General features: G+C 37.9%; 1 protein-coding gene across 1 annotated transcript; it reads right to left on the bottom strand.

Annotated features, from left to right (window-relative positions):
* Positions 1 to 48,112: 48,112 nt before the first annotated feature.
* NAF1 (nuclear assembly factor 1 ribonucleoprotein) lies at positions 48,113 to 71,327 on the bottom strand. Its single transcript, XM_072862502.1, has 8 exons — positions 71,027 to 71,327; positions 68,413 to 68,551; positions 65,181 to 65,274; positions 61,357 to 61,439; positions 60,139 to 60,299; positions 56,231 to 56,282; positions 51,437 to 51,542; positions 48,113 to 48,805 (listed from the first exon to the last, which is right to left on the bottom strand). Exons 1-8 carry the CDS (start codon positions 71,257 to 71,259, stop codon positions 48,390 to 48,392), a joined length of 1,284 nt encoding a protein of 427 aa, XP_072718603.1. The 5' UTR covers positions 71,260 to 71,327; the 3' UTR covers positions 48,113 to 48,389.
* Positions 71,328 to 72,089: the final 762 nt, after the last annotated feature.

The following is a 72,089-nucleotide window of genomic DNA, read 5'->3' as shown; positions in this document are numbered from 1 at the left end:
TAAAAGTTATGGAAACTGAACACTGATTCTTACTATGCTTTCACTGCTTTCAAATTCCAATCCAACAAAGCTTTTGTGAGTTGAGAGCTGGGGGCTTTTTCAGATTTTGTTTTTCATTTGAAAATCCACATGGTTTTTGAATCATCAGTCGTTCACAATATTATCCTTTTCAGGCATGAGGTCTTCATGACATTAACATCTTTTTGCCTTCTCCCCTCCTGCTTGTCATGTTGACACATGGAATCTCATCTTAAAATAGCTCTAATACTGCCGTGAACATTATTAAAGCAGACTTTTTGCAGGCATATTGAACTTTATTTTCTATGCAGTTGCCTGTATTAACACACATAAAAAACCACTGTAAAGTCAGTCTTAAAATGAAGACTTTGAAGTAGCAGGAACTAAGTCTTATTGTACATCTGTAGAATTTGTGTGTTGGATTTGTAACAACTAAGGTATGACACTGCTGTAAAGGAAAGGTCAAATACCTTTTAAATCATCGTAGTGATAATATTGAGCAGCATTTCTAGTTGAGGTAAACTGAGTGGAACCTTTCCTCAGTGCCATTGATACTTTGTTAAGCTTTCTGTTTTGAACTGGAAAATATGAATCCTACCATACAAATTAATACCATGCCTTCAACTGAAATAAATAAAAAATTCATTTCCAATATTTTTATCTCAGAGATGCAGCATATCTTACAAAAGGGTTCAGCAATAAGCAATAAAAAATTTTTGGGATAAGAAAAGCTAGAGCCTAAAGAAAATTAGAAAATAATATTTTATAATATTTTTAATATTATAAATAATATTAAATAATAATATTTTATTTATCAGGAGCTGATAAAAGGGGGAAATCAAGATACAAAATAATTAGTGGTATCTAAAGGTTGATTCTGGCACTTCTTCATTTTCACATACTAAATATTAAGAGAACATTGAACAAAAACAAATCCTTAGACCTTTCCAATGGTTCCTTTCACTTCTTGAATTTTACAGAAACAGTCTTTAGGAAGCTCAGTGAAAGCCATATTAACTTTTTGCTGATGTCAAGACTTTTTTTTTTAATCTGAAACTGAAATAGTCCACAGATATAGCATTTGACTCTCAAACATAGAAGCTGTTCATGTGCACAGTTCAGGTAAATAGGTTTTGACACTGTTCTGGGGTTTTGGGCATTTCTTGAATTAGATTATGTTCATACTGAAATACTTTACTAAGTCTTTAAGTCATGGAAGATAACCTAATACCCCACAGTACATTGTCATATGGTCATATTTACCATCAAATACCATATTGTATAGGTCAAATTGAGTCTAAGTGGGCAGACTCCTCAGTAGCCCAGCAAAGATGAATTTAAGAAATGCTGGGTCAAATACCACCTGCAGGCCATAATACAAGAACAGCCTAGATAGTCCATCTTCCAAGACCTTCATAGATTCCGAGGCATCATCAGGCTTGGTGCATCTTTGTTCCCAAGTCCTCCTCCTTAGGGAAGGCAGCGTTTCACTGACAAACACAACATTGCGAGTCTTGTGAGTGCTACCAGAATGTCTTTGGACTGTATGCATCTGAGGTTCCACCAGCCTGAGCTTAAATTTAAGTAGGAGTAAAGGGAAAGATAGACAAAAAAAACCATGTGTCCCTCTCAGCTGTTCCCAGTATTATATTACCAAAAAAAGCAATTTCCCCACCCTTTTTTTGGCATGGTTCTGGTAAGGATGCAGAATTAGGCATCCAAGTGGTGGGAGATTTACAAAGTTTATCAGCTTATAAGTCACATATGTATGTTGTACTAATAATATAAAAGTATAATTACAGCTTTCCAATGCTGAAAGGAAATTTTTGCCCAAGTAGTAAAAACCCATTTAGGAGTGCTGATTTTTATTCTGACATCACCTATAGTGGATAATTCAGAACATTTGGCTGGAGCACTTTTTCAGTCCTCTGAGAAAGCATTAATAATTTCCTCCTATTAATTAATCATCATTTAATTAAGCAGCAATTAATTAAACAGCATACATTTTCACAGAGAATGTGCAGCCTTAGAATTCTCCAAGGGTTGTCTAACCTTACAAACTTGTTGAACCCAATAGCCTGAGAAGTGGGGTAAATAAGCTTAGCATTTAAAATAGACAATTAAGTTATAAAGTAATTTAAATGTTTGTCATTTGGAAAGTTTTCCTGAACAGCACTGCTAAGTGAAAAATTAAGAATATTCTACCTTAATAATATAAGACGCAACTGACAAAACTGTACAGACCTTATACAGATGGTGGCAAGGACAAGCATCCTGAAATATTATCTGACTAAAATACAAAAACAATATCCATATGATATTTCATATGATCACACTTTGATATTTCACCATAGCGAGAATTCAGGTAATTGTCCATATTTCCATGGATCCACATATCTGTGTTTACAGTTGCATTAATAACTTGCAAAAGGTGCTTCTTCTAAGTCATTTACTTAAATACCAAAGTTTAATATGAACTCGTACTAAATACAGACCATCTAAAGGGGCCTGCACTAGTAAACACATCAGAATAGCAGGGAAAAAAATAAAAAAGACAAAATTTCCTATCACTTCCTTAAAATCCCTTTCTTTGAACGTACAGGATACCATTGTGTCATCCTGGCTGGAAGATAACGTTTCATTTTAAATCCAACCCAACCTTTTTTTGTAATAGTCCACCTTTTCTGAAATGTTTGAAAAGAATTCAAAACAACTGTGTTATATATGCTTCAAAACAATTGCCTGCCTCAGTTACAAAACAAGTATTTTCATGTCATTTTTTAGAGGATTCTTTTCCTTACCATAAAATAAATTTACATTTATTAACTACATTAGTAAGTAAATTGGTGACCGCTGTGTATTAAATGCCTTGCCAGAGCAAATTTCCCCACAGATCTGCCAGCAGTTATTTTTAAATCCAGGAAATCATGTTCTAAAGCTAGGAGATGCATGACACCTGAGTACACAAGGTATTTTTCAGTCCTGTGGCTCTTCAGGAACCAAGTTGTCAGGGTAAATATTATCACACAGTTTTCTCATCAGATTGCTTTGCCATCCAAAAAGACACAGTCTTTTATCACTACTTGGGGTCAGGAAGGTTTCTTCGGACCTGAGTTTGTCACAATACGAACAAGTACCCTTCCTTTGCCTCCTTACTTGGATATGTACAAAGGGGTAAATATTTTAACTAGCTGGTTTTTAGACCGGCAAAAATAAATTATTAGAATAAAAATTAACAGAAGAAAGGAAAAAAAAAGTGATCTATGATATTTCCTAAGTTGTGGTGCTTGGTACCAAATGTAATTTTTTTCAGAGGTGATAACACAAAAAAAGGGAAAGAAACATGCTGTGACCATATGAGATATGCTACTGTACTTGCTATAATACCATACGACACCTTAAACTTCCATCCTTCAACTTACTTGCTTTAGCTCTGTTTTATGACATAATTTTTACGACTGTTGCTGAAATTAGAACCCAGTCTTCAACAGATTCTCCCAACAAAAAAAATTATTGCTTGTGAATTAGGAGACCATTACAGTAGTCTGAAAATTATGATTAAAAATAATACTAAACCCACTAATTAAATAATACTAAACCCACTAATTAAATAATACTAAACCCACTAAAACTATCTATTAGCCAGCAAAATCACTAGATAGATCTGGACAAATAAAAAAATTTCAATGAAATACGAAGATATGAGTCACCCCGAATCATTTCTTAATGCATATATAATATATTACCTTCAGGAAACAAACAACAAAACATGGGAAGGTACAGGAAGCAGAATACCAAGATCAAAATCTTAAGGCTTTCCTTTTCCATGATTTTGGTTTTTTTAAATTTTCAGGGTAAAGAGGGGCTTTGACAAGATAGAGCAAGCAAATGCTTGATGCCATTTTTGTTGCAACCCATTTTGTTGTGATGCATGAGTTATACATTAGTGATAATATTCAGAGAGGGTTAGCAAAATAAACAGAAAAAATCAATTCATCTTTATTTTTACTATCTAAAATTAACTACCATATTTGAAGAAATATCACCTGTTAATGAGGGCTATGCACAAGAAAGCATCCTCGGAAGTTTAGCCTTGTTCTTTACTATTGTTTCGATTTTGTTCATGTGTATGCATACCACCTGCATTCCTCTTTGATTTCAGGATTCAGCTGAACTGCAGTCTGCTTGGTTTCATGCAGTTTTAAACAAAATAATGACTCCCTGCTGAGAAGCAGCATGACATGAGAGTCCCGTATCAACTCTGACCCATGCTGCAGAAACTTTGGCAAATCTGTAGAAGAAACTGGGATAAAACTGGCAGAGTAATTGAGAGGTTTATAAGCTCAATTGCTTTTGCTTGAGGACAGGGTGTATTCAACTAAAGATGAATTGATAACATGCACTTGAAAAGTACAGTGAGGGAGTCAGATTTTAAAAAGCATGGTGCTGAACACGTCTTTCATGATCTTACTTGCAAATCAACAGTCTGAAAATTTAATGTGCCCGTTTCTTTGCACCACATAGTAGTAATTCTACTCAGCAATTAAAGACCCTGAGAAATTCACTCAGTGGAACAGAAAGCAAAATCTCAAAGATGTAATTAAGTCAGATTAGGGCAAAAGGAAAACAGATTCCTAAAAACATGCTCTTTCCATTAAAAAAAGAAACTTCTGAGGAGTATCAACCTTTCATTCCAAAAACACTTATTTACTGCTATTTAAAAATACTCTATGTAATTTCTTCTTGTGGAGTAAATGTTACTCCACAACTTCATACTTACTTGATAAATAATGCAAGAAATTCTCCTCTCCCTAATCCTTCAAATTCCCAAACAGTTACAAAACCATCTCTATTTTACTTCTAACATTTCCTTTATGAGAAACACAGACACATGAAATGCATTTGCACTATATTTAATGCCTGCAGTAATTCAAGATGTAGTTTTAAATACCAAGTCCCGAGATATATTAGACTGTTTTAGAAAATTCAAACGGCCCCTTTTGTGCTACTTCCAACCATTTCATTACTCATTGCAAAGCATTAGAAGAAATAATGACAATTTCCAAATGACAGGGACTGTGCCTGAGGGCTTTTATGTGGGCTTGACTTTATCGACATTAGTTTCTCTGTCAGGCACAGAGAGAATAAACACAGTGCAACAAACATTCCTTTTTAAGAATTAACTGCCATAACTGCCTTGGTATGGTGAAGAAACTAGAGCCAGCATTTATTTTATCATTAAATGTGTACTATAACTCAACACTACATAGAAATGTATTCATAGAATTTAGGGTCAGACATTCATTTCTCATGCATAAACACAGTTAGGAGTCAGGCTAAATAAATCAATATATTCTAGCTAGAAGAAGCTTCAAGAAGTCTTCCTAAAGACAGCAATGGACAACTGGCAAAAGGTTCTTTAAAAATTCAGTCACATCAGACAGTGAATTCTGGGTATGAATAGTGAATATGGATGTGAGAGAAAGAGAGGGGAGTGGGGAGGAATTAACAGACTCAGGACATTGCTGAGAATTCAGAAGGTCCTCCTAAATGCCCTTCTCAATACCCCATAGCAGCTGCAATCAGCTTTGAGTTTGTTTCACTAATCTCCCCTTTTCTGCTCTTCTACTGGCCAGAAAATGCAAGGGAAGCTTTTGCATGTGCAGAGAAATTATCCGTTTGTGGAGGCAGTAGTGAATACAAGAAAGATCTTTTGATATCTTCCGATTTTTATCCTCTGCAATTTAATGTGATGAGCGATTAAACATTGCATCTGTTGATATCATTTATTTGCATGGATGGAAGTTCTATTGCCCCTCTGGAAGAAGGGGCAGGCAAGTCAGGAGGACTACAAAGGTGTAGCAAGGCTGTGCAGGGAGAAAATTAGAAGGGCCAAAGCTGAGCTAGAGCTCAATCTGGCTGCTGCTGTAAAAGACAACAAAAAGTACTTCTTCAAATACATTAGCAGCAAAAGGAGAGCTAAGGAGAATCTCCAGCCCCTAGTAGACGGGGGAGGGAACACAGTGACCAAGGATGAGGAAAAGGCTGAGGTACTTAATGCCTTCTTTGCCTCAGTCTTTAATAGCAGGGCCAATTGCTCTCCGGGCACCCAGCCCCCAGAGTTGGAAGATAGGGATGGGGACCAGAACGGAGCCCCCATAATCCGGGCGGAAATGGTTAGTGACCTGCTGCACCACTTAGACTCCCACAAGTCTATGGGGCCTGATGAGATCCACCCGAGAGTACTGAAGGAACTGGCAGATGTGCTCACCAAGCCCCTTTCCATCATTTACCAGCAGTCCTGGCTAACTGGGGAGGTCCCTGCTGACTGGAGATTAGCAAATGTGACGCCCATCTACAAGAAGGGCCGGAAGGAGGACCCGGGGAACTACAGGCCTGTCAGCCTGACCTCGGTACCGGGGGAAGCTGATGGAGCAGATCATCCTGAGTGCCATCACACGGCATGTAGAGGATAACCAAGGGATCAAGCCCAGCCAGCATGGGTTCAGGAAAGGCAGGTCCTGCTTGACCAACCTGATCTCCTTCTATGACAAGGCGACCCGCCTAGTGGATGAGGGAAAGGCTGTGGATGTTGTCTATCTAGACTTCAGTAAAGCCTTTGACACGGTTTCCCACAGCATTCTCCTGGAGAAACTGGCTGCTCATGGCTTGGACGGGTGTACTCTTCGCTGGGTAAAGAACTGGCTGGATGCCCGGGCCCAAAGAGTGGTGGTGAATGGAGTTAAATCCACTTGGCGGCTGGTCACAAGCGGTGTTCCCCAGGGCTCTGTGTTGGGGCCAGTCCTGTTTAATATCTTCATCAATGATCTGGATGAAGGGATCGAGTGCACCCTCAGTAAGTTTGCAGACAACACCAAGTTGTGCGGGAGTGTTGATCTGCTTGAGGGTAGGAAGGCTCTGCAGAGGGACCTGGACAGGCTGGATCGATGGGCCGAGGTCAATTGTATGAGGTTTAACAAGGCCAAGTGCAAGGTCCTGCACTTGGGCCACAGCAACCCCATGCAACGCTACAGGCTTGGGGAAGAGTGGCTGGAAAGCTGCCTGGCAGAAAAGGACCTGGGGGTATTGGTTGACAGCCGGCTGAATATGAGCCAGCAGTGTGCCCAGGTGGGCAAGAAAGCCAATGGCATCCTGGCTTGTATCAAAAATAGTGTGGCCAGCAGGACTACGGAAGTGATCATGCCCCTGCATTCAGCTCTGGTGAGGCCGCACCTGGAATACTGTGTTCAGTTTTGGGCCCCTCACTACAAGAGAGACATTGAGGTGCTGGAGCGTGTCCAGAGAAGGGCAACGAAGCTGGTGAAGGGTCTAGAGCAGAAGTCTGATGAGGAGCGGCTGAGGGAACTGGGGTTGTTTAGCCTGGAGAAAAGGAGGCTGAGGGGAGACCTTATTGCTCTCTACAACTACCTGAGAGGAGGTTGTAGAGAGGTGGGGGTCAGTCTCTTCTCCCAGGTAACAAGTGATAGGACAAGAGGAAATGGCCTCAAGTTACGCCAGGGGAGGTTTAGACTGGATATTAGGAAATTTTACTTCTCTGAAAGGGTTATCAAGCATTGGAACAGGCTGCCCAGGGAAGTGGTTGAGTAACCATCCCTGGAGGTATTTAAAAGACGTTTGGATGAGGTGCTTATGGACATGGTGTAGTGGTGGTCTTGGTAGTGTTAGGTTTACGGTTGGACTCAATGATCTTAAAGGTCTTTTCCAACCTATACGATTCTGTGATTCTGTGATTCTGTGATAATTTCAGTTTCACTTGTACCAAGAACTTTTACATTCATTGCTCATTCTGCTATGAAACTGAGCAGCCCACCCAAATACAGTTTACATTTTGTGATGTAAATTAAAAAAAGCCACCTTGCAGATTCTTTTATTCCTCTGTTCAACTCCAGCAAGTTGCTATTGGAAGGGGATAATCCAGAGCAACTTTTTACTGATCGGTAATTTCACTCTTTGCTGCAATCAAGTGTGAAATATACAGAAACAGAAGAATACAGTGGAAGTCAAGACAAGCACTATCAACAATTAGCCAAGTCTGCACTACACACTATCTCTTACTGTTCAAAAGAACAGTAAGGTGGAATTAGTGAAATTTGTTATAGTAATTTGTTTATTATAGGAAGTTCATTTAAGTACAAAAAATGATTTGCTGTTTCTTTCAGCTTTTAAAATTGTCAAAATTCTGTCTATGTGTTAGTGAAACATAGGTAATAGTAAAGACGTTCAGGCTGAACTTTCCTTGTTAAATAGACAAAACAATGCTCTAAGTCAACTCTAAATTTTGTTATTACAGATGGCTTTCTGACCTGTTGATTATAGGCTCTCACAATCTGTTACAGTATTATTTTTCTGTTCCCAGAATATTCCAAAAAGAATGGAGGTTCGAAACAAAACCATACCATAAACCTGCAGTGAATGGGTTTCAGAATCACTTATTTCCAGAAGTCCACGGTGAATTTGACTGGGTTTCTTTCATTCTGTTTTGAGAAAATGCATTATCACAATTCATTCTTTTCCTTCCTTACAAAAAAGTAAACAGTTGTTTAAATAAATCAGATAATGAAAGGAGTAGAAAACCAGAATAAAGGAAATAATTTACCTCATTTACATGTATTCACCTATACCAGCTGCTATCATCCTCCTATAAAAATAATGAATGTGTGTCAATATTGTTCTGTAGCTGCTGTTCTGTAACAAGTTACAGTTTTCTAGCTGAAACAAGAAGTTGGGGCACAGTTTTTTCATTTGTTTTTTGTTCAGAAGCATATTAAAGCATGAGAAAAGATTAGTCTTCTGGGTGCTACAGACTGAAGTATGCAATTAAAAAAGGTTACCTTCTAAAGAAGATTTTAGGAAGAAGGAACATAAAATAAGCTAACTGATTTGAAGAATATTCTCCATATTCTCTTGCGTATTTTATATTGGTGCCTAACACTCACAGAATTTTAGTGAGAACTAGCCTATATATAAATACCCCTGAGAAATGGGGCTTAAGTGCCTTCTTCCCTCCTTATTTCTTATGAATAATGTCTTTGTTTACCAAGCAATGGACTATCTTCTCCTACTTTTCATTTTTAAATAAGAACAGCAGAGACCTGACCTGCTTCTTTTAGTCATTTTTTAGACCAGTATCTCCAACTATTTTTAGTTCCCCACTATGGAAAGCAGCAAGTGCCATTTCACTGCATACTATTTATTAAGCTTAAATGGTGGGTGAATAACTTCCCTCCACTGTTAATTGCTTGGGGCACATCTCTGAAGAGATGATCTAGCTATTTTCTGACCCATACCTCAGGATCTACATGCTAGACCCTTACCCTTGCACATTGCTTAGGACTGAGTGCCATGATTGTTCATGAATAATTCCAGCTCCTGAAACAACACGGGAACCCCTGAGAGCACTTGCTGGCCTTTCTTTAGGCCAACTACTCCTCCTTCCCCCAGGACAGCATGGCTGCTTGTGCCTTCCTGTTGCCCAGGAAGCCTCCCAGCCACCTCCAAGACCTTGAGTAAGACACCATCTTCCTTCTGCTCTTACTTGCTCATGACTGGAAGCAAGTTGGCAGAACATAAAAGATGAGGACGCTGGGAATGGAGAAGTGGTATTGGAGAAATACAGAAAAATTATTCTGTCTGACCTGTCCTATTCTAAAGCAGGTTAAGTGGGCTCCTGCCTTAAGGTGAAACAAAGATCTTATTTTACGTTGAACACAAAGACATTGTGTCCACAGAGTCTGATAATTCCTGAAGTTTGTTATTTCTGAAGTTTGTTATAATTTTCTTCTTTCAAAGTCCTACACAATTGGACTTAAGGTAAAGCCTTAATTACACAGTAATATCTTTCATGTCCTTAAGACATATGTACACAGAGTAAAGCTTTATAAAAATCCTATAGTTTTCTTAATAGCAAAGTAATACCTTTCTTTCTTCATCACATCGTTAAATATGGGCAGTTATTTGGGATATCTTTCTTGGTGTGAAACATATGTGACATTGCTCATCTTGATCAAAATTTAAAACACACCATCGTTTAATTTGCAATATCTATAGACAGATGAAAATATTTTCTGAATTACTGCTTTTATTAGAAAAAAATAATCCTTTTATATTACAGTCAAGTAAACATATACTGCTGCATCACATTCCAGTTTTGGCACTGCACCACTAATATACTACCTGTGGAATATATTCTCAAAACCAAGTCTCTAAAACTAGGTGACAACTGGAAAAAAATCATCATTAATAAGAGTAGTTAACTAAGATAGGGCTGCTAAAGTGTGTGACAGCTTCTGTGCTTTAGGTTTGTTCTATGAGGTTTCCAGCATAACACTGAAGGCTTGGTTTATGCAAAGCACAACGGTTATTTAAAGTTCATGTCATTCAGAAAAGGACTGTGCTATATTTACTGGTCATATACTACATACATTTCTGACAGTTCTTTCAAACTTCCTTTTCAAGTATGAAAGGAGCATTACCTGTTAGACATTAATACACCTGAAAATTGAGAAAAATCAATGCACCTAGACCAAGAACTATGATCCTGTGCACCAGAAATTGAGACTTGCTGCCAGTAAGATGTTTGAAATATTCAAAAAGTACTATACTTTCACTTATTAATTTAGGTTTAAAGGTCTGCTTAACTGCATTGCTATATGAGCGTATCTTCTAATTGGAATTTAACTTTGCAGCCTGGGAGCTCTGGCAGAAAATCTCCATTCTAGGGTCAAAGCAAAGCGAAACTGAGCAGATCTGAGTATTTTACAGCTCTGTAAGCATACTCATTTTCTAAATTTCCTGAAGTGTAAGTACACACTGACGGTGCTGTTAAAATTGCCCCCTAGTGCATGAAGACTGCTACAGATACTTATCATCACAATTTTAACACTTTACTGATAGCAAGAAGACAAAAGAAGTAATTTGTTAAGCATCAAGTCAATTGTTCTAAAAAAATTTACTAGAATGTATAAAAAAAAAAAAACATCGACAAATGATATCCTACATAGATGTAATGAATTATATTCTGCAGATGAGGGATAGGACAATAAAGGCTTATTTCACTTTGCCTTACAAAATGCTATTCGCAAAGAAATATTGTAAAAAGCAAGAATATATAAAAGTCTTAAAATTCTGTCTTGTGAAGAAAACTATGCCAATAGAAGAAGAAAGCTTTTATTTCACACCCTCAATGAGGTTGCTGAAAGACTTTTAAAGATACTGGAATTTACTACATTGAAAATCATAGTATAAAGAAAAATATTTGAATAGCATATCTGAAACTGAGTCTATTAGACTCAAACCATAATAAATTTCAAGGAATTTTTCTTTTCTAGGAAGAATGTATATTTCTAAACTTAAGTGGTGATCAAATCTACAGTGAGAAGATTCTAGAGAGATTTACTTCGAGCAAAATCTCACAGGAATAGATTATGATGTATTAAGATTTGCATATATAAAATTCAGTGAAACTAAGTGGTTTTGTTAGTTTTTGAATAGGCTGGCACACAATAGATGTAAAACTTAAAAACACCACTTCCCACCCTCCAAAAAAGATAAATTTGCATTGTTCCATAAAAGACTTAGTTTTTAGAGAGTAGAGGAAGAAAAATCTGTTCTGATAGCTTTCCATTTCTGTGATGGCCACAGCAGAAGAAGACTGGCTATTGCAGCCTGAGATAATGAACTGGCTTTATTAGATATAGCCATTGTTGCATTTCTACTTTTCCTAAACTTTGCAACACCAAATAATACCAAACAAGGGATACTAATTTTGGAATGCATCTGTGGAGTACCAGTATCCATAGCTTTAGTTTTCATATTTTGAAGGTTGTATGTTATTTTAACATTCTTCTCAAGCTTAGATACGACCATTGTTTCATGGGAGCTTGAAATAAAACAAAGCTATAACTGTCATTCTCTCAAGTCTTTGAAGAAGTTTGGGGCTCAGTATCTCTTAAGTAGCAGTAATGAGCTACAATGCAACCCCAAATGCATATCCTCACAACTCTCAGTTCACAGCGTTGCAATGAAAACCACAAGTTGGTTTAAAGGTTGTTATCAAAGGTACTAGGAGATTCATCAATGATCCATAAACATGTAGGACATGAGTCTAGTGAGTAGACCCTAGATATATTAGGATCGGGGTTCTTAACAATACCCAAGGCGTTGAGTTCAGATAGCTGATTAGTGAAAACAAATCAACTATTAGCAAGCTAAATAATTTAGCACTAAACTGAAGAGAAACAAAAATATGGAACTTTGCAATTGATATAATACCACTGTAGTAATAATCCGACAAACTCACACAAAAATTGTAAATCTTTATCTCTTATGCAACCACATAAAGTCCACCAAAGCAAAGATTTTAGAATGAGTTAAAAATCTGAATGAATCTCAAGTAAACATCTCACAAAGCAATATTCATAATTTTAAAATTAATCAAAAGGGACAATAATAAAAAAACCTTGGTCACAGACTGCCACCTGAACAGAGCTTTGTATAAGAGCAGCTGAAATAAGAAATTTCATTGTTATGAATGATGATATGCCAAATTTCCCTAATATTGTATGCATAAACAGTAGGACGAGCAAGGCACGGCACACACTTTTCTGATTAGGAATATAGAAAAAAGCTAAGCAGATTTCCATTTATAAGCAGTATCTAAAGTAAGATTACTACGAAAGGGGACAGTAAAAAAATACTAATAATTCTCTTCATTGACAGGAAAGCCTCTTAAATACATAGCTGTTTCTCTCTAATAGATTGAAACTTGGAGTTCTTGGATTCAATATTATGTCTTTACTTTTAAGGGGCACTGGAGAGGTCAAATGTGGTTTTTAAGTACTTACTATAGAGCTTATAAAAAGTTTTTTTTTCTGGTGACAGCATTTTTCAACATAGCATGAGGGCAGAACTTAATTAGCTGACTACATTTTCTGATTATCATGAAAAAGCACATGCTCCAGTCTTCAAGTAATATGTAAATCCCCAAACCACTTCATCAAAGTATATAAAGTTTAAATTTAAATTATTTTTATTTATACTGTTTTTTTCCAATCCTTCTTGCCTCCTAGCCACACAGGACTCCTATTTGGTCTGTTAGTATCAGTTCTGTAATTTTGAAGACTTTTTTTTTTTCAACTAACCATTTATCAACTCAGAATATTTACATCTATTTAACTGGATTTTTCTTCCTGTAGCATTTGCATGCCATCTGTGCCATCATTAATTTATATTGGATTTAGAAATATGATACAGCTTATTACCTGCTGACATGAATTTTGTGTTTGAATGTTGCAGAAAAATTGGGGCTTAAATGACAACTGTTAGATGCATCATTGTTTGTTAAAATATTATAGCTATTTTCTGCTGCGGGTTGCACTGACAGTACCCGGTCCAAGAATTAAGATACATATAAAGTCCAAATACACTTTACGCAGCATGAGCCAGGACACGCTTTTCTGTAACAACAGCTATCGCTACCCCACTCAAACAGTTGTGCTCATATGCAGCATGATCCTACCCTTGATCTCTGCACGCTCATGAGACAAAAGTAGTACCTTAATTACAAGAAAGGAACAGCAATCATAAAATAGGATAAGAAGAATAACATCAGACTTGATTTTAGAGCTTACTACTAGTCTTGGAAAGCATTTTCAGGATTGAACCTAAGCACCAGCTTTGGCATGATATACTGCAAAACACAGTGGTATCAAGACAGGTTGAGAGCAGATTCTCTGTATTTTTTCAGAGAAATTCTTTACTGCACAAGCTGGGGAAGGAGAGATTTAAAATTCTCTTAGAAGTCACTGTTTCTAGAAAAAAGTTTTCTTTTATATTAAATAAACTAAAAAAAAAAAAAAATTCTTTACTTCTTGAGATAGATGCCAGACCTTGATGTGAAATTGCATGAATTTATATGTCCACTTACATTCAAGCCTTTTTTGAAATAATTGCTCTTTTCAGTGGTACAATTTTTGCCTCCACCACTTGCTGAGAAAGCTCTCAGCAAGGCCAGAATAAAAATTTTTCTTCAAAATTGCAGTGAAGAGGTTTAGCCTGTTCCAGGTACACATTTTTCACTACCATTTACCTTCATTCCCTATCTGGTTCTGCTGCTGGTGAAAGAACAGAGTCAAAAATTATTATCCTGAATACACAGTAGTAATGAAAATATCCCTCTTAATTAAAAGGATGACTGGTGGTTATCCCTGGAAACAGACACCAGAAAAAAAGTGTAATAAAATTTGCATTTCGGCTAGTAAAGACAAAATAAATGCTACAACTATTTAAGAGGCCATTTTGAATGAGACTAGCATGCTTGGTACAACCTTAATTCATAGCTCTCTTTTCAGAAAATGTAACTGAGTGACTGGATAGAGATTTGTGGATTTATGTCACTTTTCGGATAAGCTTCAGCACACACTGTTAGAGGGCAATGATAGTCTCTACTGCCTTAAGAAGGAGGTTGCATAGATCATCTGCCTCTTGTAATCACTCATTGCCCAAAAGATGAAATTTAGTCTCCCTTTTAATTTTTAATTAACAACTCTCATTAATTGCTTAACCTAACAATTGCATTTTTATAAATGTATTCTCTCCTTGACATACCCTTTCCCCTAGAGCTGTTCATTTCAGAATGTTCAGAAAAAATCTAGTATTACAAGTTGTTGCTGAAGAGTGATAACTTTAAGATTCAATGATTCACGTGTCATGCCCCTTATTACTCCTAGACCAGTGTAGCTGCTGTGTGGAAAGATGAAACAGTTCATTACTCAAATCTTTTGAAAATGTTCTTTGAAGAAGCCTATTTAAAGAAGCCATTGCTTTTTAAGGAAGCAATGGATTATTGATGCAAAAGGCAATTGTAAAGTTCTTGCTCCGAGTAAAGCCTTACCTCTCAAGTCTCATTGATTTCATGGCTGCCTACAATTTCGCAAGCACTTCAGTCGAAGAGTTATACAAAATCAACAAACAAAAGTATGCTTAGCTGAATACATTTATGTCAGGGAAACACACAGGACATCATCAACACGCAAACACATTACCTGCTTCCTCTAGTAACATGTGAGAAAAAATACGAGCACCAAGACGACAACTTTTCTTAGCAAAAACAGTGTGTGCTCTAAGCAACCAGGACACATAATCCAATTAAATGATCTTGGAGAACAGAGAATCACCACTGAAGGGGAAATAAAAAAAATTTACAAAAAAAACCCAAACCAAACCAAAACGAAAAAAAAACAACCAAAAAAACCACACTGACCATTTCTGCTTCCTGACTAGAATACAAAGCCCAAACTATCTGAACTCAGATACTGCTGCTTGCAATACACCGAGAAGAATCACTCCAAAATCACAGGAAGAGGGGTACAGTTTCTCCAGTGCTGCATTCTGCTCAGGCTTCAACAGGCCATATGAGTTAACAGAAGGGCCCACTGTGATTACCAGAAAAATGGAAGTTTGTCAAATTGTAGCTAAATCAAAATGTTTGAGTATCAGATTCCAGGTAAGGTTAATTTTAAAACTGCATTTACTGCTCTCATCCTAGTTTCTTTCTTGTTATATTCAGGATTTGAATCCTGGCTCAGATTTTGCTAGCTCTGGAAGTACATGGATTTTATATATAGCTGTTCTTCCCCTGATAATGAGTTTTCTATGTTTAATCATCTGTGCTATACCAGAATTTATGTATGAAAACTGACAATTTACATCTGGTCAATTTGCCCAAATCTTCCTTCAGCTGTTGCCATCCTGGTACACAATATTTCTGTAAATACATTGAAATATGGTAGATATTAAAACAAAATTACTCAGTGATCATATGAATATTGTTTGTGAAAATGTGACATTTTAGTGATGTACTTATGATACTTCTGTCCATATCTGAACCTGGCATGGTAGATATTTTAGTAAACTGTATATCAGCACTGAGCAACTGAATTGTTTCTCCAGCTTCAAATTATTTGGGTCTAGATTTTATTTTACAGCATATTGAACAATAACAATTTGTCATACTGACTATCATAGGCGAGCCCAGACCCAATCAACCTCCACGATGCTTATGCTGTTTACCAGTAGCTCAGCCTGAAATCCTCCTTTTTCCCAGCACTTTCTGATGTGACAAATTCTAGCCAATATCATTCACCTAATGAAATTCAGCAGTTTATTCTCACCTCCTTGATTTTCTTACCACTTGCTACAGGTAGCATGGAGGCTATATCCAAACTGCCTTGTGGAGAGAGAAAGCTAGGCTACAGACCCGCTGCCTACGACGTTCCCACTGCTCAGAACTATCAATCTGTGGAGATGACTGATGTAAAAACAATGCCTAGCACTTTGCCTAGTCTCCTCAAGTTTTTGCATAATGTCATTACAGCCCCAAGACAAAATGGGAGGATTTTTTTCTCAAAAGTATCTAAAATAATACCCAGACAGCACTGCATTTACTGTCACAGTTCTGAGGAAGCACTCTATGCTTGGGAGGGCGCTGGGGGAAATTGCAATGTCACATGGTAAGTAGGAAGCTTTTCTGGTCCAAGGAAACCATGTTGTGCACTGTCTGTCAGGGACAGACCTTGCAGCAAACTATCCTGTCAAGACAAGCTACCACAGCTTCATGTCAAAAAGAAGTATTGGTTCACTCCAGAAGGAATGAGGAAGTGTCGTGGTTTAGCCCCAGCCGGCAACTAAGCACCACCCAGCCACTCGCTCACTCCACCCCGGTGGGATGGGGGAGAGAATCAGAAGAGTAAAATTGAGAAAACTCGTGGGTTGAGATAAAGACAGTTTAATACGTAAAGCAAAAGCCACGCACGCAAGCAAAGCAAAGCAAGGAATTCATTCACTCCTTCCCATGGGTAGGCAGGTGTTCAGCCATCTCCAGGAAAGCAGGGCTCCATCACACCTAATGGTTACTTGGGAAGACAAATGCCATTACTCCGAATGTCCCCCCCTTCCTTCTTCTTCCCCAGCTTTATATACAGAGCATGACATCGTATGGTATGGAATAGCTCTTTGGCCAGTTTGGATCAACTATCTTGGCTGTGGCCCCTCCCAGCTTCTTGTGCACCTGGCAGAGCATGGGAAGCTGAAAAGGCCTTGACTAGTGCAAACATTACTTAGCAACAACTAAAACATCAGTGTGTTATCAACACTGTTTTCAGCACAAATCCAAAACATAGCCCCATACTAGCTACTATAAAGAAAATTAACTCATGTAACAGCCAAAACCAGCACAGGAAGCGTGAATGCAATGCAGATATTCATGAGACCAGGACCCTGAAACGAAAGAGAACACTAGCTGTCTTGGCAGTAGAGATCAATCTCAGGACAATCCTCTTTAAATTTATCCTGACTTTTACCCAGATGACTTGAGAAGATTGTCACTGATGAGACTGAGTCCTGGGTGAATCTCTGAGAACTGCAATGGCTGCCACATCAGCTTTGTCTCTAACTTCTTTATCAGCACTGCAGGTTGCCAACTGATCTCCTTCCCACCTTCCTCATCCCAGGTTTTTGGGCTGCAAATTTTTGCAATGGAAAACATAGCTTTCTAGCAAAATTACACATCTAGACTATTAGGTTTGTCTTGTAGTGGTATAATTCTGGGGAATTTTTACAAAACTGCTGTAGCTTGTACATACCAACACAACCTAAACTAAGGGGAAATGAGACATGCAGTTTTCATGTCGTCATCTTCTTCTCTTAACACTTACTTGCTTGTTGTGAGGGCTCAAATGGACTTTCCATTAAACATCATCAAGAACATCACAGGCAACCTCTTTTTTTAAAAAAAAAAAAAAAAAAGGCCTAGAATGCCACAAATGCCTACAGCCTTGTAGACATTCTAGGAAAAGTTTAAGACATCCACATACTTTCTGACTTCAAGTGCCCTTTCTCCTCATAAACAAAGCATGGCCAGAGCTGCTCCCTTAGCTAAGAATAGGCTGGAGAAGTCCTTGCCCACTGACATTTCTTCTTCCCATAGCAGTAGCTTAATTTATTACTTCTTTCTTGAGATTACCGCTCACCTGTGGGGATTCAGATGCACTTTCTACTACCTCTTTTAAGCCCTACACATTTGGAGAGAATTGTATGTATCTGGCTTTGCTGAGCAGCCATCTCAGGGAAAAAGTGCTAAAGCTTCTATAATCATGGCTTTCTTTCCAGATTTCCTCTTGGGAGCACAGGCATATTATAACCATGACAAATATAGGAAAATTTTCTTGTGCATCACTTCTCCTCAGAGAAAGTCCATTAAATCCTGCTAGCGATCCCCATCAAAATTCCGTCAACAGCTCCATTCTCCGTTCCAGCTTTAAGCTAAGTAATCCCTTCATTTTGCCTTATTCAATAACCCAATCCATTATCCCAGCCTCTGTATTACATAATAAACTCAATTCACGTAGGGCAATTACTTCCTCCAGTAAAGAAAGCATTGCCCCCAAAGCTGTTTGAAAATACAGGGGGGTTTGTAGCTACCTTTTCTTTGCCTGTTTTTCTCCCTGTCTTTGCCACTGGGAAAATTCAGTGCTCTTGCACAGTGTTATTCTTGCTCTTGCACAGTGTTATTTTAATCATGTAAAGAAAACATTTGACCACTTCTATATTAACCCCTTTAATTTTTTGCAGATGGCCAGCTCTAAGCTTAGATTTCTAAGTGGCAGGACAGTATTACATGAAAAAGTACATTTTTTTCCCCTTACATGTTAAGTCAGATGAAACCATGGTTTTGCATTTTCTAGGTAGTATTTGTGTGTGTTTGTTCATTGAGATATGTCAAATGCAGTACTGGCATAATTCAGAAGAATTAGTCCAGGAAAATAAAATATCTGGAGCCATCTTTTTCATGAGCAATATTTATTACCTGGGGACATTAATGTCTGAACGCCAGAACATTGGACCAGCTGGGATACGTGCACAGAAAACTTCTCTACTGCCTCGTGCTGGTCTAATTCAGTCCTGTGTTAGCAGGTAGCCTGCTGAAATGCATGAGGAACTCCACAGAGGTACTCTGCGTGCTGTGCAACGCTCTGCCTGGTCATTAGCACAGAAACACGGAGGGAAAGTCCTTTCTAAACCTCTTGGCTTGTTTTTTCCTCTCTTTTTCCTCCCTATAATTTACTCTTTCTGTGCCTTTTCTCTGCTGTGCAACAGAGAAAAGATTTTTTTTTTTTTTTTATTAAGAAAATAATTTTATCATCATCACTTGGTACCACATAGTGTACACCCATATGCTACAGCATTTGGATTTGTGTGGTCACAAAATTCCACAGTTTTGTCAAGTATTCCCCCATTATTTCCATCTCCAGATCCCTCAGGCACATCAATTTCTTTTCTTCCGTGCCCAAAACCCTTTAAGTTGCAGTTCCCAACTCTTCATAGCCACTGGCTGCAGCTATCAGCCTGCCCGCATCGGAGCAGGAGCCTTCTCCAGGAGGTGCCAGAGGGAGCAAGGACTATGTAGCTGGACCTCAGTAAAACTGTGAGACCCTGGCCAGCATTGACAGAGTATCAGCAGCAGGAGCTTGCCTCTGTCTGAGGGGCAGACAGAGTTAGAGAAACTCTCCCTGTGAACCGAGAAGTGCGGGGACAGTCCTTGCTTTGCAGTTTGAAACAGTTTGAAGGAAAAACTGCAGAATTTTCTGGTCCGTGAGGCTTTCCCATCCTTCTCACGAGTCCTCTCTCTTACAGTCAGCCAGCTGAAACCTCCACATGATGTAATTTGGATGCCTTAAAACATCAGATTTTCTTCTCTTTCTTTAAAATCAGGATCTAGAATGTTTTCCTCATCTCTTTATTCAAATGCTCCTCATTGCTCTGCTTCCCCCTGAAAAGACTCTTTCATTTTGAAATTAAATCTAGTGATACATTAAAATACACTGAAAGAAACTTAACTTTTCAAAGACAACTTCAATAAATTACAGAGTTTCCTCTTCTTTATACGAAATAATGTGTAGTCATGTATTTTTTGTGTCCATATCTCCTCAGGGAGCAAAATTACTAACTATTAGACCTTCAAAGGTAGCATTCCTCAGGTTTAGGTCATCTGACTTACATCTCTGAAAATGCAACGTCTACAGTTTGGGGAAAAAAGTGCTGTTCTTTTAAGCCACTGCAAAATCTGCATGTCCCACGTACCTATAAATCAGTTCTATCTGTTTTAGGCTTAGAGTTTGGAAGAAGGGGAGGAGGAGGGTGGGTAAAACTGTGTTTTTGTGGGGTTGTTTGGGGTTTTTCAAACAGATCTTGTTAAAATGTTGATATATTATTTATCCTTATTATCAATGTTATTGACAAAATAATTTTATGGCTATAGAATTCAAAAAGAGGCATTAAGAAACTCTGCAATCAAATAAAATATACATTATCCCTGAAAAAGTATAGTCCATGCAGTACTTGACTTAAACTTTTGACTGTGACTTTTTGCAGTTTCACAGACCTTGATTACATCTACAGTCACCATCACTAAAACAGGAAACTCCTTGACGATTACTGCTGCTAAACCTGAACTACATGAACTCTCCAACTGGAAAACCTACTGTAGGAAAGCAAGATAAAAAGACTCTGTATGTATCGTAGTCAGATAAACAGAACAGAGACTTATTTAGGAAAAGTGAAAGTCTTGCAAGTTTACTGAAAGATTTCTCAACTTGTTAGACCATTTCACTTATTTTGCAACTACGTTGTCTAATTTATTATTTGTTTTCTGGAAATTCTTCTCTATAACCCAATTGTTATTAAAAAAAACAACCAATCTATACCATTATTATTAATTTAAACCCTTAAGGTTTCAACAAGCTGACCAATAGGTTTATCTTACCATGGTAACAAAACGTTTTTATGCTGCTTGAGCTGTGCTGTAGAGCACAAAATCTGGGTGTCTATCAACTTTTTAGCTAATTAACTCACTAGTCCATGCAGAGCAGTAAAAAAATATTTAGCATTAATGATGTACTTCAGAACCCTAGCGCCACTGCACTCACTCAAATATCCAATTCATTCTCCAGGCTCTTGAAACATACATTATCTACACAATAACAAAACTATTTCAAGGACTAAAACCCATGTCACATCCTGGCAGAAGAGCACTGGACATGAGGACATGAGCCTCTGTTCCAAGAGTTAAAATACATCCTCCAAAACTGGAAGTGCAATGTGAGAACCTTTCTGAATAACACTGGCTGGAATCCTGCAATTTCCTTCATCTATTCATGGAAAACTGTAAAAAAGTTTGAAAGTCATGAGAAAATATAAGTCAAGTGTTGCTTCAGGCTGTAATGAATAAGACTTCATGCACTAAACTATACAAGCTGTAATATAGATGCATATCCACAGTGGACTGCAATGATAAACATTCATTTTCAGTCTTCATCCAAGACTCAAATAAACAGGCATTTATGGTCCTGAAAAAGCATAGCACATACAGTCTCCCAAGACTACCTCAGTTCTACAAGGAAATTCTAACAGAATAGGTTGCAGAGCTTTGTAAAAGTAGAAGCATAGAGACTTAAGCAGACTCTAATTATCAGACCTATCAGGTGCTGCCATTCTACAGCATTTCAATTTTCCCAGCCTGATATTTTAACAGTGGCTTGAAAGGCAAAAAGAAATTACTAAGATGACAGCTCAATTGTGCAGCAAAACTAAGTCACATTATATAAAGACATCCAAAGAAAAATCTCTTTTTATCACTGAGTTTTTTCCTTTGCAATCTTAACATATGGTTTTCCTTGATGCCAAGAAACAGTCAATAAAAAGAAGCTTTTGTTCTTGAACAGCACCTTTGTTCTTCCCAAGCCTTAGCAACTGTTCATCAGTTCATGGATGCAGTAAAAGCAGAATAAGGGGAAAGATATAGTATGGAAGAACTCTTTATTACTTATCTGAGCCCAGCTTTAGTCTCGCATCGGACACTAACTCATAGTGCTAAAACTGCCAAACACTACCCCTAGTAACAAAACCACTCAGAACAGGAAAAAGCATCTCCCCTTTTCTACTCTTTATTTCAGACCACGTCCCTTGAGCTGAGCACTCCCTGATGTGACCATTTTCTGCAACAAAGAGGTAAAGCTGCGGTTAGGAGAACCAGATTAGACAATTGGCCTTTAAAAGGCCTGCCCCCCAGAAGACCTCCTGATAATCCCTTCCTTTTAAAACCAGTCTGAAATGGGACCGCGTTTTCCTTTTCTTTTGCAGGGGGAGAACCAGACCGTCGCCTGCTAAACATAGCGATCTCATCGGAGGAGTGCTGGACCTTGATGAGTACCACCAATGTTGTAATAATAGTCCTAATATGTATTTCCTATTTCTCACATGGATGGTGGTCCTCCTCTCCCCTGGGAAAGGAGGACATGGGGGAAGTGGAAAACATATTCCTTAGAAGCTTGTGGGGGAACTAATTCATGGTTTTACTAGAATCTGGAATAGAACCGACCAAGGGATATGTGTTGCCCTTCCCCAGTCAACCGAACAAAGATTGAGATTTGTTGTTGTTGTTGGTTTTTGTTGCATCGCCTGATATTATGTATAACTTGGACATGAATCAAACTGTAGAACAACCCTATGTCTTGTTCCCCCTTTTCTGGACAACTTATAACTTTGCTTGGGGGCAGAATGACACATATTTTGCTTATTGTAACAAGTCTGATTTACATTTCTGGGAACAGTCCTCTTGCAATGCTGCTCACCCACCGATGAATTTTACCTATGGAATGCAATCGGTGCTCCGAAACAATCTGGCTGGCCCATATTCTGTACCTTGCTCCTATTTCCCATTTGACTCCTTTCACCCATTGGAACAACTGGATTTTTATGAGGCCGATTATTCCCTAAATGTGAATCTCTCTTGATGTATACAACTCCCCAATTGCATGGGGCATGAATCTAGAGGCCTGACAAATGTACAGTGGATGTGGTCACAAATGAGATCCCTCCTGCAACTGCTAAGGCATGCCAATCCCCCACAGCATAGCTGGTCTGATATGTTAATGTGCACCAAAGTTCTTAACTGTAACACTGGTCCTGGGGACCCCCCCAAAACCTGGCTTTTGGAGAGATTAACGGTTCTGATAAGGGACATGTGTATTTGCTGGGGTTATCCTTCTTGCGGATATAGAAACCGGGATGTTCTGTGCAACAAAACTTATGGTAGAGTCAAGTATTGTGGCATACCCTGTACACACTACCCTTTGCAGAGCCTGCCGCTCACTGCAAAACCTGACATACCTGTAAAATTAGCATATCCCCAGCCCCCTTGGGACTCGTCTGGGGATGTTCTAACGGGAAATTTTATTCCTGCTTAACATTGAAATATCACGCTGGTCTGAAATGTGGATTAGTCATCCCATTCTTTTGTGCATCTCATGTTTTCAGTTTCACTGCCCCTCCCTGGCGACTGCACTGGGATATGGCAGAAGCCCCAAAAAACCCGATGTAGAATTTAAGTGATGGAGAATGTTGTACAACATTGTCCATCTCACAACTCCAGTACCACTGCACTCTACTACTGCACTCTACTACTACTACACTCACAATGCCAGTACTACTATAGAGGCAGCACGGACCAAAATGAAAGAAACTGCTGACCAAGCTGCCGGACTATTTTGATCACTCCAACCAAAAGACTGTTTCGATGGGCATGCACCTGGATCTTGGTTCGCTTCCCTCCTACAATCCTGAGGACTCACGGGGTGGGGGAAATGGTTAATTCAAATTGGAATAACCCTGATTTCTGTTCCTTATGACTGGCATAGCTATTGTTTATCTGCTTGCTTCTGCTTTCATTCTCTTTTCTCCTGCTGTTCACTATGTTCATATCACCACCCTGGAAGACAAAATCAAGGACCCTCCGCCAACTCTCGTTGAAAATTTCGTGAACTGTGTCTTCTTGATCTTCTCTATGTGAAAATCATCACCCTGGACGAAGATTATATAGACAATGTTTGAGCCACAGGGTGTTGTGAGAGACTGAAAGAGTTCATGTCTCAAACATTGTGGCGACTTGAGGCGCTATTTGCATGGCGATGGCCGGTAGTAGAGCACGGGGTGGGGGAGAGCGAGAGCGGTACGTGGAGAGTGCGTCAGAGGATGCGCAGTTCCGGGTTCTGCCAGGCCTTACCATGTATGGCCAGAGATCACACAGGGCTGATCTGAGGAAGGGGCTTGCAACCGCCCGAGACACCCCTCGCGACCACCCCCCTCCCCCAGCGCCTGCACAGAAGATTGAGAACTTTCTAGAACAAGAACCATGTAAGTCCGGAAGGGGGTACCTGGAGGCGGGGATTAGCTCATAAAAGACACGCCCTCCGGGGAACCACACGTGCGCCCATCACTGGGGGATTGTCACGTCTGTCATCGTCATCGCAGCATCCAAGGGTGGTGATACTTTTTCTTTCTCTTTCCTCCTCTCTTCTCTTTTCCTTTTCTCGCTTCTCTCTTACTCTACCGTTCCAATATATGCAAGTTTGGGATAAATTGTGACAGGTTGCCTGGAAAATAGCTCCATTGTCAAATGGCCTCCATTCATTGTGCTTGCCAGTTCGTTAAGTTTGTCCATTTGTGGAATTCGCCAGTTAATAAAGTTGCTGGCCAGCCTGTTCCTCTGAGTTATTGTCATGACTCTACCGACCACGTGGCTCTGCCGAGCAGAGATCGGCTTTTGTCAGTACAGAGGCTGTCAGGGAATTGAAAAGATTCACCCCTCTCGCAACCCATCAAGTGGGACGAGACACTGTGTCATCGCTTATAGCCATTGTAAGTCTATGTGGAAATTCTTTGAAAAATTGTTCTGCTCTGTGTGATAACATAAATCACAGCAGAAGCTAAGAATATGCATTTCAGGTTTTAAACCACCTTGATTTAACCATGCAACCTGCAATCTTAATTAGCTCTTTATAAGACAGATACTCCATGATTTACATTATTCCCCACAGAAAAAATACAACTTTGTCACTACAGATATCTTTTTCTCGTTGTTTTTTCTCCCCCCCTCCCCCTCCCCCCTTTTTTTTAAAGTAACTGACAGGATTCCTATTTAAGTGACCTATGGTCCCAAGAAATGGCTCTGCTTCCTTCCTATAGAGAAATTATTTCTGTCTCTCTCATTTCACAACAGAATAGTGATTTTCTTCTATGGGTATAATTTAAGTAATAATGGACTTGTTCTACTTAGGATTACTAGGAACATTAACTTCAAATTTATCAACAATCCACTCAGCTTGCTATAATAAACTCTTTGATTACTAGAAATACTGAGGGTGTCTGTTATTTTTTCAGTTTATTTAAAACAGCTAGTTAATCCTAAAAAAAGCTGGTTTAGGTTACTTAGGATCTCAGGTGACAAGTTAAAGACATACTAATGCTCTTCTACACATAATAATAAAAATTGGTATTTAAATCAGTGTTTCTTTAGTTATGAATTTTTTATGATCCCAGCTATGGGATGGTCAATGCCTGAAAGCTTCAGACTCAGTTTTGATATTTCCAATAGAAAGAGTTATTTCAGATAACACCAAGGAGATTAAGGAGCCAATTCAAAGCCTTCAAAGAGAAAAAGCTACTTACATTGATCTTAAATAGCTTTAGACCAGGCCTGTAATTTAGGTATGTGCCAAGGCTCCAAAGAGTGTGTCCTTTTTAAGAAGCTTCTCATTTTAGTTCCATGAGGACCAGAGGGATATAACATGCACAACATTATTAATCATTTCAGTTCCAGTCAACCTTTTTAAATAACTATGTTTTTATTTTCATCAGGATACAGGCTAAAGATATGGCCGTGTCCACCACTGATCCTAACTGCAAGTTCCAAAAAGGCATTTGGAAGATGTGAGAAATTTTTGAAAAATGTGAAAACTCTATGGAAAGCATTTTATCTTCTATAGAATTTCTCCAATTGCTCTTAAATTATAAATGGTTTAACTGTTAACTTTTTTTTTAATAGTGTTGAACTACCCTCTGCAGCTGAATCAGAGGTAAAACGTGTAGGAAAAATTTTATATCATGATTCATGACCTATTTCTAACTGCTCATGGATTCATGTTCACTCTTGCTAGATCTCAAACCATCCAGAATAACCCAGTGGGAGTTTTATGAGCAGCAGGTTTAGAATATTGAAGCAATGTTTATAGAAAGATTGAAATTGTTTTGCAAAACTTGCAAGCACTTGGCTTCTCTATTTCAGGAATAAAAGGGAAACTGTCTGGGGACCAAAAAAGGTTTGTTTTTCACTATTTACTTTTTGGTCCTGTGAGATCACAGGGTTAAGGAAACATTCAGAACAACCTTTACAAACACATTCACCTGCAAAAATAAGAACAGTAAAGCAGAAGTCTAGCTGACACCTTCCAAGAGCAAATTATTGTCCAACAATTGAGTGTCAGAACCCATTGGAGTTTGGCTTATTTATGCTGTAGGTAAAAGATCAAGTGTCTCAAACTGAAGCAGCATTTTTTCTTCTGGCTCAACATAAGATAGTATATTAGAATTATTGTTCCTACTCACTTGGATTTAGTGCCATTCACGATATCATGTAAATTGTGATCCACTGTTCTACATGCTGAATAAATACCAAATAAATGCCAGTTCCCATGAAGAAGATGATACAATTTACAAGACAAGTAGTAAAAGTTGACACGGGATTGAGTAGAGTTGGGGCACAATTACAAAAGTGTATTAAGACAATCTCAACTGCTTTGATCAGTACTAATGTCTAGTTAGGAAATCACACACATTCCTTCATGAAAAAAGGGCAAATTTTAATCATGTACACTTCAAACGAAACACTGCCGTATTTGCCAGAGATTAATAAGGAGTAATGCATGATGCATCTGCAAAGCCAGAAAATTCTATTTTCTGCCCCTAAGAAAGTTCTCATAAAAACCTACGTGAACTTTTCAGAAAAAAAAAATAATCCCAATCATGTCTTGAATTTATGGTTTTGTGCTCTATCTTTCAAACGCTAATCTCTAACTGTGCTGAATCAACACCTGCACAGCAACAGCAGGAGGGGAAATACTGGCACTTGAGGCTCCAGTCAGCAAGTGCAGAGGAGTCAGGTAGCTTGGCAACAGTGATACGAGTAATCTTTAAAATTTCATCCGTTTAATTCCTCAGGGAGAGGACTCTTAGTGAGCTGAGGTTGCTGCTAAAAGTGATAGTACAGCACCTACAGTCACTGATCAATTTCAAAACATAATAAAAAAAGATTCAGAATGGTTGAAAGTAGAAAAAAAAATGTTTTTTTTTTTTTTAAGATTACTTAGATTTGCAAGTTAGCACTGAATACCTGTTACCTAGAAGACCCCAGGAGAGACTAATTTCTACAGTATTGTATTGCTGAAGTATAGTCTTAGTTCAGGGTAGGCTTCAATTCCTTATTATTTCCTTGAAACTTTGGCATCTCAGTAGAATGATAACAATAAATTTAAAAAAACAAACACAAAAATAATACAGTAGTTCTGAAAGAATCTGTGAGAAAACAGCTTGATTTTTAAAGTTAATTTCCAAGCCCATTTACTTATACTGTCCCCAAAAAGTTAAAAGAAAGCAGAAGGCTGACTGATAACACTTATAAATTTGATACAATCTATGAGTAGGATGTTTTATAGCAAATTAGCTATAATCCATCATCATTTATAAATACAGCCAACTGTACCAACAGTTCTTGTCTGGTCTCATTTATGAGCTCTTCCAAGTGGTTAGGAAAATGCAAATAGTCTAGAGACCACACTTATTGGCAAAATGTTAAAAATAACATTGTGCAATGAATTTTATTGCTGAATTTTGAATGACACTAATACTACCTTGCAACATGCAATTATACACTTACATGCACAGAGATGCTATGTTCAAAAGTCCTTAAATTTAAATTTAACATTTTGCCTACCACTTGTACTTGCTTTCATTGCACCTATTTTAACAACAATATTTTTTCAGTCTATAGATTCCTAACAAAACCATTTTGCACACTTTTGCTGAGCTGAGAGTGAGAGAAAGGTGCCTGACGGAACTTTTATCTGTCTGCTGAAAGCAGAGGTCCTTTCTGACCCTTTCCAGACCTGGTATTCCTGAGAGAGAATGGGAAGAGAGAAGAGCAAAAGCTGAACTCAGAGGGGTAGTGGAGAGAGAGGAACCATTCCGACCTTTCTCTGCATTCTTCTTCTCCAGCTCGCACAAAACCCTCTTCAATTCATGAGCAGAAACCTCTGCTTTTTCTCTGCAGCTATTCTCCCAAGGATAAAGATGATGGAAGGAAGAGCTCTTTCTTGGAAAGGGCTGAGATTACTGACAGAGCTGGAGCTTCTGCTGTTATTGTGAAAAAGCCGCCAGCTTGAGCCAGAATAATTCAACTCACAAATACTCTGAAAGTTGGTAACTGCAACTCTTGCCTGTACCACTTAAAGAAAGTGTCCTTTGTGAATTTAGAGCTTACGAACAAGCAGAGTATGAGTAATGTCATTGCCACTCCTAACAAAGATCAAATCCCAGTGAACCAACTATGTGGGAACCAAAATATCATAGTGACAGGCACTTCAGAACTACATCATAAAGCCTCTTCTGTAAATACGATGGGTTAAATCTTAGCTCTACTGAAGTGAAAGCTCACTCAAAATCAAAGAACAGAGTGGCATGCCTCTAGGGAAATAAATTGTTCAAAGGCTTATCTTCCTAGCAGCATCAAGCTACTTCTCACACCTTGCTCTGCTTCTGACCTGCTGTGTGACCCTGAATAATTCGCTCACCTCTCACCTCTGTTCTGTGAACCTCCCTCTCAGACTGAAGCTCTGCTTGAACAGGAGATAGGTTGCTTCTTGCAACATAATGCAAGTCAGCTGCTTCCAGGTACCCAAATGCTGCCACTGTATTACATCTAACAACAACTGCAAGCGTACTCTAGCTATTCTATCTTTGGAGAGTTTGGGATTGTTGTTGTTGTTGTTGCAGTCCTATAAACACCATCTTCTTTCCACTTAGGAATCTGGGTGATATAAAAAAGAAATTGCCTAACAAAATAGAAGCCTTGGAAGGACTCACAAATCTAACCACCTCAAACGAGCCCTTTGCTGTAAAACAGGATAACAGCATGTTCCAAAATGAGGTAATGAATTCTGAATGATAAAAGAAAAGCAGAAAATTAAAGAAAAAAAATAATCATTGAGGTTTGCCAATAAAAGCTATTTGGAACTGTCTCAGCCTCCAAACAGGTAATAAAATAATCTCTATAAAATCAGGTAAAGGCCATCCAAAATTGACAGTTTCAGCTCCCAGCACTGAACACACAATCTAGGTGCTCTTAGAACAATGCTAAGCTCATATAAGCAACCAAGCAATAGCATCTTATCAAATACACAGGCTATTGACCAAGCACGGAATAAGGCAGTTTCAGGAATGTGCAATAGTCATGGCAATAGCACCACGTGGAAAAGAGCAGACATATTTAAAAAGCATTTAGCTAACTGACCCCCTTCCACTACAACTACATCTTGAGGCCATTCAAGGCTGTGAAAGAATTCGGCTCAAACAGGAACGGGACAGAGTTGTCTTCCTGCATTATCATCCTCATGAAGGCACTGTGAGCTCCTGAAGAGAACGGACATACTGTTATTTCACAGATTTTCTTCACAGTCATCTATGAGAAACTAATCTTGTAGAGGATCCTTCTTTTGCCAGATCTTCTTCGTGGTCTACATGGAAGTCATTATGGAATGTTTCTCATGCCTAAATCTGACATCTTCTATGTGGTAAAGACACTCAGAAAGGAAAATTGAGCTACTTATTTTGGAAAATAAGCACAACATACTACATGGTAGTTACAGTCCAAAGGAGCAGAAAAGCAGCTGTATATTTGGACTAAATTAGATGACTAGTGATTCTCTTGGCATGGGCTCTAAAGATAATAAGATTCTGGAGTAGTTGACATCTAAGGATGTCTGCATCTGGCTCTTCACAAGTACTTCATTTCCTCCCTCTTGTGTTTTCACAGCAGTGAAGTAGTCAACCTGTGTCCTCTCCTCACCTCAATGCTTCTAATTTCTTATTGACTATAGTAAATGTTATTGCATTCAGTTACCCAGCTTGCCAGCATAAGAGAGTTTTCTGGGGAAAAAAGGCAGTGTATTTCACTCACTTTTAAATGAAGCTAGTACCTATTACATACCTCTACAGCTAACACCTAACACTAAAAAATCAAATAAAGCTTCACATCTTCCTTAAAATTATCCATCAGAATAGGACAGACGGAGATTATTTTCAGAAACAGGGCATCAGTCTAACAACTGTTGATCTTTCTACAACAGTCCATCCAAACACATGGCAATGACCATCTATTTAGGTCTTTGAGGGTTGCACAGTAAAACTGATACACACAAAGATTCAGTTCATAACCTTATAGATGAGCTTGCATAGCAGGGTGTTATTTGCATATAGCAAGCATGATAAAAAAAAAAAAGACACAGAAGTAATGGATTAAGAAGCTGAGAGAACAAAAGCTCACATCACTGAATTTGGCTGAGGGGGGCGGTGGGGGGTGGAATTACTTCAGTAGGATTAAAAACTTTTCTTGGAAAAATATATCTATATTATTAACTTTTTTCAAGTCCTTTATGTTTTAAAGTTCTTACTAACACAAATTTGTTTTTTAAATCATCTCATCAGAAAGCCATCTGCTCTGGCAAAGTCTCAAGACTTGATCATTGCAATGATCATTGTCATTTTACAGGTATCCTAAACCATAAAAATCTACAATATTTATGGTTAGTCTTTAAAATTATTTCTCTAATAACTTCTCAAGGTATCATTGTCCTCTGGAAAGCAGCTGAGATTATTATGCACAGGACTGTGTTTAGTTGTTAGCTGTGCAGCTCCCCTTCTGTAAATGCCCCGGAGCAGCTTATTTAGTGTCTGCCAGTTTCTCTCTTTTTTTTTTTTTAATTATTCTAACATCTCCTTGCACCTGTGCAAGCTGCCAAATTCATTTTTCTTACCTTTTACTGTTCTTCTGTTAACTATGGCACATTACAATAATTCTCTGCTTTTCAGATGTTTCCGTGTCTTCTCAGGTAAGGCCTCTACTTTTTTTTTTCCTTTAAGAGCTTTCTTCAGCAACCTTCTGCTGTGCTTCATCCCTTTGATCTTTTGCTTGTTTTACATCTACAGATGTCTTCTGTGGCCAGGAGGGTTTTTCTGTGGAGGGTTGTTCCTCAGCTTCAGTTTAGCTTCACCTGACAAAGATCTTCTCTGAGATCACCAATCTATGCATCTCACTGCAGTAAATGACACCATTTCCAAACTGATTAAGCAATTCCTTTACTTTCACTTCATTTACAAAGGTGAGTAAGTCTAAAATATGCTCATTTTTCAAACAAATTTTACTTAACTAAGAGTAAAGTCTTAATACATTTTTCAAAACCATCAGGGTACTGACCATTCTTGACAAAACCCACATTGATACGTCATGTCTTGCACTCATGCCAGAGGAGCGTGGACTGCACTCATAGTTAACTACCATTTTCCTTCACCAAAAAGTAGGTAACAGTAGAAGCATAAAGAAGGAGCAGAAATGCTTTTTATGAACAGACACTGACATACAGTGCATACTGCATCTTCTTAGAGCATTCTCATAAGATAATAAGGTAACAAGTGTAAGTCTTCAATATTGCATGAAAACTCAAAAGTTATTTGAGCTAGCTAGAAGTAGTAGCTTATTTTCTTTTTTTTCCTCTAGACTTCAATATCCACCTCCCATTCTGATGATTAGGTTCTCCGTCAAAGATACTTGGTTTTGTATTTAATCACTGAATACAATAGGAACATTAGATGTCTATATATTTTGAAAAATTTATTTTTCTTTAATCCAGTTTTTCTTTTCTTCCTATCACTTGAAGTTACATAGTTCCCAGTCTTTTCTGTATCGAGAAGTAAACACTTCTTCTGCTACACTTAGTACATTTTCTTCTATATTACTCCCTGTAGTTCAAGCAGAGAGCTAATATGCAAACCCAGTTCTTTTGCAGTAGAAAGCAAAATTACTTATTGAGTCAGGAATATTACTTAGTATAATCTTATTTCTGAACAAGATAATAATAAAAATAACAACATAATATTTCTTCCACACTGAGGAATAATAATAACTATGCATGCACTTGTATTTCCCAGAAGGCCATATCGACAATCAAAGATGTAGTTTCTGTGTTTAGAAATCCCTAGAGCTGTCACTCCAGAGCGCCATATGTCAAGATTAAAAATCTGGTCTGTTTTCATTACTTCTTACCTCTACACCTGACTCCATGGTTCTTTGTGACTTCTCCAGCTCTAACTCTACATGCATTCATGCTTTCCTGCTTTATTCTTTGCCTATGCTAGGCCAGCACAAGCATTCATACACGTATGCATGAGTCAGACTGGGACACTACTGAAGCTGAAAAAGACATCTAGCAGAAGAAAATAGTTAGCCTGCTTAAATTGGTATTGCCCTTAAGAATCTAGGGGCCAAATTTCATCCTAGAAGAGTGCCCAAGTTTTTTTTGTTTGTTTGGGGGTTTTTTTTATGGTTTTATTTGTTGTTTTTTAACTAAGTTTACGTTTTTCTTTAGACCAAAATCTTGCCTATTGGCATTTTCAAGCTTATCTATAGCTGCACAGAGCCTGCTTCAGCTGTTAGCACTGTAACCCTCCTTCTCTGGGCCACTTTGTTCAGAAACTTCTACCAGGTGCCAAGAGAGTCCACAAAGCAGGATATACAAAGTTCGGAAGTACACAGCAATTATTTGCTTGTGAATACACACAAGAGACACCTAGGTGTAACGAGCAGTATCTAGACGTTAATATGCTCTCCACTCTTGTGGCAGTCATCACTCAGTGGAAAACAACTGACCTCTATTGCTTCTCAGAATGAGATAATCCTCAACGTTACTGAGTTGTCAACTTCTAATTCCCTGCTTTTTCTCTTATGGTTTAATATCTTTTCTTATCAGTGTTCTTCCTCTTTAATCTTTCAGGATTAAAATAACTCACATTTTAGTAATTTTCAGAATAGAGCTAAGACAACATCCCATTGCTCTGCAGCACCAAACCAGACCCTTGACCACAAACTGCTGGAGCCCCAGCCAGGAGTTGGGGTATCCATACTCAGGTGACCTCATGCCCTTACACATTCAACTTCTTCCACCTAGGATGAAATGCGTATTTGTTACAAAGTTAACCCAAGTAATTGTCATCCACTTCTGAGCATCCAACTTAATTTAATCTCAGCACAAGCAGACAGCGCATACCACCTCCAAATTAGGCTGGCCTTAGTGATGCTGCTGCTGTCTTTTGCAGTGTGGAAGACCTCTTCTTCCCATACAGCTGAGTATGGAAAGAAGCAGCTTCCATACAGCTTCCAGCCAGCGCAGGCAAGAAAGAGGACAGCAGCCACACATAGGGGAAACCTTACACGAATCCAGCACACACAAAGCATGTCAAACTAATAGGCAGGACATTTCAGAAAATTTTAAAAAAGCCCCTTAACCAGAATTTTCCAACTAATCAACATTGAAAATCTTTACATAAGCTTCCAGGGGACCTCCAATGGAGCCAGGCACCTTTGTCACACGACTGCCTTGGGGGCTGGCCCCTCCTCTGTCATTGGCCACACAATGAACTCCGAGCAGCAAACATTCTTTCCAGAGCTTCCAAGCTCCCTTTCAGAATATTGCCCCAGGAATTTCACTAATTGATACTTTTTCAAGAGATGTTTCCATTTTGACAGATTGATATTTTCAGATGCACAACAGTAATCTCCAGTTTTAAATATCCACTTTAATTGTAAGTTTTTATACCTTTTGTTTAAAACAAAAAATAATCAAAATAAACTCAACAGATGTTTCCTTTATCTAAAAACAAACTTTGGCATCCTTACAAATCAGAAAGATGTTTGTGCACGTATGCACATACGCATCTGAATATGACTAAGTACTACCTAACATAAATATTCTAGTCAGAAGTCAGGCCTTTAAACATTCTTGAGTGACAACCAGGCCACAGTTTTCAAATATAAAGGCAAAGTATTTCTCATATACTTGAGAGATGAATGGTGAAATGCTACAAGAAATAAGGTATCTGAAGCTGCAAGACTACACACACTGAATTCTGCTGGCCAAGGTTATTGCATACACTAGGGACTTCATATCATTCCTCTCCCTCCCCAAAGACCACAAATCACATCCTTGTGCAATCTCCTTGTGCTATCTCAGGAGCCATGCATATACACCCCATTTCCTTCTATGATCTTCTCTCCCCCACATTTATGATTTGTCCGAGATGGTTATATCCAAGATGTTAAATCACTTTTTTTTTTAGGAGATAAAATAGGGTATGGTTATGCAGATATTAAAGGATCCTTTCAAATTCTCATGTGACTTAGAGCTGTGCATAAGTTTTTGCAGGATCTGCACTAAAGGCTAAATCTCTACTCTTGACTCATTGCACTGGAAAAATTTTGCTCCTTCAGTATAATCTAGAACGAGTAATTTGACTCTGCTATTTCAAAGTACAGCTTTGAAACCATAACTGAGTCTACCCTAGGAGTACTTTCTGGCATGGTATTCTGATATTCCAAAACTGGTAACATACTGAAATTTTCAGAAGTTTCTGCTTCTGTATCTGTTCCAACATACCTATGGTTGTCATGAGTAATCTATAAATAAAAACCTACATTTTGAGAGCAGGAAAATGAAAGGAGAAATTTGGCAAGAGGCAGAGAGGGGCAGCATGAAGTCTCCTGCCCTCTTTAAAACTACCACCAGAGCTTCAATGCACTATAATAACCATCCATGATTCAACTAACTGAGAAGACCCATTAACAACATCCTATTTCACCTTGTTCATACTCCCAAAAGAGCACAACATATTTAAATGCCGGCACTTTAAATGACCTATCTCAAGCAGTATTAGTATTATATCAGTAGTGGTATTATGCTCTAATTTGAAGGGAGAAAGTAGGATATTGGAAGGGCAGGAATGAAAGGAGGGTGTAGATTGGCAAATTCATTTGGACTTCCGACAAACAAAGACAATTAAGGATACCAGTTTTTCTAACACTACTTGTCCAATTCTTTATCCAGGGAAATCCTCATTGACATCAACATTGCTAATTAAGACAAAGGGTGAGATCTCCTAGGGAGTTTAAGACATTTTGCCATCAAGAGGTGATCTTGCCCATCCCTTGCTCCTGGTATGTACTCTTGACCTCTTCTTGTGTCCACAGGAGTACTAAGTAGTAAACTGGACTACTGAGTTTATCAATCTAAAACCAGATATCTGCCTAGTACAAACATCTGTCTACTTACTGAAAACCCAGCTTAGATATTATTTCAACTTCATAGGTTTTTCATTATGGGAAAACAGTGGTCCACACAGAGCTGCTACAATATTTAAACTGGACTGCAGTTACAAGTATCTTTTTCAGCACATTGCATTAGTCTGGTGAGACTATGCAGGCTTTTCCCTTTCCAAAGGGTTATTCCTTCTGATTGTGAACCAAAAGGCTTGTCATCCTAATTATTCTGCCCACTAAAAAGCAAATAGCGAAGATGAGGCAAACGTGAATGAGAAGGTTTGCTAGCAATACAAGCCCTGTACTATATGAAAAATGGAAGGGCGCTTCTGTTTTTTATAATAAGCCATGTGACCAATTTTCTATGCATCATTTTTAAACTCAAGTGTATTCTGAAGCATTTATTCATAATGATCATAAAATTATGATTCTTCCAAGTTTTCACCCTCAAGAGATGAAGGTGACCTGTAGCCACTATATTTAAAGGCTATAAATGATATTTGTCTGTCATTATGCTCTAACACACCTCATTGCTTTCTGTTTAGAGACATAACAAAATTGCTCAGGATTAAGCCTTAAAAGCTAGATTCCATTATATACTTGGACAATTTGTGAGTATAGATACAAACTTTAAAACCTCAGTGTTAACTGATGATTATTGTGCTTATGGCTGACTATAACTAGCTCTCTTGTGTACTCCATTCAAAGCCCATTTCCATTTTCTTGTTTTCTGAACAAGACAGAAGACATTTGCACACTTAACATTTGTAGTGTAGCACTATTTATTAGCCTATACAAATAAGAATTCAGGAGGTACTACCAAATAAAGATTGCTCACAGGTATGTTTTGGGGATTGTTTTTCTTTTTTATTATATTCAAAGCAGTACAAGTATCTGATATCTCTCTGAGACATATTCAACTTCCTTAGGCCTTGTTCAGAAAACCTGTGTACAAAGTGTGTTAATTCTTTTGGAGAGGATGCAAAGAGAGACCTCTCTCTTTTCTGTTTGTACCTCATCTACTATTGTTTCAGAAAATTATTTCCATAGCAGAGGAGTGAGGGAAGAAGGACTTCTTTAAAGAAAAAAAAGATAATCAAGTTTAAGTCTGTTTCTGCTGCATACAAAGCAAATTCTAATAAATGTTAAGGGATGCAAAATTTCATCCTAACCGACGAACAACATCAAGAAAAATGGGGTTTTGTTTGGGGATAAAAATAGTTCTCTTTCTGTCTTGAAATTTTTAAGTGCATCTACTTACATGTTATAAAGTATCTGTTTTACTTGCTGTCTTTGGCTTCTGCATGTCGTTGTAAGTGAAAATAAGAAAATACTTGTCAAGTGGTGTTTTTAATCATCAAGATTACTTGATCATCAAGAGGTACTGTAATTACATCTGGAAGTTATCAAATTGCTTCTTGAGTTTAAAAAACCTACCCTCTTATAATCACAACTTTAACAGAATTTGAAATGCAATAATAATACATGCCAACAGAATTGAGTATAGGAAACAAGTTATGGTAGGAAAATTAATCACTTTAAAGGCATAGCAGTAAAGTTGAAGCTCCAAATTATTATTTTTTTTAATCATTGACAGTTTGACAGTGCTAATAATCTAAAAAAATATAATACTGCAATGAAATTGTAGTTTCATCATGAAGACGTATGGATGTTGAAAACTTCCAAAACAATATGACCATCCACTTTCAAGACAGCATAGTAAGCTACATTACCATTCAGATCTCCTTGAGATCTTTTGCCCTACGATTAGGTTTGCTCTTCAGCTGAGTCAGAAAACTGATCCCCCTGAAAGATGAGCACTGTTATTCTCAGAAGAAACAGGAACATAGCGGAGAGGACATGGTCACCTTTTCAGTGCATTTTTACGTCCACTTAACCATGCCTGAAACCACACCCTGAATACTAAAAAAATAAAATGAAAAGGCAGCCAGGCACAGCTCCCAAGCTCCCGTATGACAGCAAAGCCCTGATCTGCTGACATACCACGTGGAGCGGAGCCGTGAACCACTGCAGAAAATGCCTTGAGAGGAGCGTGGATCCCTCCATTCAGTCATTTGCACAGGAAAAACACAGGGCACAGCCATCCTAGCAACCACGGGTAAAGTGAAGAAAATACCAACAGATTATCCCAAAAAATAAGTGCTTTCTTTGTCTCAAGGGATAATTTAAATTAACATTTTACTTGATACAATGCAACGGAATAAGAGCATTAACATGCTCAGTCGCTTTGATTCAGCAGCCTTGCAGTAACTGGTTAAGCAGCACTAACTCAGTAATTTGCCATTTTCTGTCTGCTGCCGAAACTTAGCATGAGGCAGGCTAAGTTATATTAGTTCAGAATAACTTACAAATATTTGTTTATACATATATACTCACTCATATAATGACTAATGATAATTTCATAATTATACTTCAAAGTGCATATATTATAGATTATTATATTATATATACATGCACACATTTCTTTATGTTGATACTAAAACTGTTTACTGGAAATAAAACATTAGATGATACTTAAGACCAGCCCTATCAAAAAAAATTCTTCCTTCATAAAAAGGGGATTTGCTTCTCAAGATTACTTCTGCAAATTAGAATCTAAGCAAAACATAAAACATAGCTTCAAAGATTTTCTATGTCTCCTCTTTTATTACATTATAAGCTAGTTCAGAGTCAGTCATGATTATTCTTCGTTTACTCACTTATGTTCTCTATTCTGAGACTGAAGCAGAACATCACAACTTAACTGGATTAGTGACTGACCACCTGTAGGAACTCAGCCACTCTTGTAGGTTTTTGGCTCTAAAGAAAAAAGGCTCAAGATTTAAAAAAGTGTGAATAGGCATGAAAATTTGACAGAGAAATAAATAATGCTTTCTGGTTATGGCTGCAAAGTCAGGAAACAGTTTGAAAGCAAGACATCTGCGTCTCTACAAGTAAGCATCTAACGCTGATGTCTCCAAAACCGCCTTTTTCCAGGGTTTAAAATCCCAAATTAGTGCTAAAATATTCCACTCAAAAATCCTTAGATGCCTGTTGAAACAGTTTGTTTAAGCTTTTTCCTCCAAAAATAGTAGGTTAAAGTTCTTACTTTCTGTGCCTTATTAGATGCACTTGCAATAGTTTTACCTTTAGATTTACTTGATTTTAATCACAAATTATGAAAAAATTCATCTTTAAAGAATATCATCACTGGATAGTGAAACATTCAAAATTCAGGAATGCCAAGATTAAGCATATCTTTACAGCTATACACTTTTGCATCCACAGATAAAAATGAAATAAGCTGGAATTTAAACAGCTTTTGGATTAAAGACTCAGAAGTCCTGCTCATAAGATCTTTAAAAGCAATAATACACAGTGGCAATATAGGATCTATACATAAAGTACATCATATAAAGACTTGAGTTATCAACAAAACATCCAGTACCTGAATCTCGATAAAAAGGCAAATCAGATTAGTCTGTAATTTTCAAAAAGGAATTAATTCCCTGAAAAGTCAAATCAATATTCTGTATGTCAATGAATCCTATATGTTAAAGTCTCATTTGCACCCGTATTAAATGCAAATAGAATTATTTTACTCATATTATAAAAATAAGTAGGAAAACATCGGATTCTTCTAGCATTTTAAATTATTTTTAGGTCAATCTTCTCTCTCAAAGCAATTTTAGATTAACATTTCCATAGAGGACTATGGGAAAAGGAAGTTATGGGATTTGGACACATTTCCCATTAACCTTTCAGAAAGATATAAATCTAAATCCCTTATACTTTAAAAATGCTGAGTTAATTTGCTTTTCTCAGGCCTGAGATACAGTGAGTGTCAAGAAGGTATCAGCAGTAGCTCAGTTTCTACTTTCTAGTCCTTTGCCTCACACACCTCTCATGTTCAACAGTTTTCTTAACACCACAGAATAAATGACAAGTAAATGTCAAGGAATGCCCAAATCAGAACTATGAATTAGCCTAGCCAAACTAAAGCAGTCTAAAAAAGATATTAAAGACACTTAATTGCAAAGACACTTAACTGTAAAACTCTGAAGAGAGATTGGTTTTTGTTTTGCTTATTCATAGAATCCATGAGGATGATGTTATTTTCAGCATCTATCACAGGTATGTTATAGTACCCAACAATGTAACATCAAACTACTGGAAAATGTCTTTGCTTGTCTTCCTATTTGTAGCTGCTTTAAACGATACAAAATATATTTTCTCATTGAAATTGTACGGTTCTAATTTATATGTATCCTGCTATAAATTAAAATCAAAGTAAACCATTTTCAAGATTACACTTTACTAACCAAATTATGTGCAGAAATTACAAAAAAAATTTATCACTAAGTAAAAGTGTTTTACACTCATTGCTATGCTATCCTTATGTGACACAAATGCGTAAAGATGGGTCTTTAAAAGTTTCCAACTGGTTTAGATGCATAAGCATGGGACAAGAGAAATCTAGTATCTGACTCCAAGTTCTCTCTGAAATGCAGATTGAATTCCTCTCAGGATCCAAAGTTTAATGTTTTCCAGACATCCACACTAGCCAGATTGATTCTGCCTGAAATTACTTTTTAAATGGAATCTCTGAACCAGTTACAGGGCACAGGAGACACTGACCTAACTTGTGACAAACTAGAATCATCTCTGCTCTAAAAGGACACTTCCTCTATGACTAGTTAGAATGAAGTCATCTTCCAATATGTTATATATTCCACCAAAATGAGTTTGAACTTAATAGGAAATATTTTGCCTAGGAATCCAAAACTTGATAAATGCCATAGCTTTTTGCTGTTTTTCCCCTCCTGCTTCTCCAGTGGAAGAAATGGCTGATTTGCTGAAGAGATTGAGGGTGACAATGACCTGAATGTCCTACGCTGTCACGCCCAGACACGCCTCAATTTGGGGGGGTATGATAATCCCCTTTGTGCTAAGGTCACCAAGTCTTTCTTCTTTCACTACATTGGAACAGTAAAACGAATAGCAAAAAGGATTCCCTACTTACAGACAAAAGAGCATTGTGACCTACATAACTTACCCAAGGCTGTATTTTCCTCTAGAGTACAGTAATTGTTTCCATCTCAAACTCCGATATCACCACTTCATCACCTTGTGCTGGAGGGATGGAAATCTTTAATGCCTAAGCAATTTCAGGGTCAAAATTGTACTGAAAGCAAAAATCAGGTATACCATAAATAGAAAGAGAACATAATGGGTATATACTGGACACACTGCAAGGGAAAACCCAAACAGCCAGTCACCAAAAGCAGAATACCAATGCAAGTGGTACTACATCTCTTTTTAATATATAAGAGAGGAAGAGGTGAGTGTTGGGGAATGTCAAGAAGTAGGGAAAAAAAACCCCAACGTATCCATGTGCTCTCTACTTTGCAGGATGTGTTAACCAAGACCAAAGATCAAGTACATCGCTATGTGGCAAAGTAAAGCTGTGGAGACTGAGGATTGCAGGGTATAATAAATAAGTGTAAAACTATCTGTGAAATAAATTCATCATGGTGAAGAGTCCTGAGAGATTCCTGAGAAAAAGGCTCACAAAAATGACTCTTAATAAAGTTTGCTTGGATATAACGGGGCATACTGTTACATAAGACAACTTAGGAATGGTGGAATTAAGTATGTGGAGATCCAATAGAAAGGTTAAACAGGTCTTTATAATCTAGTTATACTTTTCACTTGTAAATTGAATACTGTAGACAGTCTGCTTTTGGTCAAACATTCAACTAAAGAATTCAATTGAAAACCCACAAAATGTACTCTTTTCTTTGGTTCTGTGTTGAAGAAAATATTTTGTTATTTCAGACCTCACGTGCATGGAATCCCACAAAACAGGTTTAAGATTACCTAATTTACACATTAAAAATGGAGTAAAGATTATTAAATGAATATGGGTAATGACATTTTTTTCTCTTTAAAGAAAATCTTACCTGTATCACTTCTTCCAAAAGACAGACCTCCATGACAACTTAGTCTGAGATGAAGTAGCAGCTTATTCCTGATGATTAAGAAATTCCTAGATTTTTGTTTCCTACTTTCCACAGTAGAAAACTTACAGAATGAAATCTTCCTGCTTAGAACATAATGCAAACAATAGCCTTTGAGACATAATATAAACAAACTTAGATACTTCATAACCATCATCACTCCCATATTGGTTTCAGCACTTGGTGGAGCAAGTCAGTTTATGCCTGTGTACTCACGCTACTCAGGTGGGCACGGAAGAGCCAAAGAGAAAATTCTCCTTCCAAGTTCAAAGGTAGAGTATGTGACAGTTGCCCACTGCTGTCTCTGTGTATAGGTGGCTGGCTTCATGCTAATAAATGGCAGGCATTATGCATAATTTACATCTATTTTAGACTTCAGAAGTCATATAGAAAAATCTACTACAGCATTTTCACAAATCATTACCTAAAAAATTAAAAGCGTCAGATTCACAGGAAAACCAACAATAATATCCTTCCGTAGTTACCACAGGTTTCATTTACAGCAAATGAAGACTACCCCACATTCAATAACGCTGAGCAAACTTTCAAGTCATTGAGATAAAGAACATTACTCGTGCTTTCCAAAATTATAATTTGCCATGAAATATAAGCTGTTCTGTAAAAGCCTGGTGCTATGCCTACAGTAATACTTTTATTTGCCTTGTCATCCTTGGCAGTGTTTTCCATATTTTCACCTGTCACCATAGCAAATTCTATTATCAACTGTTCTGTGCAGATTCAGCAATCCTTTAAGTCGGACTATGTGCATCACTAATTACACTAGACAAGAATAACTGACTATATCTTTGACTTGCAAAGAAATAGAAAACAGAACCTGGAAATAGCTAAACATAATCTACAAAAAACTACTTATTTCTAGTTTTCATCTGTGTGGCACTAATATGCATCCTGACATGAGTGCCCAGCATGATTCAAAAGGTCTCCACTCAGGCAAAAATCCCTTCTTTAGAGAGCATTTCTTAAAAACAATCCTCAGGGGGCATTTTGTTTGTGTTTTGTTGGGTTTTTAAAAAACTTTTTTGGGTACTATTACTCATTACATCATTCTCCAAATAAATTGTACAATACAAAATGGTTTACCCCCTAAGGGAAAATGACAGCAAGTGAGACTTTCATTAGCATTAGTTCCCAAACAACTAATAGAGGAACAATTCTTCAAATCAGCTTACATCCAGTGAAATGGAAGCAGTCATCACCTTCCACAGGAAGTCCAACTTCTAGCACAGCATGGATATTTTAGATAAAAAAATCTGTAGGATAATGAAAGAGCACAATAGCACAAATGAAAAGCTAGGCTTCCTGAACACCAGTAATTCAGGCTAGGCTATTCATGCCTTTTAGCATCTAGAGACAAAAAGTCTCTGGTGAGAAGACAGAACTCCAGAAGAATGACAGCAATGACAAGAATAGTTTAGGTCAGGATGGCTCTCATGAGACCCTCTGGTGCACCTCTTCACTTCAAGTGAGACTAACTTGGACACTGTATCACACAGGCCCTTGTCCAAAGTCAGCTTCTGAATCTCTCCAAGACCATAGGTTCCACCATCTCTCAGAGTAACCTGTGGCAGCGTGAGCTTCCCCCTCTCCTCACGGCACCTGCCAGAATTTTCCTTTAAGAAACTTGTTTGTCCTTTTGCTGTTCACCTCCAGGACCAGTTCGGCCCCTTCTCACTGCTGACTTTTGTTCAAACTGGAGCTAAAAGCTAGGAAAAGTAGCAATGTTGTTTATTTACAAATTTAAGAGGAATGTTGTCAAGTATGTGATTAAATTGTCATTTTCCCATGTTCCCATAGTTACAGTCATTTATACAGTACAATAGTTTACTGCATCCATACTTCTATTTATAAACCTCAGCCTTTTGAGAAATCATAGCCAATTTTCCCTCTAAGCCTCTGTTTTTTTCTCAAGTCTCTCCCCTCTCTCGCTTTTCACTCATCCCATACCTTAAGCTTTCTCTGGAAAGCAGCCCATGAAGAAACACGAAATCCCATGGGGGAATAACTAAAAATGTTACAGAAGTGACAGGACTCTATTGCAGCTCTCCAGGCTGAATCTGAAAATAGGCATCACATCGGTCATAAATAAATATTGGCCTACTGGAAAATATTACGTTACTGAAGACTTGCATCTGAGCCATCACAGCCCCAGAGCCTAGCAATCCCTGCTACTTTTAGCACAGACGGAGGGCTGGTGGGAGCCACCTCTGAAAATTCTGTCCTGGACTCAAAATCTTCTGATGTTGACATTGCTTTACTCACCTTTTGAGAGGAAAAAATAACTACAAAATAAGAAATGCTCTCTTCTTCGGAGGCTTTTACAGGCTTCCCAACTATCTCTCACTGAATGAAGGCAAACTATTGTAAAGTTCTAATTTCCCAACAATTTAGTAAATCCTAAATCCTAACAATTCAGTAAAAAAAGTGAGAGAAAGTTAAATACTGTATAAACATGCCATCATAGTATTCCTACACCAAATACATTTATTTGGAAAAAACAGTCAGTATTTCAGACTGAAGTAGTGGATTAGGTTGGTTAGTTGAAGGAACATACATGAATTCACAGGTGAAGTTACTCTGCAGGGAAGATAAGGCGTGATGGCATTTTTCCACCAGTCCGCTTCATCTTAGATCACTCTACAGTGTAATTTCAAATTTCTTGTGTTCAAAACAGGGTGACTACCCAGCAGAATTGCAAAATCATATCTGTACATATGGAAGGTAAAATTCTGGAATTAAGTTTTGGGGGTTGGGGGAGGGGGGGGTGTTTTGTTTCTTTGGTTTTGTGGTTTTTGTTTGTTTGGGACTAATGTGAAGTACATTCAGTAAGGGTTGTAGAAGCTGGGATCCGCCCCTTCTTCCCTCACAGCTGAATATTTCATTGCACAAATCTGCTTCACAAATTTAGTGTGTGTGGGGGGGGACTTGGATGGTTTTGTTTGTTTTTAAACACATCAGATAAATTCCAATGATTTTGTGCAATAAAACATTGGATTCATCACCTTTTCTGATGTCAGTGTACTAATCCAGCAACCTGCCAACTGCTGAGACATAGGTCATAGTGAAATTCCTAGCAAATAGGTGTTTGCTGGTATTTTCAGCTGGCATCAGGATGGGGCGCTATCAACAGCCAGAAAGAACAGTGATTTTCAAGCCCTTTCTGTCTTTGTGTGCCTGTATTGGAAACATTAACTACAGTAATGCCTGAGTAGTATCTACAAAAAATCAGGTTTATTGCAGTACGCACTGAACATTAAAATTACATCTATGTAAGCAAGTAGTGTGGACCAGCTGGAGCAGATCTGTAGAGAAAGTGTTGGGGCTGAGGACCTGTTGTCTGCACAATTTGCATTTCATGGCTTCTACTTCCCAGCTGGCTGGCTTTTTTAATTTGGAGTATCTCTAGAGAGGGTGCATTACACACCAAATCATTTCGGATTAAGCAGCTCAGCCTGCTCCTAAGTAGCACTGATCAAGAATTGAGCTGGTGTGCATTAGCGTTCAATTTCCAGCAGCAGAGAAAAAGGAAGATGTCTTAAAGTGCTTCACTTGCCAAGGATCTGTCCCTGTTGTGTCTGTGACCGAACTGGTGTCCCAGACACAAAAGAGTGCAGTTCAGCAGATGAGTTACTGTAATCCTATTATAGCATATTGCTCTAACACTTTAATGTAGTAATGTGTTTAATGTAACACAGTAACATAGTAACACAGATTTCTATAAAACGGTTTGACATAAAAATAGCTGGAGCCAAACAAAACCAGCTATTCTTGCCACTAAAATTGTCAGGCCAGTTTTCCAAAGCTTTACAGTTAAGGCTTTAAAGGCCTGTGGACAAAGAGAGGGACATTTTTCAAAGAGTTAAAAATACAAAGAAGTATTTCCACGACATTCATTTTTCTACCAAGTGTACCCAGTTTTATTTTCCTTCCCCAAACTGCTGAACTTGCAAACACACCTCAGGTTCTGATCTCCCCAAATTACTGCAAGTTTATACTGCTTGCTCAATAGCAAGCATCCAACACACTGAACAAGGGTCTGACAGTATCTGTGCAACACTATTGACTACAAACAGCTATTTGAGGGAACTCAATAATCCATGATGATTGCATTGAAGATTTTTTCTAAAAAAAGGACAGTTACAGTAGCTCTATTTTCAAATTAAGATGGTGCTACTTGAGCAATCTATTGCAATGCTTATTCTTCAGTGTAACTGACGTTGTAAGACTATTTTGGGGCAAGGAAATCAATCTTCCAAATATTTCAAACTCAGTAATCATGCCTAGCTCTCAAATAATTTTATAGTGAACTAAACTCGATTCCAAGCAAAGTTCTGCAAGTGTGGCCTGTACTCGCTAAATGCAGAACACCTGCAAAATTTGTTTTGACATAAAAAACAAGCAAGTGCACACAAAACCAGTATTGCAGTTAGCTAGCAAGCATTAATAGAATAGCTTGGAACATAATACATTTTTGTAACTACAAACTACATTCTGTAACCACATTTTATATTGGGTTTTGTTACATGCAAAATGTTGTTATGGGAAAAGAGAATACACCTCAGTATAACTGAAACCTTAACAAACTCATTAAAGAATCATTATTAGTCCAGATCCAACTGTTGCAGAAAAAAGGTGAACATTAAGTAAAAAAAGGTCTCAATAGTAGTAACAGTTAAAAAATTGTTGTATATACACTTCCTATTCCCTCACTCCTTTTCCTGCTGTTATGCTTACCCTTCAACTGACCCTTTGGATCTCAAGGCTGATGGCGTCCATTTGTGCCAGGGCCATACAGCAAGTCATCAGCATCCCAAGTCCGAGTACAACATTGATGGTTTCTTCCTCCTTAACCTATAATTGACTTGGGATCACTTTTATGTTTGATAACCCACTTGTAACATGTTGCTCTTTCTTCATCTGTCTGCATGTTCACAATTACATCTGATTTTACTGTATATGGTGCATTTTATACATACTTTTTCTCTCAGTTATACTCAAAACAAGTTTTGTCTAGAACCAGGATTGCATTCCTTCAACTGACTGCTGGGGAGCAGTTTGCAACCCACGGGGTTTCCAGTGCCAGCCCTGCCCCATGTCTTGACATCCCAGGTACTCCTCTACACTGCACCCTGCACTGCCACTTGAGCCTTCTGTTATCATGTCAGGTCTCTATGCCTCTACACTATCTTATTCCATTAAAGCCATAAATACGCCATTCTACACAGAGTAACTACTTGCCCCTGCCATCTATGTAAAAACCTATGTGTATACCACACGTAAAACAAATTAATCATACCCACATGGTCATTAACAAATTGCTGTTATAGCTAAACCAAGTTAAAAGAAAGCTCCAGGCGAGTCAAGGGAAACTCAAAGCAAACCTGCTAAGCCTCAGTCATGAGGCTCTAGCGAGTTTGTTTACTCATGCATGTGAACCAGCACTAGCAATGGTAATAGCTGGGCTACAGCTTAGATAGCCAGAAATTCACCCCCTTCTCCCTTCCCCCAAAACATAAGCATTTGTAACAGACTAGAATTGGATGTTCTTTTTCCTACCAAAAAAAAAATCCGGAAGAACTGAGTTAAACATATCTGGAATGCTATTGTTCTGAAACCATTTCTTGCCACTGTACAGTACCTGTTTGCCATAAAATTTGAGATCTAAACAACCTTCTCAGTTGCACACCTATGAAATAGTAGTTCTGGATATATTAGAGAATAGAATTTTTTAAGTATATTGCAGAAAACTTTAGAAGTCTGAAATTAAATTTTAATTCACAGTAGCAGCACCTTGACAAGACAGTCCCTCCCTCTGTGCATTAAACTTTTGCTTCATTCTTAAGTTATTTGGAATTAAAGTCTAAGCAACACCTGCAGAGCTTAATTAGCCTTTAAATACACATCCGAAGTAATGAGGCCAATACGAGTTTGAGAACAGAAATACATACTGCACATTTCTATCAGTTCTGTTCAATGGTTCAGACTGATTGTATTGTTGATTAATGATTCAAAAATGATTTTTCAGTGGAAAAATCTTCTTTAAGATGTGTCTGTCCCACTATTTTTTTTTTTCTCTTTTTAAAATCTTCATGCATTGTAAGGGTTTCCATTCTAGTTAGTCAGAGCCACTTCCAGGGAGAGTAAGGAAGTGCAATTGTAGGACTGACCCTCTGGACAGGTGGAGGTTGTTCCAGGCTGTCTTTGGTTGACAATGAAACAAGCTGGGAGAGTTGATGAACCTCGTAATTTCAGAGGAGACAGTTTTGACTGTAAGGACAATCAAACAGCAATCTAGTACTATCTGCATTTTGGATACAAATTTAAACAAGGGAGTTCTGAAAGAGCATACTTTCTCTCCCTGACAGGTCTGATGACTTCTTCCTTGAAAGGCTGACTACGTACTGTATGTATCTACGGGCATTTCTGCACTAGAAGACAAGCTCGAGAAGTTATGCTGGTTTTTAATTTCCCCATACCATGCAGTTTAACATCCTAAAATTAATTGCAAAACATCTAATGAGTAAGTTGATCTTCTACAGCTATTGTAGACCACTAAATCTGACAGAGTAATTCAGCTGCTGGTCCAAATTCTGATCTAGCTATATCAGCTATTTAACAAAAGACCATCCAGCTCCAGTCTTTTAGCTAATATGAAATTAGTGAATTATTAAAAGTTACATAAACTCTTAGATTTATTACAAAATAGATTTCCACCACTACATACCAGTCTCCAAAAGGTTTTTATTTATCATCCCAAACTAGCAGATATTATAAAAATAAAACATTTAATATTCAGTTATTTTTATCATACAGTTTTCTTTTTTTGAAACAGAAAACAAATAGAAAAAAATAGTTTTCTGTGGATGTCCCACAAATCATCAAACTCTGCATTTGTTCTATTGCTGCAGAAAAATGAAGCATCTCCAAAATAAGGGAATACAGTCTTGGCAGCCTGTTCTTCCTCCCTTTAAACTGCAATGCTCTGTATGCACATTTATGGAAACTTAGAAAGGCCTGAACTGAGAAGGATGGCTATCTGGAGGAGGTGGAGGAGGTGGTGGCGGGGGCGGCAAAAACGGGTATGATGAGTTGTACATATTCGGGCCCGTCCAAATCATATTCAGATTTGAAGGCGGAAGGTGGAATTGATGCATCTCATTAACAGAACCAAAAACTGGAGGAGGAAAGGGATACTGTTGCAACATTGGATTTTCTTTTCTATGAGGCTGTGGAAACGCTGGAGATTCCTGATGTATTCTGTTGTCTGAAGAGTATAGCTGTGGTGGTCTTACTTGTGGTCTTGAAAAACCTGGAGGGCCCGATGGAGGAAACGGATCCCTGGAGAACCCTCTGCCACGGTATCCCCTTGAATAACTTGAAGCAGGTTGTTGCATTGACTGATTAAGTCCTTTATTCTCACCTTAAAAAAAAAAAAAACACACCACACTGGAAACACACACAGTTTTAATATTATTTTGGAAAGATTAAGTTTAGTCCTCACAAATCTTTCAAGGTGAAGTCTGGGAAATTTGAAAACTACACTTCATCAACAACTAATACTGGCAAATAATACATAAACAACAAAATAATACCAGCAAGTCTACTGTTTAGTAACTCATCTTGATTTATTAGAGTAATATAGAAAGAATTATCCTGAGGTTTGCAAATTCAGTCATTAAAAAAGAAATTTCACTTTCTTCCCCTCCAGGCATTTTCATTTGTATTAATGAATCACAGGAACACTCAAACTGTGAGCATTTTGGAAACTTTGGTTTAAAACAAGATTTAAAAGCAACACATTTTAAAACTGAAGATAAATCAACACTGCATTACACTAAATGGTATACAGCTTTCAGATCTGAATTGATATTACAGCACAGACACAGGACACAAGAAATTATTCAAACTCAATTTAATAAAATTAACTTACTCTATTGGAAAAAAGGCAGCCTGTACCTTTAGCTAATTAGCTTTCAGCATTCATCTTTCAAAGATGAATTATTCCCTGTACAGGTCACTGTAAGCATATATTTAAGGTTCATGCCAAATGTCCTGCCACCTTATATAAATACCGTAAGAGTATTAATGGGATAAGTGCTATAAAATTAAGAGCACAGAAATACTAAATATGTTCCAAAGAGCTGCTAAGATATTCAAAAGGCTGTAGAATTTAAACTAAAGCATGATCTCTAAAGGATTTTAGGGCTAGAAGCAAAAAGGTATTTAGGGACATAACACTGCATAAAATCACTGAATTTTAAGAATCTATGTGGACCTAAATCATTGGCACTAGACCACATAGAAACATTTTCACCTTCGAAAAGCTAAGTCTGGAAAGGTAGCTGAATACCAAAATTCCTACTTATTTTCATGGAACTTAAGACTCCTTTGGTGCATGCAGTCCTCTCAGAAGCAGTGAAGTGGAAGTACTTGAGTGAATATTTTTGTTCTTTCTTCTCCTAGCAAAGACTATAACAATGAGCCAATTTTAATATACTCAGAGTTTTATGAAGATGCTACCAAGCAAAACGCCAGCTGAGACTGAGTTTGTGGCTCAATTTGCCAGATATCCTTGTAGAATTCCACAGCCAAACTAAATTGCACACAATGTCAATTTATACCATGTTATTTACAGAAAAACACAGCAAATCATAACTCATACTCCCTTGACAGACTGAGACAGTTCCTCCCATTGTGTCCTCAGTTATGGAACATAGTTCAGCAACAGCCTCAGCAAGCCCTAGGCAAAGGCAGGCCTGCAATAAGCTGGAAGAATAAGGATATGGTGGAAAACATGCCGTATGCTAGATAAGCAGAAACCAGGAGAGAACATAACCATCAGCAATGAAGGGAAAGTATGGCACGATTCAGATCCTCCCCTAAGGGAGAACTGTCAAAACCATAGGGCAAAAGCCAGTCCAAGAAAGAAGGCAGCTTTATTTAAAGGGTACAAGGGACTGATGTACTGTACACAGAGTAAAACAGTTAACAGGACAGTTACTGACTTCCCAGATCAAGAGAAAAGAGGTTCAGTAGGGCACAATGTCTAGCAGCTTTACAAAGGAAGAGCAAACTCATGGAAGGAGTCAGTCCAAGAAAATCAATGGGGGGAAGCACTGCACTGCAAACAGTTGAAGCAACCTGATATGTAAGCAGTAGAAGAAAAGGGAAGGGGATGAGAGTCAGCAGTATTTAAAGGGAGTGATACAAAAAGCATGTAACAGAAGCAAACCAGTGAGAACAGAAAAAGAAGGATGTGATTTAAATTATTCAACCAAAATGGCAACCAAAACACAGAAAGTTTTGTCAGCAGAGAGGCATGAGAGAAGACCGACAGGAAAATTTGGTTATTGCAAACAGAGCACAGCTGCAAGATTACACCTGGAACAGATCTGTCAACAGCAGGAGAAAGGAAGGTAAAGAAGGCTATCTATATTATGAAAAACTATATATAGTTTATTAAACTACTATAGGTTTGTTCATCTAATGACTGTGTTAGGTAAACAGAGAAGTTCTCAGTGGGCCACACAAGTAAGTTATTTTAAAGGAGTATTTATATACCACGGGTGAGGAAGAGCTTCCTTTTCAGACAGGGGAATAAATTCCCTAAGACTTGTGTCTCCTCCTTGATTGTCAAAAAAATGGGTTTCCAAAAATTGCCCATGGCCTTCCTCTATCTTCTCCCTGCACTCAAAGGCTTAAGCTGAACTTGGGCCCCAATAACCCCTGCAATAAGCAAGCTCTAAATACCAAAAGGTGGCATTTGTTCTATATCCTCACTGTGTCAGCTGACACTGTCATAAGAGCTTTTGAGTCTCCTCTGACAACTATCCTGCTCCTATACTACTTCCCTTCCACAGTTTAATAGAAATAAACCCTTCATTTTCCTTTTAAAAAAATTAAGGAATGTAGCCACAAATTCACAAATGTAACTTTGAAAAGCACATAAATACTGATTAACTGTATGAAGCTCAATCATTAAGACAGATATCACTGTGTATTTCAAACTCGGTTTAATAAATAAAAGCATTCTCCCATAGCATTCACTCACTTGATGCATTTGTTTCTGACTTAGGTTTCTTCCTTCCTTGACTTTGAGGCTTCTTTTTCTTCTGTTTTGCCTCTCTCTCTTTTTCATCATCACTGAAATCCAAGGCCTGTTTCAAAAAAAAATAAATGAGGAGAACAAAGCCATATAAAGACTGCAAAAAGAACTCCAGTTCTAGCAATAAATCATTATTTAGAAAACAATCCATCCTTGTTAGAATATTAAAGCTGCACTTTCCTATTTTGCATTCAAAGAGCCATTCTGTGTTCAGCTGGCTTCTCAACACAATCAGTAACTTAACACTCCACAAATTTCTCTTAAGACAATTATACAATACTCAGTTATTCCTTCTAATTTCCCTAAAACCAGCAACATTCAAGTACTGAACACAAATTTTTGATTGCGTAGGTGTTAGTAAGAAAAAAACTGGGAATCTCTGAGGGAGCTGGCTAGTTATTGCCAAGAAAAAGCTTCCAAAGGGTAAACTGCAGACTAGGTAAATTAAAATATGGATTTAAGTAATGGTTGCCAAATTAATTTTAACTCAGCACAGTTAAACTACGTTTAAAAAACCCCTAGTCTAAAATTGTCACTAAATTGGAATTTCTGTAGTATATTTAATAACACTGTTCCCATTAAACTTGCAATAGCAATGTTATTCCAAAGGAATTTTCAGCTTTGGAGAATGTTGTCATTTACAATAGATTCAATGTCACGACAACATTTTGTTCCTGTTACACAAGGTTTTGCTACCTTTCCAATCCTAGCTTACATTTAGAATGCGGAAGAGTTATTAGTGACAGGAAGAAATCTCTCAGCATGATTAGTTCCCTGAAAAACAGCTCGCTCATACGACTTAAAAGGGTTTGCTCCCACCCTCCCCTTCCCAGTTCTGAAAGGAAGGGGTTTGCTGCTGACTGATGTATCTCTATAGTATATACAGAGCATGGATCTCAAAAACACTGCACTAAAACAGTGCTAAAAAAGCCACGTAAAAGTTAATTCGGAGTACAACTAGTTCATCTTCTACATGCTGGATTATATTCTCACTCAAAAAAAAACCCGTAAGATTATACATACCATGAAGTAAAACCTTTCACTAACTCCTGCTTTTTCTAAGGACTTCAATACACTATCCTCCAGTAGAGCAGATATAACAAACAGGTACCTTCTGTTGCTAGCTAATTTCCATGTAACATTCCATAAAAGCCGCCTCACAGAGAAATCAGTTATCTGCTTGTGCTAGCCTTGCAGCACAGAGATCACACTGTCATCCTATGACCCCAAAGACAAGGCCGAGAGAGATTGTATTACTGAGTCTACAGTTAAGCCGCACTAATTACAAGCCTATCAGAAAAGGAACACTTATCATATACCTTAAAGTAGCAAGCATAAAAGGCCTAACATGGATTATTTTAACGTTCATACAAAAATAAAACTTCACAGTATCACAAAAAGAACTGACTCCAGAAATTGCATGCAGTTTACCACGGGAGCTGGCCAAAAAAGCTATAGAATCAGCTGCCAGCTGAGGGCTGTAAAAGAGTCTGGCTGTAAGAGACAATTTCAAGCATCAGCAGCATAACATTTAATCTGCAGCCTTGTCAACAGCTACTACCTTCACAGCAAAAGCTACTTTCTATCAGCTCATCAGCTGTCAAAGTTTGGATATCTTAGTGTAAACTCTAACTGCTAGAACTATCCAAAGGTTATTCTAATTCAGGATTACAAGATGTTATATGTGGTGTTTTCTCCAAAACAGAGCACACAGACATATCACAACGTCAGAACAGCCACGGAAACAAAGGTGTCATAAAAAGCAATCAACTTTGCCCATCCTTGACATCACTGATTTCGTTCAAGCTTCCTTCCTTCCTATAGTGAAGTACAATAAATGTAAAGTTCCCCCTGTACTTTCAGATTCTAACCTGAAGGTAACAGTATCATAATAAAAATTAAGAAAAATCATAAAAAATAAATACCAACTTTGGAAAAAGCAATGAATCTGTATCTGGAGGACATGACTGCTTGACTGTATTTAGCCAAATTTTAAAGTTACTTGGGTTCCTACAAATTCAAATTAACACATTTACAAGCTTATCTCCTGAATAGCTTTAAAATATGACTAAGAAACAAAAAAAAGAGCTCACCATTAGCTAATAAGCACATTTTGTATCATCATCACTAGAAAATTGTTTGACAAAAGAAAGCTAAGACTATTGAAAAGTTTCTAAGTATACACAGTCTTTCAAAGCTCTACTGATCAAATACCTACAGTCCAATTCTATGCAACACTTCTAATTCTCAGTGATCATCAGATGATTCTCTGTGTGATGATGTCTCCCGGAGAAAGGAAGGCAATTTACAATCAGAACTGACAGAGAAGCATTCTTTGAGAGAAGTTAACACTCCTCAGCTCAGCTCCATTTGTGGGAAGAAAAAAAGGTATTATTTCAAAAGGCATCATCCTCCCCATAGAGGAAAAATCAACATTCTGGGTTGACGACTAATACACCATCACAGGACCTATCTTCAAGCATAGAAAAGTCTGCATCGTAACATCTCTCCTTCAAGCCAGAACAACTGGCCTGGGATAAGGACTGTGAATGCAAAAATTGATACTGTCCTTCACAACATCCTTTCTGGACACAGTTGTCCAACTGCGGGATGAGCACGTTCATGGTGCACTGGGTGAAGGACTGGCTGTAGGACAGAGCTCAAAGGGTTGTAGTGAATGGGGCTACATCTGGCCGGCAACTGGTCACCAGCAGTGTTCCTCAGGGTTCAATTCTAGAGCCAGTTCTGTTCAATATATTTATCAACAAGCTGGATGCAGGAGTTGAATGCACCATTAGCAAATTTGCCGATGACACCAAGTTGGGAGGTGCTGTTGACTCTCTTGAGGGACAAGAGGCTTTGCAGAGGGATCTAGGTAGATTGGAGCATTGGGCTATGATTAATGGGATGAAATTTAACAAGTCCAAATGCCGGATCCTACACCTAGGATGGAGTAACGCCAGACACAAGTATAAATGGGGAGAGGAGTGGCTGGAGAGCAGCCCTGCAGAAAGGGATCTGGGGGTGCTGGTCGACCGCAAGCTCAATATGAGTCAGCAGCATGCCCTGGCAGCCAAGAGGGCAAACCCCATCCTGGGGTGCATCAAACACAGCATAACCAGCCGGTCAAATGAGGTGATTATCCCGCAGTCTTCAGCGTTGGTGCAGCCTCACCTTGAGTGCTGTGTGCAGTTCTGGGCCCCACAACTTAAGAAGGATGTGAAGGTCCTTGAATGTGTCCAGAGGAGGGCAACAAAGCTGGTGAAAGGGCTGGAAGGAATGTCCTATGAGGAGCAGCTAAGGACTTTGGGCTTGTCTAGTATGGAGAAAAGGAGGCTGAGGGGCAGCCTCATTGCTCTCTACAGCTTCCTGAGGAGGGGACGTGGAGAGGGAGGTGCTGATCTCTTCTCCCTGGTATCCAGTGATAGGACGCACGGGAATGATTCAAAGCTGTGCCAGGGGAGGTTTAGACTGGACAGTAGGAAGCATTTCTTTACCAAGGTGGTCAAACACTGGAACAGGCTTCCTAGAGAGGTGGTTGATGCCCCAAGCCTGTCAGTGTTTAAGAGGCACTTGGACAATGCCCTTGACAACATGCTTTAACTTTTGGTCAGCCCTGAATTGGTCAGGCAGTCGGACTAGATAATTGTTGTAGGTATCTTCCAACTGAAATAGTCTATTCTATTCTAAAAATTGGTTAGAACACAAAAAAACCAACCAACCCACAAAAACCACCTTTCCTACTTAAAGAGTAATAAGCACATACTACATAGCTTAGAACTATGCTAACTATACAAGCTTTTGGAAGATTCAAAACAAGCAGATGGAGAGATCTCTTTAGGATACTATGGTAGACACAAGGGTTCTAGGAATTTCAGCTATTTTGGATAAGATAGGCTTAAAGTAGAAATTGCAAGGAAAAGCGACTCAAATGTTGAGCTAGAGAACAAATCTCATGAAAACACCCAATAAAACTGTCAGCCTTGAGACTCTTATTGAAGAAGAGAATAGTCATGAAAAGTATAGTTAGAGTTAAGGAGCACTGGACAGGAAGCCTGATGTCATTGAAGAAATCTTTACAGATCCTACAGTAAATGATGTCAATGGTCGTGAGGAGCACTCACTTCCACATGATCCTGTATGACTGCCTTTGTATGGAAGAAGCTCATCTCCTCTCATAAAACTAGTTTTATAATAGCAAACAGTAGGGAAATCTTACTAAGAAACCATTCAAAGAATGCAACAGAAGAGGTGTCAAGTTAATCTAACAGAGCAGACAGCTTAAACACCCAAGGATTACAGTTTGCAGAGCACTAGCAGGCCTTTAAAGACAAACAATTGCTTGTGGCAAGGTAAGAGACAAAGCTGCAGAGAAAGAACTGCAAGGACAAAAATTCCCTAACAGAAGCAAAACTATTAGGCAAGGTAAAAGCATTGCTACTCAAAGTTGAACGTTCAGGTTGCCAAACATGTTCTTGAAGGACTAGAGGAACTGAACATAAAGAGATAAATTTTCCCAATTGCAAAAAGCAAGCAGAAAAACACAGCTAGTACTCTCTACACTGACTGTGAGGCCTCCCCAAGAAAAGCATGACCTTCTTTTCAATGAAGAGGTATGTCCAACTCTTGTCTGTGTAAAAAAATAAGCCTGCTAATTACTTACTCTGCACAGAATTTTTTCTACATATATCTTGTGTAATCAAAAACAATAAACAAACAAACAAAAATATCTATAGTTACTTCAGGTGGTGGTTCTTGGTCATTCTTCCAGGATGCATCTGAACCTTTTTCCCTAAAAGAAAAAAAACAACCAAGCCACAGATTAGACAATCAAGATGAAGGAAGATGGTGTAAGGAGGCTATGAAACATCTCTTGTTTGAGTCACATAGTAGCAACATATTCCAGGTTAGAAATAATTTGCAAGAACTGTACTGCAGCAAACTGAGTAACACTTTCGTCAAGGTATCAGATCTCCTACACCAGGAGCCGCCTGTTTTGAGAGAGGCATTTGGGTTTTAATGTTGTTTCTACGTGAATCGTAATGTATGTGTCAACTTAGAACTTCACTACATATGTCACTTGAAAAATCTTCCTACTTTGAGTGAAGACTGAACATTTCACACAGCTAATATTAAGCTTTGATCAATATTCTCTCAACACATCCTTTTGAACCTAAATTGCTTTGAACCTGAATTGAGGTAGTTCACTGCAACTTTCTTATGCTGACTAACTGCTGACTACAGTCATAAGCTTTCTTATTCTTCTCGTTTCAGAATACATATCTCCAGTTAAAAAGGACAATGAACTAGTCTAGTAGGACACAGGCTTTAAGTATATCTATAGCAAAGTGAATTTGGAACCAAAAAAACCTCTAAGCTTGGCTTACAATTCTATTAATACAGTGTTAGCTAGATAATTAGGTTTCGTCTTTTATATTTACAACAAAATAGAATTAAAAAGCAAAGTAAAAGACATTTAAGGAAGCAGAAACTCAATCATCTTGCCCGACAAGCACCAAAATCTGAATTGCTAATTTGAAGTGGTATCATTTATTTCACCCACCACTTTAAGAACTTCACTAAAAATCAAGTAATTTCTTTGATTAGCAACAAATTTGTGGAACAAATTTAAACTATGCCGTTAAAGTCAGTGGAAGGTTTTTCCACACTGCTCACAAATTTAATATATTTTGGTCTGAAATGTCAAGACACAATCCTTATCTATACAGACAAACTATATAAAATAATGCAATACTGAAAATTCTTACTTGCAAAATTGAACCATATAGTTAAAAACACCAACTTGTTCAGTGTGGAAAGTCTTCAATCAGTGCTCTAATAACCAAAGGGGTTTTTATGTATTCTCCAAGTCAGCAACAATCAAGCAGCAATAGCTACATCAAAGTACATAAACATCAGCTCTAGGCAGCCTGGACTTGAGGCCCTTAGTCAAAGGCTTCCCAGGAGAACACTGGCAAGTCATCTGGAAGTACTTTGTGCCTCAACCCCTAACCATAAAACTGAAGCTCAGTCTCTACAAATCACTAGAAAACCATAAAGACACACCACCCTTGTGATTATGAGCAAATTGTATTAGCATGCAAGCCATTTTACAGTTCAATTAGAAGAAAATGTTACAGGGAGGAAAGGAAGATAAGGGCTCTATATGAGTAATTTCTTGGCTGCAGAAAACTATCTATGCAATAATGAAAGGTAACACTTTTTTTTATTTATTATTATTATGAAGCAACTTCTTTGCTTCTCCCTCTCATCTTGTTATTTTGGGGCAATACATGCCAGCCAGAAATACCAGAGAACGCAAGAAACTCCAAGACTTGTGGTCATTAGGCAATAGGTAGTACTATTGACTGCAAAATTTAAACCTTTTTAGTTCTTCAGGCAGCTTATCTCACTCTCCCAAGGCAGCCTTCCCCATTTCAGCACAACACAAAGCACTTTTCATGCTCTGAGATACCTAATAATCTTCTGCAAAGAAGAGGATAGTAATTCTTCGATTTCTGAACTCAGATACTGTAAGATCTGGAAGTCTAACAAAAGGTGACCCAGAGGAATCATGAAAATATATGAGCTTCTTTAGAATTACTTTGCTTTTCAGGCAATACAACATAAATCTATTTTTAGCAACAAATTATTTTGCATTCAATAAGTTTTACACTATACTTTAATTTATTTTGCTATAAAGTATAAGGCTTATTCTTAGCACTGCAACTTTGTACAATGCAAGCAAATTGCATGCCAGATTTCAGAAAAAGCTTCAAACCTAAGGTTTATTTCAGATCTTAACCCTGATTCCCTTCCTTTTCAAAGTACCACCACAGTTTTGCGTAGCAGTTCTAAAACTTTAAGCCTACAATACTCCACAAGCTGGTCTGCACACAAACTAACAAAAAGCAGAAAATAAAAATCATTGGTCATCAAATTTGCAATCTGCTAAGGTCCAAAAGCCTTCTTGTGAAGCACTGACTGAAGCTCAACTTTTCTACTATTCATGCCATCTTGGTTTCTTTATATAGACATTACAGCACAGATCAGAAATCAAAATTCTTTATCCTTTTTCAATGACACCTACTTTGTAAATAGGCAACTTCAACAAGTAGTACCAATTGCCTCACAAAAGCTTAAAAACTTTTACTGACAAAACTCAGAAATAAAATAGTTTCAGTGAAATGTAACAAATCACATTATTCAGAAATTATGGTTTACATCAGATTACACAGCTGTTCACACTGCTTATTTTAATGCAGGGCAAGAAACAATGTCTGATGCGCTGTTCAGCTGCGCTAAGTCATGAAAGTGTGAAACATTTTACCTAGTGTTCGATTTTGTACCATATATGACAGTGAAGTACTACCAAAAGACAAATAGTTCCCAAAACTAGTTGCAAAGCATGTAACAAACTAGAACATGAGTCTCACGTCTCAGATGCTGAGTACGGCACACAGTTATTGATGTAGTAAGCAGATGATTAAAGTCTGTGCAGTTACTGTGCTAAGCAACAAAGTTTAATGGCACAAATCAAAGACCAGCTGGCATCAAAATGCTGCAGAAAAACAAACAAGCAGCAGAGTGAGAAAGTGATCTATTTTGGTCTTCACTGAAAGGAAAAAAATGTGCTTGTTGCAAAAAAGACTCCTGCAGGCCTGGCCACATGCATGACTAAAGAAAAACATTATTCAGTATGAATACTGGCAGAGTTGCAATTAATGCAGACACCAATATTATTGGCTATAGTCAGAAAAAAATTGCAAGTCAGATGAGAACTAATCCTAATAAACAGAGGCTAAGTTGCTTGTATGATAAAGGACTTTAACTTATAGTTATTTCAGACAATTATTCATCAATAATTAGAACATTAATGTCTAGCAGTCATTTATTATGCTTTAGTTCTTACTCTGTATCTTTGAGTACACTTCCTTTTAAATGGCAACAAGTCCTATTCATACATGCTACTTTCCTCAGGCAGACTGTGATACACAAATACTATTGACAAGTTTCTGAACATCATACTACATTGACACTCAAATCACCCCCTCTCCCAAATTTACAGCAGGTAATTTTCATATAGAATTGTTATTCTCCAACTGCACAATATATTTACTGATAAATTAAATTTCAGTTCTGGCCTTGCAACATGAAATAAAAATAGTAAATAAATACAAACTTGTTCAGAATTCAAACAAGTTTATTATAAGTTATGAAACTAAACAAGAATCTGCAGAACAACAAAATCTGGAAAGTTCATCTTGCAAAACCCTTACATGTGTATGTGTGTGAGAGGGTGTGGGGGAGGGAAGTATCAATGAATTTTTTTCCAATTATGGTATTTGAAGTAATACAGCAACATGAAAAGAAAGAAAGCTTAATATATTAAATTGACTAAGAAGCTACTAAACTTCAGTAATTATAACACTTTAGAAGCTTGTAGTTTACTGCTACTCTGTACTGTTCTGAAATGCAAAACAGCAAAACCTTGTTATTACAACACAGTTGAGAATATCTAAAAAAATAAAAGTTTTATTCTCAAGCTTAGTCCTACAGTTTCTCACTGAAGGCTAAACTTTAATCCAGGATTTTTAGCTATGTTAAAAAATACATTATAGCCAGATTAGAAAAGAAGTCAGACTCACTGTTTTAGTTTCTCTGCAAATATATACTGGGTGAAGTCTTCCAGTGATGGTGCAAAATACATGCTATCTCGCACATTAATACCTTTTGCTTTGATATGCTCAGAGCTGTTAAATCTTAACACATAAAAGGGATGTAAAACAGGACCAAATATCTCAAATATCTGAAACACAAACAAAATCAAAATGTTTAAATAAACCACCAAAAGTAGATAGCTAATTTCATTGTAGACAACCATGAAGCTTTAAGACACTTTGTATTTAAGAAGTTTGATATATTTTCCAAATGCAGCATGAAATAAAGTTACTTTCATGTTTTAATTTTATTAGCACATTTTGTTTGACAGTATATTTCCCCAGCTACTGTTTAAGCCATAATGTGGAAAAGTTATCACATGTTGATGTTGCCTTCACCCACCCAACTGCACTGTTTTCACTGTCTGTTTCCTCTACTTCAGTAATCTTTCATGAAATCTCTACTCTTCTCTCTCCATTATGCTTTCAAATCTCTTACCTGGAACAATCTCCCAATCGTTTATTCCTCAAAGTTCATCTTTACAAGACACCTTTACATCAGTTCCCCTGTCTGCTCCCCAATTCCATGGAGAGCAGAGAATTCTGAGATGTTGTACAGAACAGCTACAATTTCAGACTGTGTTTTTTTGTTTCACTCACATCTAGCATTCAAATATATGATAGTAGTAACCGTTCTAGATGATGGTTTTCTTTCCTCAGAAAACATACAAAATAAAATGCAACACCCCTCTCAGCAAACATGCTTCATTATACTTGCATAAAGCACACGCTGGCCTTAAACTGGAACAGCAAAGTGTAGATATGTAAACATTCCCCATTCTTCCTGAAACTTGACTCTAATTTCTCCAATCTTTGCCCCCAACTCCTGGCAATAAAAGAGCACAGCCTGTTATTCAAGACATCATACATCTGAAAGCAACCTCTCCCTCTCCACAAGCACTCTCATAAAATAGCAGAAACTCATCACACATTGTAATTCTGTAAGGATGCAATGAATTCCAGGTTAGGAATTCTTGAGATTAAAAAAAAATAGATTACTATAGCAAGAGTCAAAAGTACAAAGAAAAACCACCTATCAAGGAAATATTATCTTTCCTTTAGTCGACTTCAACACTACTTGTTGGAACATAAAAGAATACTTTGAATTTTATATTAGAATAAGAGGTTTTTATGCTTTACACACACCTTTCCTGCTGCTTGCCGATCTTCTTTAAAAATTATGCTTTCCTCATTTACTGGAGGTAGGCCTCTCAGTGATTCAATTATTACTAAAATGGAAAAAAAAATTATCAATTAGAACTTTGTTTCAACAGCATATGTAGTTAATTGCAGAGAAACTTAACAAACCACTGCATTGTTTGTCTACTAAAGTTCACAGAGCTTCACCCGAAAATTCTTGCACACATGCAAACCCACTTACATTCATACACCCCTTTTCCAGTGATATATGAGCAGTAAGATTTACACTTGTTACAGAATTATTGTTCTCTGGGGTGGAGAAAGAAAGGAAACCAGATGATAGGTACAAAAGAGAAGTCTCAGATATGTATGTGTGAGACACCCATTGTATTTACCCGGGATGTTTCTTAATTAAGTGCATAGCAGCAATAACCTGGTTTTTTGACTGCAGATATATTCTGCCTTCTTAGTATTCAAAATGAAATATGCCTCAGAAAAAAGAATGGAGATGGCTATTCATTATAGCTTCCCCTAGTAAGTCATACAAATCAGACCAGAACACAAAAGATGTCTGGCAGTGCAGTCACAGTAGAAACTGGTGGTGTCATTTACATATGCAGATACACCATTTGAAATACATTTCTCCAATTTAATGTCATATATAGTCTCATACTACATTTGGGCCTAATCCATGATTAATGATGGGATGAGTGGTCAGAGCAAGCAAGTCCAGTAGCTCAAAATATGAAATCTTAACACTTAGTAGACTTAAACACTTATAAATGGACACAGAAGCATGTTCTTCCTCCATTAAATACGTAATTTGATATACAGGCAACTTCATTTTTAGGTTTTCCAGATTCAGAGACATAAAGAGCTTATTCTTTACTGAAATCTTTAGAGTAGTTCACTCTCTTCCTCGGTAGTAGTTCACATTTGTTGCTTCAGTCTACAGAAATACCAGGTCTTCCTTTACGTTCAGCAGGAATTATGCATAAAGCTGTCAATACAGAGGCCTCGCAACATTACACTCAAATTTTGATTCTGAAGGTAATCTTTTCTACCTCTAAAACAACAGAATGCTCAATTAAGCATTCTCAGTGCCTCTCCATCATCAAATAAAGTCCCTCAAGCACTTAGTGTCATTCAGACTCCAACAAAAACTAACAAGATTATCACTGCTAAACTTACATAACAGGACTTAAAGAATAAACATCTCATCAAGCTAGAACTCCAGCTTTGCTACTATTTCAATCTGCAAACACCTTGTGACATGCCAAGCAAGCCTGTGACAATGCTACAGGCTTAATAGTTCACTGAATTTTAAGAGAAGTAGGGAAATCAGTTTATTTTGTGCCTACCTATAAGATAAAATATACAGTGAAAGAACCCAATGTGTTGCTTAACGCTCATGAGAAATATACCTTAGCAAAAAAACCCCAAACACCTGCACCAACAAGAAACCCAAAACAAAACACAACAAAAACACACACACACCAAAAACTCTTAGAGAATACTCTCAACTTGATTGATCACACATAGTCCCCAGTCTTCCAGTAGGCTAAGGAAAATATTCTGAAAACATAAGTCATGTCAGTCCCATGAAACCCAGAGGAAACATTATCACCTACAGCCTGTTTGACTTATAGCTCCCTCTACCCCAATCCACCCAAAATCCTCAGCTTCTACTCTTCCAAGGCCCAAACTGCAGTCCTGGGGCAGGTTTCTCATATATACCAAAGCTGTCTACTTTCCAGGCTACAACCCACATAGTGAATTTTTCTCTTCTCTTTAAGTACCTTGAAGCAAAACACAGGAAAAGTTCTGTTAAATTCTGATACACTGTGCAGAAGTTAAAGTTCACAGAAAGTACTGTGTCATCTTGCTTTTAGCTAGTGTGAAGCAAGCATGTGCCTATACTGTTTTAGCCTTAAATTCACCTCACAGTATGTAATAGGCAACTTACAGGTATCACACACTGCAGACCGATGAACTTGGAAGCTTGCTACAGAGAACAGCAGAGATTTCTGACACAAAGGGACAGAAAGCGTTCAGGATACTGATTGTTGTGCCAAAATAATAGCTGTGATTTCCAAATGAGACCTCAACTCCCCACATACTAGATACAAACCTGGTACGCACAGGTATTGATTTTGTTCAAAAATCAAAAACCAACCCACAATTAGCTTGCAGAGTCCCTAAAAGGGCCACAAATCGATTGAAATTGAGGCCACTCAGATACCTGTTTCCAGAAGAACTGGAAAGAAAGGAGAACATGTAGAAAGTCATAAAGCAAAGCAGTAAAAGCAGAAAAATAACACAGATATCTTGGGTTTTATTCCATTCTTACGGCTTTATTTCATGTATGATTATTAGTCTGTCTTCTAACTTTCACCAACCAATCTAAATTCAACAATTCATATGTTTCAGTTCCATAAAGCAGAATACAGACTCAAGAATTCACCTATCAGTAAAACTGACAGCATTTGAAAAGGTTATATGCACCAAGGAGGATTAGAAATTAAGGACAGTTTTCAAAACTTAAGTCTTTAAAAACAGCTTTGTTTAAAGCTTCACATACTAGATCAAAAATAAGAATAATTGCAAACCATAATTCAACCGTTTCTTTTTTAACTTATTTTCAAACTATCATTTTAGCTGAAAACAGCATTCTTGGAAGTCCCCATTATTATCAATAAACAAGAAAGGGCAAAGTAGAACAAGAGGACAATGACCAGATTACTACCTTCCACACTCTCAAGCCAGCTTCCTGCACATGAATGAAATTAAATCTAACTCCAAACCAACACCACCAACAAAAATACTGTAAAGAAAATGCCTGTATTACCTGGAGTCTTTTACAATAAAAGAAAGTTTAATAGCAAAGGCTATTTGCTTTAATTCTTTTGTAGCCCACTCAACATAAATACTTTAACTTCAAAATTGAGCTTCATTTCTAATTTTCATAAGCAAATTGCGTTGAAAGCCGTTCAAGCAGAATGGAAGACTTGAAATAAGCTTAAATACAAACATATTATGGATATTTTATTAATACCAGCTTCAGCAAAATTTTGATTTCACATATCAAAAACTGAGGTCCCAGGTAGATCTGAAAAGATTCCTAAATGCCTATCGCTGCAGTTAAGCTTACATGCATTGTATGTCTCAATCCCATTAAGCTTACCCTCCAGCACCTATATATCATGTTAGTCATGCTGTCCTATGACTGCTGACACTGGCAGCTTGTATTTGGTCAAGGTGCTAGAAGTGGGATGAATTTAAAAAAAAAACCAACAACAACATACATAATATACCAATTACCCAAGCACTGCTACACTAGCTAAAGAAATAAGTCTTTTTCCTGCTCTCATATATTAACAAGCACGCACTTGGGACTGCATTGTACTGCATCTGTGCTTTCAGTTATACACCTCCTGTATCTTCAGAGATAATTGAAATATAGCATGTACAACTGGAAGATTTCTTAAAATACTGCAAATGTTCAATCTTATTGTTACCAGAATTAATATAAAAATCATAATACACAGGGAAAAAAGGCTTTTTTATGAAAAAATTAGAACATGAAAGTCACACAGAAACACATGCATAATAGTCATAGTATCTTACATCTTTGGAATATGTAAGCCAACTAAAAGGGAATTCAACACAAATGTCATTTGGTAGTCTGAGTTCTCATTCAGCAACCCACTACCCCCCTGAAATAGAATGCTGCAGTCCTGACACTTTGAGGGAATAGTTAAGTACACAATTAATGCAGAGACATACAGAAATTATCTTAATTAAAAACAAAGCAAACATATCTTGCCTACCTAGCTGCTCGATGATGCTGGAAACTGTCCCAAAGAGCTTCAGTTCAACATCATCAGGCAGAATTATTGATAAGTCTTCAACAGGAGGCAGTTCCTGAAAATATCAAGTCAATGTTCAGAATATAATCTCGTCATACTAAGACATTAATTACTTTGCTGCTGCTTAAATTTGACAATCAGAAAAATCTCCTAACATTTTGAAGATTTAATAAAAAAAATCTAGTTTGATTTGCCTCTTTCAGAATAATTCTAAATTAACTCATCTTGGGGAAATGTCACTTTTGAAGACACCTCTTCTATTGAGACACTACTCTATATATTTCCATTGCAACTAAAGTAGAAGACAATTTTATTCAACTGGAAAAAACCAACAACTGATAGACATTTTGTTAATTTTTTTGAGCTTTCAAGTTAGATAAATTAAGTTCAATGTACAACACGATAATTAATCGGTATTAAAAAAAATCAGACAGCCTGTAACCACATCCAATGCATGACAGAAGAAAAGTGTACAGAGCAAGAGATAAAATAGTATGAAATACACCAGACATGTATCATCTGATTTGACAAAATGGTATCTGTCCGTTTATGCCATGACTCAGACCATTACAGAAGATGTAAAGATCACAACAACCTATACAAAGGAAATTATTTTTAGCTAAAAGTTGTATTTGGTACAAGAGGATAAGCATAGAGAACACTTTGGAAAAAAGCACCAAACTTCAGATATACAGATGAGTACTGCACAAACAATATTCAAATTAAACTTTTTCCTCAAATGTAAGTACCAAAATCTGCTATCAAAGGGTGATTAACACTGAACTCATCATCCACCTTCAATTTACTTGTAAACTAAGATTTCTACGTATATACCGTACTGCCGTGAATTCAGTATGGACTACATGGAATACAAGGTAAGGGTAACTAGAGTAAGAATGATCTTCAAGTTCAACATCCTCTGAATTTGCAGGTAGAGTCCAAATCTTAGCCTGAACTGCACTTTTAAAGGCCATCACCAGAAATAAAATCTGTCTCCAATAGAAGAATCTTAACCTGTCTTATCAAAACTTCACCTGATAATCTTCACTCTTAACAAAAGTGCTTGGCAAAGGCTTCTAGAGCAACTCACACACCAAACAGAGGCCAAGACCTTCCCAGATCATAAAATATAGCATTAAAGCCAAGATGTGAATTCAGATAGAAACACCACACCCTTCTACAGGACAGTAAGTTTTCCAACATTAAACCAACTTCCCTGCTAAGACTTAACCGAGTCATGGATGCCAGAGCAAGTCAAAGGCCAAAGACCATTGTATGTCTCAGGAAGAAAGCAAAGATTTTGATCATAAATCTCAAATTGGTAAACTGTACCATCTATCATACCATATACAATATCTGTCAATCCTACACTTCAAAGTAGAAGATTTCTAAAATAGTTCCATTAACACTCCTTAATACGTGCATGTTTTTCCCCTAAGCACATATTCCAGTTAAATACTTTCTTTAATCTTTTATTTTATCTTTGACCCATGCTTTAGCAAGTTAGCTATTATTGGGGACTTTTGGGTAAAAAACTAATTATCATGTTTCATTTTTAGCAGATACATTTTAATTTTCAAATTATATTCCCTCAAATTTACATAAGACAATCTACAGCATTTTTACATGGACTAATTCTATTACTGTAGGATGGCTTAGTACAAGACACAGTAAATAACATAGTTGCTAGATCTTCAGTTCTTATTAACTGGGAAAAAGCTATAGCTTTGCTGAACCAATGAAATTAAACAGGCCAGTACTCAAAAGGAAGACAATGTTTTTGTAAACATTTGGACTTGAAGCTAGTAAGCTAATGAGACAAAAGAACAGATCAACAAAGCATTTTCAGACTAACATGAATTTTATTTAAAGAAATAATTGAGATAAAAGGTAAATAAAACCAGATAAGTACATCTATCTGAGCGAGAAATTTTGTTCAAAGGTCCAGTGCTGTAAAAACATGTTGTCATAGAGGCATTTAAAATGGTTCTACTATTAATTATACTTCAAAACAAAGAGCATGTAAGCAGGAATTGCTCTGATATTTTACTCCTTCAGAACACAACATTATGTGTGTTTCTCAATCTTTGATTAATTTCAGGGATAAAAGAATACGCTAAGAGCTTTTCTTTACTCCAAGTGTCTCTAGAGCAACAGTTTAAGAATTAACAACATACCCCCATCTCCTATTGTTGCTACTACTAATGTGTGTCAATGCCTCAGCCTTTCCAGACAGTCATCTAGCACTTCATTACAAACTCTTACAGAGCACTGAAGCAAAGGTAAATGTATCCAAATGCTCTTCAGAGGTTTTTTTCTCTACCTTTCTAACAATTTCTTGTACCTTTCACCAGACGTGATTCTCATTCCAGAAAGCATTTTTTATGAAGGGGAGAGATGTACAGAATAACAGATAAACATATACCATTAATGTGAATTGACATTACAGTGTTATATTATCCTTTTATTTGTAATCCATTACAAATGACACATAGTAATAATCTGCTAACGGATGATTAGGTAAAACTCATTCTTTTAAACCTCTTAATTTTGAGATAATGAGGAATAATGGCAGCAGTACTTAATGAGTATGTTTTTTATGAGAACCAAAACCAAAAGACAGTATCTTGATGCAAATTAAGGTTCTGATCCGCAATACATAAAACAGTGCTACAACAAAAATTGCAGAATAAAACAAACACAAACCACTTCTATGGTCACTCTAATAATTTTGCTTAAGCGGGTAGAGGCAATGCAATCTGAACCTCTGGGAGGCTTAATACAACAGTCGAAATTTTTACCTCAGGCCTAAACATATTTGAAATATATCTGCAAGATATATCAGACCTTCAAGTCTCTCACATAGAGAAAGCATGATGAAAGCCTGCAACATACAAACAACGAAAAATGTACTAAAATATCCAAATTTTATCCAGAAATTTATTTGTTTTCATTAATTACAACTGTGATTTTATACAAATATGAACCTAAAATGAGCTGTGAACCTCACTTTGAGTGGTCTTAACATACTGAAAAATAACACGTTTCAAGTTATTAACTGTGCTATACTTGAACTAGTGTAAAAACAGGCATTCAATCACTCGGTACTGCAATGACTTAAGAATATATTAAGTTAAAATATTTTAAGTTGGGTTACTAGAAAAAGGTTTAGAAGATAATACATTGTACTTACATCAATAGGCAACTCATCTTTTGTTTTAACACAGTAAGATCTGTTATCCTTCTCGTTTGGATGATCATCTTCATCAGATGCTGTTGAAGGAGAACACGAAGAGGAGGATGTAGTTGATGAACTATCTGAATCTGTATCACTGAATAAAACAAACATGGGAGTTAGAATATAGACTTCTACATTACAGATAAAAAGAATGGCTAGATTATACACTACTCAAATACCCTTGGTTACCAGGTATGTTTTTCTTAAACATATACGTTTGTATACAGAAGAGCAGCAGTCTTTTCTGAATCTACAAGCCACTGGACGAGATAATAAAAAAATCTCAGAAGAGTAGTCGCTTTGGCAGTTCAGAGCAAATGCTAACAACTGCAATGGCTCGTTTGGGTTCCTGCTGTTTCACTGCTGAATGGTGCATGTGGCATGAGAGCAACCACCTCTAAGTTCACCTAGCCCAGTTTCTCCCACTGGCTACCCCATGCAAAAGTCCAGCACCAGCATAATTCCCTCTGTCAGACGTACATGACAGTCACAGTTTGGGACCTACACTTCATTGGTCTGCAAGTGAAATGAGACATTAGAGTCACAGGGTAATCACTTCAGTATAGTACCTAGATAAATACAGCCAAATTAGGACCACAATGTTTATGCATTATCAGCATCTTTCCATTTTATGCACCCCTTAAGTTCCCAGTATTGAACATCACTTGATGTAACTGAGCACAAGAAAAGTTTTCAAAAATAATACATTAAACTACCTTCTACAGCTCACAGTCACTCTTCTTGTACAATCCCAACATTAGCATAAAGCTAAGTGAAGGTCAAGAAAATACTTATTCCAAGCAATGGAATTGCTTGGAATTCCACTATGAAGGTAAAAAAAAAAAAAATTCTAATTTTTGCAGATAAAAGGGATTAGTTTCATAATTCATGGCCTGTCTGAATTCCCCTAGTACATACTCACACAGATTAGTAATTTAATATTTCTCACTGGCACATGCATAAGAGATGTTTATTGTCTTAGACTCTTAATATTTCAAGGAAAGAGCACAGTAAGTAACCAGTCCTTATTCATGTCAACATGTTCCTTTTAGCAAAAGTCTAAGTTCATCAAGAGTTGGTGGAAGAAACAAACACGTGGAGTAATTGATCCAGTGACTGAAAAAACATGTTACAAACCTTACACAAAAATACACGGAGACAAGCAAACTTTTGTAAAATTGCATCTATCCTTTCATACCTGATCTGGCCATTAACAAAGCAGCAGTTAGAAACAAAATCATAAATAAAATACAAAAAAATGCTCTGTTCTAGATTCTTTGGTATTATGTTGTCTCCTTCACAAGCAAATGGATGGCTTTCAATTATCTGTTGCTGCATTTTTTCTTCCAACAAATGCTGATAGGAAAGACAACAAATAAGAGCACTTCTCCAAATAAACCTTTTGAAAAAGCCAAACTTGGAACAAAATCAACATAGCAGAAAGACAAAATCAGTCAGGCTACTAGAAAAAATCATGGACAAAATCAACAAACTTGGAACAAAATCAACATAGCAGAAAGACAAAAATCAGTCAGGCTACTAGAGACCAATCAGTGGAGGAAGGCAAAAAAAAAAAGAAAGGAGTTTGAGATACACGTAGACAGATAAGTAAGTTAAAGCTATCAAAATACTGTGTTTAATATTCATCTGAACATCAGCCCAACAGATTTTGGAAGCAAAAAAGACTATAGGTGAAGGCCCTGATATATGTCAGGAATTTCACTCTCCATCACTTCATGATGTTCTAAGAAAGCTTTGGACTGAGCAAAGTATTTCCAAAGTCAAACTTTAACTCATTAACTGTTCATGAAGCTCAGTATCTTCTTTTTAAGAGGAGATCCTTAGACTTCATTTCAGCCTCCACTAGTTAGAAGGACCACATACCCATCTTGCTGCAATGGCCCAAAAAGAAAACACAAAACTCACTGAAACTGAGAAAGTGTGCAGGCTTCTAAGACTGAAACAGAGCCCTCATCTAACCAAAGTTACCTCTGACCAACTATACAGAACAGCAAAGCACAGATGCAAGTAGAAGATGGACATTTTAATAAAAAGCATACAGGTTGAGAATGAGCTTTTCCACCGCAATGCCAACATTAGAGCACGAGTTAAGATCTGCAGACCCTCTACCCTGAATCCCACATTCAGGTTTTTTCAGCAATAACACTGCAGGTATCTTGTCACAAGTGATGTAGGAGCACTCTGTGAGAACCACGTCAAACAAGACGTTCGAACGGTCATGGTGGCCCAATCAACCATGATGCTCCAGAGGCCACCACCACCAAACTCACGTTTGCATTAAATCCTATACCCTTATAGTCATTGTTCTGGAGACTTATTAATTCAACAGTAAAGTGAAATGTAACTGAAAATGTCACCTGTCACGGGAAAGGGAAAGCTACCGAAGGTGAAGCACTGGGGCTGGGACACCCCGCTCGCAGCGCGCCGAGCCACAGGAGCGGCGGCCCGCGCCGCCGGCCCACCCGCGCCGCCGCCTCAGAGGGAAAAGAACCACCCGCGGAGAGCGACGGTCCCTCGCCCCGCGACCCAGCCCCGGGGCTAAACCCACCTGTCCGAGTCCGAGGAGGGGGCAGCGGCAGGAGGCCCGCTGGGACTCGCGGGCGGCGGCGAGCGGCGCGCTGCCTCGGCGGGGGGCGGCGGGGCCCCGTCTTCCCCACCGCCCTCCCGGGGGCTCGGAGGGCTCGGCGCCCCCTCCGCGCTCGCCACCTGCTCCTCGCCCGGCGCCGGGCCAGCGCCGCCGGGCTCAAACGCCAGGCTGGCCATCTGCGCCACCACCTCCATCCCGGCACCAGCCGCACGCGGCCCAGCCGCACCACGCGGCCCGCGGCCCCGCCCCCAGCCACACGCCACTTCCGGCTGCCCCGCCGCCCTGGGGTTGCGCGGGCCCGCCGAGGGGCAGGGCGCATGCGTGGGCTAGGGAGCGCGCCCCGGGAAGGGCGGGCCCTCCCGCGACGCGGCGTAGTGGGGCGGTGCGAGGAGCGGCGGTTGCGGGGAGGGCGGGGCCGCGGAGGGCGGGGGCGGTAGGCGCCCGTTCGGTTGGTCCTTGTCAGAATAAGCCATTCTCTTAAAAACTGGTGGAAGCTAACGGTAATGAATTCTGTCATCGTTTTTAAAGCTTTGTTTACTTAAGTCTTCGTGCTAAGTAAATTTTATGGTTAATTTAAATTGGACACCGAAGTTTTGTTTTTATGAGGCTTGCCTGAGAGACAAAGCTAGAGGTCGTTGCTACTCTTGCTGGGGACCTATTGGGATGGATTAGTTTTGGTATTTTATTAAAAAAAACCCACCACAGAAGATTCATGTAATTAAAACCTAAAATTAAGAAAAGCTCTCTAATATCAAATTGCTATAGTAATACCAAAGCCTGCTGTAGTAACCCTATAATAATACCCAGCTCTACAAAACCTAACCACATCCTTAAGATCACCAAACCATTCACCACAACATAAATGTCCATTTATATTCTAGGTTCACCATAAATATCCACTGTTTCGGAGCTTGAGGGTGTTTTGGTGCCTGTCCAATGCCTCACACAACTCTGTGGAGAAGCCTGTTGGTGTCTTAGTCTTTCCTCTTGTCATCCAGGGATCTGGCCACACATAGTGTCCTTT

The sequence above is a fragment of the Ciconia boyciana genome, chromosome 5, assembly GCF_034638445.1.
Source record: "Ciconia boyciana chromosome 5, ASM3463844v1, whole genome shotgun sequence".
Classification (NCBI taxonomy): Eukaryota; Metazoa; Chordata; class Aves; order Ciconiiformes; family Ciconiidae; genus Ciconia; species Ciconia boyciana.
The sequence above is the reverse complement of the archived record's forward strand: the minus strand, read 5'-3'. Positions and strand labels throughout refer to the sequence as shown.

Bases quoted from the DNA above. Each gene is read 5' to 3' on its own strand.
- NAF1 (XM_072862502.1), bottom strand. From the start codon at position 71,259: ATGGAGGTGGTGGCGCAGATGGCCAGCCTGGCGTTTGAGCCCGGCGGC. The intron at 56,283-60,138 runs GTGAGTCTGACT...TTTTTCTTTTAG, and splicing joins TTTGCAGAGAAACTAAAACA to GGAAAAAGGTTCAGATGCAT. The intron at 51,543-56,230 runs GTAACTATAGAT...TTTTTGAAACAG, and splicing joins ACCAAGAACCACCACCTGAA to GCCTTGGATTTCAGTGATGA.